Raw genomic sequence first — 72089 nt, 5'->3', positions numbered from 1 at the left:
GGGCATGGGAGAGATAGCACGAGAAATGAGAGTGGTCTAGAGAGAGAGATGAATATGACGTCACGACAAGAGATTCCATTCCCTTGAGTGTGTATATGCAAGGGGGGGAATAGAGGCACCAGGAGAAATTTTCTCTATGTGTGGTGTTTGTGTTGGTATGTGTGGGTATGAGAAGATAATGAGACGTGGGGGCAGAGGGTGTGTCACCGCGTGAGGTCCGGTGGGTCGAGGTGAGGCCCTTCGTTCTGTTCCGTCCTGCGCCACATTGGTCGGCCCGTGACGCATTTAGGAAGACCCATGGATGACTAGTCGTACAAGACAAAGATAGCAGAATTGTGAAGGACTCTGTGTCCACTGACAAAGCCGGCTAGGATTTGTAACCCTAGGTTCTCGGACTAAGGTAACCCCTTTATCTCTGATATTACTATTCATCCAACCTAACTTTAAGGGGCAGCCTACAGAATGCTCTGCTAGAATCATACTCGTCGATTAGGAAGAGAGGTGTGAGACAATGCGTGAGAGACAGGCGTAAAGATAATGTGCGTATATGAGACACGTAGGCTGTTCCATGTATATAGAAAGGGTCGATGAGGATTGTGCGTGTGTATGTTTGCGAGAGGAAGAGTGCTTGTGATAAAGGTTAGTGAAAACAGATGTAAATGGTTACGAGAGGGAGGGAGGGTTATATCTAGAGCATGTGTGCGAGAAAGACACCTCGGGAGAGAGAGTGTGAGAATGTGTGAGAGACCACCGATGGAGAGTGAAACTACACGTAAAAGACTGCTCTACACATTGATTAAAGATATAAATTGTTTCCAAATATTAGGATGGGATCATGATATTTGCAATTCGCGTAAGGAGCGGTCATTAATCCATTAGACATCTAGATTCTATCGAATTTGAGCATGTCTATGTTATTATTCGACACAATTGATCCACATAGTTAGTATTTTGAACTCCAGACAATGCATCGCTTTAGCAATCGAATATAAACGTGAGTATAGTTCATGTTGTGTGTAAAGCACATTATACATACGAAAGTTACACAATGGACATTATAAATAGCTACTACCAATGAACTAGCATACATTTGAATTCAACTTAAGGTGGTTTAAAAAAATCGAATTCAACATGAAGTCCATTCAATTATTTGAATTTGATATCATGGCATTTGTAAACCATACCTAAATTATGGGGGCACCAATCTTTTCTCTGATTTTGTACATAATAGCATATGTAGTCGTGTACAAAATAAATTCAAATTTAGCTCCTCCATTCCAAAATAATCGTAGTTATAGGATTTTCAAGTGTCAAAATCTCAAAAAGAAGCAGATAATTTAATGAGGTTTTCAAACATACAAGGTCAAATATAACGTTGTATATTTAGGTCAATCCTCATAGTTCAAGAGTACTCTAAACGTGAATGCTTGTGTTTCAAAATTTCGAACGAAGCGCCAAAAGAGCCTCTACTCGTCCGAAACCGCGTGAGACCAATCTTTGGTAGTACAATGAAATTACTTTTCTAATAACTCCGACCCGTGAAACCTACCGGCCCGACGTCCAAAGGTCTAAACCGGGGTAGGTTTGTAGCTTCATCTAGACGCCACGCAACCGCATCCAAAAAACATTCATACACAATGGCCGCCTAAGCACACATGCGCGCGGCCGAAATCGCTCCCGCCCACTATTTGGGACACCTGGGATTACCATCCTACCCCCGACCCGCAGTAGGTCCGAAATTTAAGAGGGGGGCAAAGTTTGTACTTTCCCCAAATTTGAAACAAGCGCATCCCATCTTCTGTTCAAAAAAGCCAAAACAAGCGCGTCCCAGACCGAAACATGGTTCCCCCCCACCCGTCCGATTCCCCATTCGTACTCCGTGGGCGCCAAAACTACCTCTCCACCATCCGCGAAACCCCGGCGTCCTCCGTCCGCCACCCCATCCCACCCATCAATCGCCGACCTCCTCCATCACGCCAGAGCCGATACCCCAACGTCGTCGTCCACCGCAACCTCAACCGCAACGCCCTCCACGGCTAGTAGTTGAAGCCGAGGCCGAGCCATCCGCACCCGAGCCAGTTCAACCACGCCGTCCTGCGCCTCACTGCTGCCGCTCAAACTTCGCCACCCTCCACAGCACCGGAGTTGTTCCTTCTACACCGTCCTTCGCCGCCTCGGATGTGCTTCCCCTCGCCGACATACGGCCACGGCAACACAGTCAACAATTTGTCCATGGGTTCGTCCAAGCCTGCACCCTCCAGAACATCGGTTTCCCCGGTAAAAAGAAGAAAATCGGCGCGACTAGTGGAGGTGACCACACCGGCAACCGAAAAAGGTAGCCCTCTTCCCTTATTTGTGCAAATCTTACGTCTCTGCTTGCACGGTATTCATCCCACAGAAGACACTAGTTAACCGCTTCTTCTTGATACTAGATGTTCCTAGTAACTCGCGATGCACAAGGTTTCTCCTCATATACTATTTCACCTTAGCTAGAGGTCTGTCGCCCCCCTGAATATCAATTTCTGGCCACTTGATTCCCAATTAATGGAAGCATTCCCCGGCATAACAGGCGCTAGTACGCCTATTACGCCAGGGAAGCAGCGCCTTGGTGTTTATCTTAGGGGCGTGTGCGGCCTATAGCTACTGGCGCCCGATCTGGAGGTCGGCCGGGATTAAAGGGATGGACTGGGGGCGCTGCCAAGCACGGCGGTGGTGTGAGGTCGATGGCAGGGCGGGGCAGCGGAGGCAGGGGTCTGGGCCGGTGGTCGCTGGCGGTTCGAGAAAGATCGTCAACAGTGACTGGCGGGAGGTAGACGAAGGCCATCTACCCGTTCCTTATAGATCGGACGCAAATCGACTGACCTATTTATTTTCAGTCGACCGTTATCTTAGATATGACCACATGTGGTGGTGTGCTGGAGGAGTACCTGCATTTCCTGTGCTCATATATTAAAAAATCATACAGAGTAGAATCTAATTTTGTTTGCCATGCAATGTTGTAGAGCTATCATATGTCTCCTGTCATTTATTTTTCAGCCACCTGCTATCTGCTACTTTTACAGTGCACTAGTTCTGCACACACTTCACCCTTACTCTCACTGTTGTGTTTTTATGCAAGGGTATTTCAGACTCTGCTGCCATGAGAGAAGCCAAAAAGAAAAGAGAGAAGTCGCTCCAGTTTGGTGTGCGGCTAGGCAAGACACGTTTCAACGCTTTAAAGGGTGTAGTGTCAGCAGATGGAAACGGGGAACGTAGCTCTGGAGTTGATGACCTCGCTCGCAATGAACCACCATCCCAGGTGCTTGCTTTAACTTCGCAGTGTCATATGTGTGTGCATGTTCCATATGGTGTCTAGCTTGTATTCGAAAGGCCGAAGTCGGTAAGATAAGGAAAGATATTTTTTACATGAACCACCATCCTGTGAGCACCAGAAGACAAATAGCTAGTCAGGGCACTGGCCGGGCCAGTGACAAGCCCATCAAAGATAGGCATCACCTGGAAGCCAACTAAAAAGCTGCGATGGTGGCGAAGCAGCCCGCCTCCCACTAGGCTCTCAGGTCCTAGATGATCATGCTCACCACTCCAACCGGATGTCTAGCTTGTATTGCTTCCAATTTGGTTAAATTGCATCTGCTTAGCTTACACATTATACCTTTGAATATGACATGTCTTTCTGTTTTTGGTACATACTAGTACATCTGTGTATTAACCATGTTCTTACATCAAACTAATGTTCTTGTGTATCCCTCATCAATCACTTATGATGAGGCAGGCAGGCAAGGGGACTACTCCTCATTTAAAGAATGCAGCGTCAGCCTCCCGACATGATTCTCAAGAAACAGAAATGCTAGATGAAGATAGTGAACGTAGCTCTGTAGTTGATTATAGCATTTCCCCTACACTAGCATCGCAGGTGCTTTCTCTAACTTAGCAGTGTGATATGTGGTTGCATGTTGCATATGGTGTCTAGATTGTAATTCTTCCAATCTGGTTAAACTACATGTGCTAGTCTGCTTAGCTTATACATTATACCTGTTAATGTGACATGTCTTCCTGTATTTAGTACATAGTACATCTGTCTATTAAGCATGTCCTTACATAAAACTATTGTTTTTTTGTATCCCACATCAGTCAACATGACGAGACACCTTTAGTATATGCAGTGCGATCTTAGTTGCATCTTTCATATGACTTAGAGCATGCACTGCTTCTAATTTGTTGAAATTCCATTTATGATGGGACGCTTTTAACTTGGCAGATTCATATTGGTTGCATCTTTCATGTGGTGTCTAGCTTGCATTGCTTCTTATTTGTTGGAATGGTTTCTGCTTAGTTTACACAAACAGTTGTGAACATGCCATGTCGTCCTGTTTTTCATACATATTCCATCCTGGTATCATGTGTTTGCCTTACATCAAAGTAGTGATTGTCAGTATCATGCATGAATGAGTTCTGAAGAGAGAATTTTATTGCTTTTTCTTGTTGGTTTTACTTGACAATTCAAAATCAATAAAGCGTAAGCAAGTTAGCAAGGCAGCGGATAAAGGTGCTACTTCCGAACGGAGGGCCTCTACAGTTTCTACTCCTCCACACCCCCAAGATGATTTCCAAGACAACACATGCATAGACACTCAACAAAGCTGTGTTTATGATGAGCACGTCTCCTCTAGTGCAGCATCACCGGTGCTCCCTCTAACTTGGCACTGTGATATGTGGTTGCATGTTATGTGTGATGTCTAGCTTGTATTACTTCTAATTTTGTTGAATTCCATCTGCTTAGTTTACACATTATACTTGAATAAGACACGTGTTCCTGTTTCTAGGACATACAATATCTGTCTATCACACCATGTTCTTACATCAAATTACTACTGTTGTGTAACCTGCAACAATCACTTATCATAAGACACGTTTGACTTCGGAGTGTGATATAGGTTACATCTCACATTCTTTTCTAGCGTGTATTACTAATTTGTTGAAATGGCACTTATGACGAGAGAATTTTAACTTGGTAGAGTGATATTCGTTGCATCTTTCATATGGTGTCTAGCTTTCATTGCTTCTAATTTTTTGAAATGTCTTCTCCTTAGTTTACACATCATAAGATGTGAATATGCAATGGCACTAATGACGAGAGACCTCTAACATGGTAGTGTGATGTTATTTGCATCTTGCATATTATTTATTTCTTGTACTGCTTCACATTTGTTTAAACGCCATTTATGATGAGACACTGTTAACTTGGCAGAGCGATATTTGTAGCATCTTTCATATGGTGTCTACCTTCCATTGCATTGCTTCTAATTTGGTGAAATGTCTTCTTCTTAGTTTACACATCATAGTTCGGGTTATCTCTTCCGTCCTATTTTTCATACATATTACATCCTCCTATCATGTGGTTGTCTAACATTAAAGTTCAGTTCGTCTGCATCACGCATCAATTTGTTCTGAAGAACTAAATTGTTATTCGTTTTTCTTGTCGGCTTGACTTAACATGGCATAGAGAAAGAGGAAGAAACACAGAATGGTAGGGAATGAGAAGCGGATGAATCCTGCAGATTCTGCTGGTACTAATGGTGCAATAGAAGGTCAAAGTCCAGCAGAAAATTCTACAAACACGACATCCCATGCTACACGAGTTGCAAAAAAAGACAAACAGAAACAAATAGCTGCCACCAAACAAGCAGAGACAACCCTAGTTCTTGCAACACCTACCACAGTACTACCAGCTGCACGACGTACTCGTGCGTCAACTGAGCTAGCAGCACATTCCCAAGCTCCCTTGCCACCTGACACTACTTCCCAAGAACTCTTGACACAAGACGAGTTGGCAATATCAGATGAATCTTGTGAGCTTCAACAGCAAGAAGGTAGTTGTTGGAGTCAAGTTATAGTTGCATGCTTCTTTATATGTAGTCTCACAGTTTGATGTACACTAACACTTCCTATGTTTGTTGTTGGACTAGCACCTAGGCGCAAGAGGAAACAAACATCAGGGATAATGCTCAATAGGTTAACTAAATCTAGAGGAGAAAGAATGGAGATCCATTTTGAGGCAGGTTTAAAAAGGCCATGTGATGCTACAGAGTCAGCCAAGTTAGTATCAATGGCAGCGGTTGCTGTTAGGTGTCATGTACGTATCCTCCCAACATGGATTCAGTATAGGAATGACAAAGACGAAACCCAGTTCAACATCTTCCTCGACCATTTATCTGTAAGTATGGTTATGTATGGAAACTAGTAATATCATCTTGCTTTGTCCAATACTTTCTAGGTTGCTGATAATGAGACTCCCATAATTGGGGGTGGGCCCTGTCGGGGGACTAATCCACGAACACCTATGGGACCGGCGGACGGAGTCCCTTTCGGTTCGGCGGGGGCGGAGGTCGTGCAAAGAGCGGATCGAGGCGAAGCAGACGAGCAGTTTACCCAGGTTCGAGCCGCACGGATGCATAAAACCCTACTCCTGCTTTGTGGTTTGTATTGAGTTCTTGCTCGGGAGCGCGGAGTGCTACAGTACACACCAGCTGCTAACGAGACCGAGCGTGAGTGTTCTATTTCTCCGAACCCTCCTCTACGTTGCGCATGGGCCTCCTTTTATATGCTCAAGGGGTCACCGACAGGTGTCAACGGGGACAAAGGGTAAAAAATGGAAAGGTGATGCGGTAGGTACAGCTACCTGCTACAGTGTATCATACCTAACCCTGATGGCAGGGGACAAGGGCTTTAAATGCACGTCTGCGTCGCCTAAACAGTGTAAAAGGGACCGTCAGGGACGCCACCGCTCGCCACGATGGCAATCTTGTCAGTGCCGCTTGCCACCGCTCACCGCTGGCTGCACAGCCGCCCGCCACGCACGCCTGGAAGGGTCCCAGAGCGGCACGTTGGTGGATGTGCTGGAGCGCGGGCACAGAGTGGTGGCTTGCCGCGGCAAGCGCCTTGCCGCGGTCGTTGTCTTGTCGCGTCCGGGAGCTTGTCGCTCACCGGGCCTTGTCGAGACGTGTAGCGCGCCGCGGCAAGTTCCTTGAGATGCCTTGGTTGGCCTTCCCGGCAAGCTCCTCTTGCCGGGGTCTTGAGGTGCCTTGGTTGGACTTCCCGGCAAGCTCCTCTTGCCGGGGTCTTGACTTGGATACTTTGTTCTTGAATGGCTCCAAAGGAACCACGGAGGACCTTGGCGGTCACCCGGCAAGCCTTGCCGTGGGATGCTGCGACCGCCCGTGCACAAGTTCGGGATACTAGGGTACCCCTACTCTAGTACACCGACAGGATCCCCCGGGCCTGGGCCATACATGGTGCCGAGCGCTGTTGGGCCAGGCCCAAAACAGGGCACGGGCACGCGCGGCCTAGGTTACGCCGTATCTCTCTCCGCATCCACCGCGCCCTCCCTGAATAGCACACGTTGAATGCGGCATCGTGGGAGAGATCGTGGGGGGTTTCTTTATTCGGAAATGCGGAACGTCCGCCCACTCCCTCTTTATAAGCAGAGGAAACAGGGGTAGTTCGCCCATTTGCCAGTTGCTGCTTCAATCTCGGAAATCTCCGCTGCTCCCTTGTCTTCCCAAAGTCGAAAGAGAGCAGCGCTCCGCCCCCCATCGCCACCAGCACCACCAACGCCGTCGACCTCCTCCACCACTTCCGCCATGGCTCCAAAAGACGACAAGGGGAAGGTTGTGAAGTCGACCGAGGCGCAGCGGCTTGCGGCGCTGCGGAAGGAGCGGGCAGTCTTCCCCCCCAAGCTCCCCGCGACGGAGCTGAGGGAGAACTACTACCTCTTCTGGTTGACGGAGACGCGGGCGCACCCGCGCACGAAGGTACTTCCCGCCGCCGCTTGGAAGAAGGCTCCGAACGGATACCATTTCTTTGCCTTGTTCTTCTACTGCGGGCTCTGCCCGCCCTTCTCTGAATTCTTCTGCGATATCATGAACACCTACGGGTTCCACGTCCTTGATTTCACCCCCAATGCCGTTCTGACCATGGCAGTTTTCGCGCATCTCTGCGAAAACTTTGTCGGAGTCCATCCCAATGTAGCCCTCTTTCGCCATTTCTTTATACCCCGGGTAGAGAGAGGAGAGCCTTTATCTGGCGGAATCGTCTGGATCTCAAGGGCCGGCAAGAAGGAAACTTATCTGGAGGGAGAGTTCCGCGGCAAGTGGGAGGAATGGAGGGCAGACTGGTGCTGGATTGACGAGGAGAACCCGCAGCCGTTTACCACCCGGCGTCAAACCCCAGTAGCACGCGGCAGCGACTGGAGTGACGTGGCCCCGGAAGACGATAGGCTGAAGATTGCTGTCACCCGGATCCTGCGCCTCAGTCTTGCCGGGCTCACTGTAGGCGCTGTTGGCGCAGATTTTCTTCGCCGCCGCATCGCCCCCCTGCAGGAACAGGGGAGGCCCGCCTGGGAGTTCAAGAATGCGGCAGATATCATGAGGCTGCGCCCGGGCCTCAACTTCAACTGCATTGTCCTGGAGCTCAACGCGATGCTCCAGGAGCTGTTCAAGTATGACCCTCAACATCCTGAAGTCTTCAGGTTGCCGGGGGGTGTCGTTCCGCTGTGCAACAATTCCTCGCTCGACCGCATCCGGGCAATGATGCCGCAGTGCGACTCGCACAGGATTGTCCCAACTTGGCAAGAGCCTGCGGACGACGTCGTGTAGCAATTCTTCGATGGCTTGGTAGAAGTGGCGATCCGCCCCGACGAGAAGGACAGCCTCACCCGCGACACCACCGATGAGGAGATGACACGCATCGCCACCAGGCTGGAAGAGGCGGCGGCAGCCGCAGCCGCGGGCGAATTTGGATTCACCGTGGAGGAGGCAGTTGCAGCAGAGGCGGGAAGCCGTGCCGAGCGAGAGGAGCGCATCGGCGAGAAAGAACTTGCCGGGCATGGCACCGGGTCGAGCGAGCCCGCCAAGGATACGAGTGGCTCGCTGGAGATCAACTCGTCTTCCACCTCATCTTCGGACAGCTCGCCACAAGCAGAGCCTCCATCTCCACCAAGAAGGCGCCTCCGCAAGGCCGGGGAGGTAGCGGAGCGGCAGACGAGTCAACAGCCGCCGCGCCGCGCGACACGCTCCACCGCGGCAAGCACCATTGCCGTGGGAGCATCTCACGCTGCAGCGGCAACTGGAGCGGGGTCCTCCCGGACCACCGCTTCTGCTCCTGCCGCTTCTCATCCCGCAACGACAGCTGGAGCGGGGTCGTCGCAGACCACCGCCACTGTTCCCGCCAAGCGGTCAAGGGAAGCCACTCCTCCACCTCCTCGCGCCGGACGTGAGCCGGACTTCGACTTCTCCGCGTTCAGCTCCGACGAGGAAGAAGAAGAAGAGTAAGATCCTCTTGTTGTACTCGTAGTTCTTTGATTCTTGCTGTTTTGTCTTGTATCTCACTTGCTTTACTCTGAACTTATTCCTTTTCAGGATTCTGGCCCAGAGAGCAGCGAAGAGAGCCAAGGCCCCGGTGATTATCATCAAGGATGAACCCACGGCGACAGCGGGGGGTGCACCCGAGACAACCTTGCCGGACCCGGCAACTTTTCTCCAGAGCAGCCCCCAGGGTAAGTATCTGGTTTGCTTTCTGCTGTGAGGCGCGCATGGATACTCTGTCTTTGCTGATATCTGACTGCTGGTCTGTGTAGTAGCAGAGCAGCCCCACCAGGAGCCAAGGGAGAGTCCTCCGGCAAGGGAGAGCTTTCCGGTAAGGGAGAAGTCTCCGGCAAGGGACAGCACCGGCGGCCCCCCGACGGCGGAGACCACGACTGGAGAACCCGGTACAGGTAATCCTCTTGCTTCGAAACTTCCCTTGGGTTCTTCTTCTAGTTGAATATTTGCTTGACTCTTCTCCCTTTTCCGGCCGTCAGACCCATCTGCTGCGGAGCAGATGGAGACCGAGGTTGCCGCCGACGAAGCAGCCGGTGCTGGCGATCCCGCCAGCGCAGAGGCCGCCAAGGCTGCCGCCGCAGCAACTGGCGAGGGGTCTGGCGATCACACTGACGGCCCTGAGGCCGCAGGAGCGCCGGGCGCTACGTCGACCGCCGACCCGTCCGCCGCTGCCGCAGCGCCAGGTTCCGAAGAGCCCCAGCCAGGCGTCTACTTGAAGGCTGGCGAAGGCGTCTTCATCAACCTCCCCTGGGCGTCAAGCTCCAGGGCGCCGGTTGAAGGGGAGAGCTTCGACGGAGAAGAGCTCGCCTCCGCTGGGCTGACGCTGGTTGACGCGCCAAGCAGCAGCAGGAACGAGTCTGAGGTGGAGCGGCTGCTGCGGAAGCTGGTGTCGCTCTACCGCGCGCGGCAAGCCAAGCTGGAATCCCGCGAGGCGCTCGCCGCGAAGGCGGGGGTAGACATCGAGAAGCGCGCGGAGGAGCTCCGGGGTCTCCACCAGGAAGCTCTCCGGTCCCTGGCAAAGGAGCGAGAGCAACTTGCCGAAGTGCAGAAGGTCTTCTTCCTCGGGAAGGCCAAAGTCAAAGAGCAACAGCGGCTTGCCGCTGTGAAGCTATCCGCGGAGGAGGGCGAGCTGGCGCAGCGGAAGGTCAATCTTGACGCTCACGAGGAGGAGCTTGTCATGCGCGAGGAAAAACTCGGCGGAGCCCTCAAGCAAGCAGAGGATGCTGCCGCCGCCACCGAGGCCGCCAAGAAGGAGCTGGAGACGAAGGTGGCGCAGCTAGAGGCCGATCTCGCCGAGGAGGGCAAAGAGCTTAGAGCCGCCAAGGACTCCAATGCGGATCTTGAGTTGAAGCTGTCCACTTTGACCAAGACGCTGGACGGCGCCAAGGAACAGGAGGCGGCCTTGAAAGAAGAGATCAAGGCCGACAAGGCGCTGCTGGAGAGTGTTGCCACCACCCAGAATGCTTTCAGGGAGACTGTGGAGCACTGGACGGAGAGTCTTGTGAATGCTGCCACAGACATTGACAGGGAGTTGGCGCAGCTGGGGATGGAGGATCTCGGGTATCCCTCCGACGAGAACCTCCAACCCAGCGCCAAGCTCGTCTTGTTCTTCAAAGGCGTGGCGACGGCCCTTCAGCGGCTCCGGGAGAAGATCCCAAAGCAGCTGGCCGACGAGTCGCGCAAGATCTGCGCGGGAGCTCTTCAGAAAGTGTTGGTGAAGGTGGCCTTCCGCAATCCGGGCCTCAACCTCACCAACGTCCTCAAGACCCTGCCGCCGGATGCTGATCTGGAGGCGCTCAAGACCCTTGTCGCACCCATTGTGGACAAGGTGAGCGGGATCAAGAGGATCGAAGGCGATCGCGTAGACTAGGCCACCCGTTTCTTCTTTCCTTGTCGCTGTTTATCATGTTATGAAAACAATCCGTTAGAGCCGCGACAAGCTATCTTGTAATATAGCTCTATTCTGGGTAATGATTGCAATGTTATTCCCTTTACTTGATTCCTCCCTTTGTATGTTTTTGCCCTACGCTTTTAGGGAACTTGCCGGTGCAGGCACCTTAGCCGCGAGCGCTGAGTGCGGAACGTCAGCAGCCTGCTGGCGGTGCTGTTACCGACAAGAAACCTTGTCGCAACTAGTCGCAGCTCACTAAAGTTGTTGAGCGGACTCGAAACAAAGTAAGGGCGCAACTAGCTACGAGTTGGTTCCTCCGCGCACAGGTTTTCCATACAAAGTGCGGTCGTTCAAGGGAGATAACTAAAAAATTTAAAAAAATCTGATTGCTCAAACTTTGGCAACTTAGCTTTTCTGTTGTTTGCTTCCTGGCAAGGCGAAACTTTCGTGAACGACGCCTGGTCCATACCATTATCTTCTCCTTTCCCCCCGGCAAACTTGTGGGCGAGGGAACCTTCCTTTCCTTGAGAAAAAAGAAAGAAGAGAAAATAAAGATATGGAGCCTTACGGCTCGTTATTGCTTACCGGGGAGTAGGTGCTGCACAAAGTGTCAGATAACACATGCAAAAAATAGAAAGCATGAAATTGACAAGATGTGCGGAGCACATGAGCTTTACTTATGCACGGGGTCTGCGCCCGGCTTTGTACAAAGGATTACATGCAACAGCGGCAAGACTTGTACAAAAGGTGGTTGCCGGAACAGGTTCCGGCAACCGCGCCTTACGGGTAAAACTTACGAAGATGCTCAATATTCCAGGAGTTGCTCACCGGAATGGCATCTTCGGTCTCAAGGCAGACAGCGCCAGGCCTAGTGACTTGTTTCACCCAGTAAGGGCCTTCCCACTTCGGCGTCAACTTGTTGGAATTCTTGGCAGACTGAACACGCCGAAGAACAAGGTCGCCTTCCTCGAGACTTCTGGCATTAACTTTGCGGCTGTGGTAGCGGCGCAAAGCTTGCTGGTAGCGAGCAGCTCGTACAGCAGCCTGAAGACAGTCTTCCTCAAGGAGCAGCGCGTCATCTTGTCGCAGCTGCTCTTGCTCAAGCTCATCATAAGTGAGCACTCGAGGTGACCCGTATACGAGTTCTGTGGGGAGAACTGCCTCTGCTCCATATACTAGAGCGAAAGGTGTCTGGCCAGTGGCTCGATTTGGCGTTGTTCTGATCGACCAAAGAACCACCGGCAGCTCCTCGATCCAGTTTCTTCCGCACTTGTGCAGCCTGTCGAAAGTTCTGGTCTTGAGCCCACGCAGCACTTCAGCATTTTCCCTCTCCACTTGACCGTTGCTTCTCGGGTGAGCAACAGAAGTGAAGCAGACCTTGGCGCCAAGATCTTGGACGTACTGCATGAAGGTGCGGCTCGTGAATTGCGTACCGTTGTCGGTGATTATCCTGTTAGGGATCCCGAAGTGGCAAACAATCGACCTGAAGAACTTGACTGCTGACTGTGCTGTCACCTTCCTCATTGGTTCCACTTCCGGCCACTTTGTGAACTTGTCGATTGCAACGTACAAGTACTCAAAGCCCCCGACTGCTCGGGAAAAGGGGCCGAGGATGTCGAGCCCACAGACCGAAAATGGCCAGGATAAAGGGATCGTCTGGAGAGTTTGAGCTGGTTGGTGTATCTGCTTGGAATGGAACTGGCACGCTTCACACTTGGTTACTTGTGCAGTTGCATCATGGAGGGCTGTCGGCCAAAAGAAACCTTGCCGGAACTCTTTGCCGACAAGTGCTCTTGCGCCAATGTGGTGACCACATATGCCTCCATGTATCTCTGCCAACAGCTTTTGTCCGTCTTCCCGGTGAATACACTTCAATTTCACACCGTTGAGTCTTCTTCTGTACAGTGTCTTGTCGACAAACTGGTACATACTTGACTGCCGGGCTACTCTTTCCGCTTCTTCTTGCTCTTCGGGAAGTTCTCCTGTCTGCAGGAAACGGACAATCTGCTGCGCCCATGCTGGAGCTTGTGGCTCGACAACAAGGACTAAAGGCAAATCTGCTGCTGCGGGAACATCCGCTTCTACGGCGAGAACCTGCGGCTTTGCCGGAGCTTGACGTTACCCGGCAAGCTTGCCGGAGCAAAACTTGTCGGGAGTTTGTGCTTTAACAGAACAAACCCTAGGGCTCGCCGGAGCAGACTGCTCCTCAGCACTCTTGGTGTTGATCTCAGCTGCTGCAGGAACATCTGCTTCTACGGCGAGAACCTGCGGCTCTGCCGGAGCTTGACGTTCCCCGACAAGCTTGCCGGAGCAAAACTTATCGGGAGCCTCTGCTTCAACGGAACAAACCCTAAGGCTTGCCGGAGCAGACTGCTCCTCAGCATTCTTGGTGTTGATCTTGGGGACCTTCTTGGCGGCGGCTTCGGGAAGCTCTGCCGGAAAATAGTCACCAGAAATCAACTTCCTCTTCTTGCTCTGTCCAGTTGATGGCGTTACGGACGGTTGAGTCAGCTTGAGCACAAAGATCCCTGGTTCCACAGGTAACTTAAGTGCTGCACACTTTGATAGGCCATCGGCAATGTCATTCCGAGCTCTTGGAACATGCTCCATCTGCAGGCCGTCAAAGTGCTCTTCTAGCTTTCTCACTTCGTCGACGTAGGCTTCCATCAACGGACTCTGATAGCTCTTGTTTACTTGGCGAACGACAAGCTGTGAGTCACCCCTGACAATGAGCTTCTTGATCCCAAGGTCTGCCGCGATCCTGAGACCGGCAAGCAAGCCTTCATACTCTGCAGTATTGTTTGTTGCTTGCTCCTTGGGAAAGTGCATCTGGACTACGTACTTGAGGTGCTCTCCGGTGGGTGCGACAAGCAGCACACCAGCACCGGCGCCTTGCAGCGAAAAGGCACTGTCAAAGTACATCAGCCACTCTTTGCATGCTTCCTTAACGGGGATGCTCGTTTCTGGAATTTCTTCATCTGGTGTTGGCGTCCATTCTGCTATGAATTCTGCCAATGCTCTGCTTTGGATAGTTGAAGTACTCTCAAACTTGAGGCCAAAGCTTGATAGTTCCAGTGCCCACTCAACAATCCTGCCTGTCGCTTCTGGATTCTGTAGTATCCTCTTCAGTGGAAAGCGAGTGACAACTGTGATCTCATGTGCTTGGAAGTAATGGCGCAGCTTTCTCGAGGCCATGAGAAGGCCGAAAAGCAATTTCTGCACGCCAGAGTACCTTGACCTAGCCCCCTGCAGAAGGGAACTAACAAAGTAAACTGGGCGCTGCACCATTCTCTTCTGTATCTCCTCGCGCGCCTGCGCAAACCCATCCTTGTCGGGACCAGAGCTTGTCGGGGAAGCCCCCTGCTTGTCGCTGGATGTGCCTGACGTGGTTGTTGGCTCGTCATCTGCCTCCCTCTCCGCTACTAACGCAGCACTAACCACTTGATTGGTTGCTGCTATATACAGCAGCAACTTCTCTTGTGGTTTAGGTGTGACAAGTATTGGAGGAGAGGACAGGTATCTCTTCAAGTCTTGCAGCGCAGCCTCCGCTTCCGGAGTCCATTTCACTGGACCTGCCTTTTTCAATAATTTGAAAAATGGCAGGGCGCGCTCAGCAGACCTAGAGATAAACCTGCTGAGAGCAGCCACGCAACCGGCAAGTCTTTGTACATCCTTGACGTGCTTTGGGGCTTCAATCTGCTCAATGGCCTTGATCTTGTCGGGATTGGCTTCAATTCCCCGCTGAGACACGAAGAACCCGAGAAGCTTGCCGGAGGGGACTCCAAACACACACTTCTCGGGGTTGAGCTTGAGGCTGATCTTGCGCAGATTTGCAAAGGTCTCGTCTAAATCTTGGATCAGAGTTGCCTTGTCCTTGCTCTTGACCATTATGTCATCCATATAGGCTTCTACATTTCTGTGTATTTGTGGCTCCAGAGCGACATGGACTACCCTTGCAAATGTTGAACCAGCATTCTTTAAACCGAAAGGCATCCGTATGAAACAGTACGTGCCACATGGAGTAATGAATGCGGTCTTCTCCTCATCCTCTTCTACCATGAAGATCTGATGGTATCCTGAGTATGCGTCAAGAAATGAAAGCAAGTCACATCCGGCCGTGGAGTCAACAATCTGGTCAATGCGCGGCAAAGGAAATGGGTCTTTGGGACAAGCTTTGTTAACATCGGTAAAGTCAATACAAAGTCTCCATTTCCCGTTCGCCTTGCGCACGACTACAGGATTGGCCAACCACGTAGGATGGAGCACTCCTCTGACAAGGCCTGCTGCTTCCAACTTCTTGATCTCTTCTGCAATGAATTCTTGGCGCTCCACTGCTTGCTTCATGACCTTCTGCTTGACGGGCCGCGCATGAGGACAAACGGCAAGGTGATGCTCAATTACTTTCCTGGGAACACCGGGGATGTCAGACGGTTGCCACGCAAAGACGTCGACATTCACCCGCAGGAGAGCAATGAGCGCGCTTTCCTATTTGGGGTCGAGAGTGGCACTGATGGTGAAAGTACCACCAGTGCCGTCCTCCTTGGCGGACACCTTCTTCGTCTCTGGCGGAGCCGCCATTGTCTTCTAACACTTGCCGGTGGAGCTCGATGGTGCGTCCTCGATGGCAGCGCAGCACTCCGAAGAGGTGGGCTTGCCGGAGTGGGCACTAGAGCTCTTGCCGGACTCGGTCTTCTTCTTCCCACCGGGAGCTTCAACGGCAAGTGCCTTACGGTCTGTTGCGGCTGCCGCTTCCCGGTAGATCTTGTCGGCGCAGATAAGAGCATCCTTCTTGTCGCCGGGGACAGAGATGACGCTTATCGGGCCTGGCATCTTCAGCATGTTGTATGCGTAGTGAGAGGCTGCCATGAACTTGGCGAGTGTTGGACGGCCAAGTATCCCATTGTAAGGCAATGGAATATCGGCAACGTCAAAAGTGACCCTCTCAGTCCTGAAGTTTAGCTCGCTGCCAAATGTTACTGGCAACGTGACCTTCCCCTTCGGCTTGCTCCTTCCCGGGTTAATTCCTTGGAATGTGCCGGTCTCTTCAAGCTCGCTGTCAGGGATCTGGAGTTTCTGGAGTACAGCGGAGGAGATCAGGTTCAAGCCGGCCCCGCCGTCAACTAACATCTTAGTGACCTTGAGGTTGCGGATAGTTGGCGAAACCAACATCGGCAAGCACCCGACCGCAGTTGTGCGGTGAGGGTGGTCCTCAATATCAAAGATGATAGGCGTGCTGGACCATTTCAGAAGCTTGCGTGACTCGATAGGTGGTTCTGCCGCATTGACTTCCCGCACCCACTGCTTGAGTTGGCGGTGCGAAGTATGCAGAGAAGCACCGCCGTCAACGCACAAGACCTCTGTGGCTTTCTGGAACTCCTGTTCGCTGGTCTCAACATCATCCATGTCTTCGTCGTCATCGTCGTCTTCATCCTTGTCGTGGCCGTGGGGAGGTCTATCTCCTTGCCACTGCTTGGCCTTGCCGCGGCGTCCTCCCCGGCCGGCGCGCTTCTTGCCAGATTCTCCAGTGCCTCCTTGGGCCCTCTCCTTGTCTCGTCGCTCGTACTCAGCCTTTTGTTGCTGGACAAGCTGCTCGACCTTCTTGCAGCTCTGAAGGTCATGGCCCTTGGTGCGGTGAATCTTGCAGTATTGCTTGTCGGTGCCGTCCTGCTTGTCGGCGACCGCCACAGCCTGGCACTTGGTGCATGCGGCAATCTCCTTGCCGGAGCTACCAACTTTGGCTTTCTTGGTGCCACCTTCGTTGCCGGACTGCTCAACGACTAGCACATCTTTGCCTTTCTTCTTCCTGTTCCGCCGCCGATTTTTCTTTGCCGAGGCTGCATCCTCGCTGTCAGATCCTCCTGCTCCTGTATTCTCTCCAGGGAGTTTCCTCCCTTCCTCAGCACGTGCACACTTGTCGGCCAGGGCATACAGCTCACTGACGTCTCTGATCTTGCACATCGCCATCTCCTCCCGCATCCTGCGGTTACGCACGTTCTGATGGAACGCGCTGATGACCGCGGCAGGGTGGACGTCTGGGATGTTGTGCTGCACACGGCTGAATCTCTGAATATACTTGCGCAGGGGCTCTCCTTCCTTCTGGGCGAGTAGATGAAGGTCACTCTCTTGGCCATGAGGTTTGTGGCCGCCTGTAAAGGCGCCCACAAACTGATGGCACAGGTCTGCCCAGGAGGATATGGAGTTGTCCGGCAAGTGCATGAGCCAGGACCTGACGTTGGGTTTGAGCACCAGCGGGAAGTAGTTGGCAAGGATCTTGTCGTCCCGTCCCCCGGCAGCATGCACCGCGATGGTGTAGATGCTGAGGAACTCCGACGGATGCGACTTGCCGTCGTACTTCTCTGGTACGTCTAGCTTGAAATTCTTCATGCTGGGCCACTGGACTTGCCACAGCTCACGAGTGAACGCAGGGCAACCTACCGCGTACGGCAAGTCGCCTGGTTCCCCTGGCGCATGCATGTCGATAGAGGGCCCAGCGCGCTGGTCTGATTGACGTCGTGCTTCTCTTCGGCGCTCGATGCAAGTACGAGCGTCTTCTTGTAGTCATTCGTGAAGAACTTGGCGCTGATCTCGACGAGCTCGTGGATCTGATGACGCGGTGGAGTCCCTGTCGAGGTGGATCCGGCGAGTCGGCGATCTTGGCCTTCGGGGCGGAGAGTGCACAGTAGTTGCACCCCCACCGGTCTTGTCGCCACCGGCTCGTGCCTGGCTGACTTGCCGCGGCTGCGACGTGCTCGGATGCCGTTGAGTGTCGCCGTTGGCGAAGCCGATGAGACTCTGGATGGTGGCCCTCCAATCGTCGATCTTGTCTGCTTTTGGAGGGTAGTCTAGGAGCAGTTGAGCTCGCACCAAAGCTTCTGCTGCAATGGCGGGTGGTGGTGGCGAACGGTACGAGGAGCGGGATATGCTCGGACTTCTAACTATGTTAGAAGGGGCAGTATCCCGTCCAGGCGACTGCGTCTCGCTCGCGCCAGCAGGTTGGCGTGCATGGTGGTCTTGAGCACTCCGAGATCCACCAGCTCGATCTTGGTCCAGCAAACGCATGGTACTGTGAGCACCGTGACGCTGCTGGTCCCGCGCCTCATGAGGTGGGCGCAGTGCATGTACGGACGCCGAGGTCTTGGAGTGCGCCCAGTCGTTGTGCGAGCAGGCTACGCCGCTGATGTGCAGCGCGGCCTTGTCCTTGGACCTGGCAGCACCGTGAGCTCCTTCGTCGACGCCCGTTCTTCCGCCGACGTCTGCCCCATCAGCCGTTTGCTCCGGCGGTGGTGGGTTCGGCGCGGACGGAGCAGCCGCCTCCGAAGCCTTCTTCTTCGGCGGCATGTCGATGAAGATGATGAAGATCTAGCTCGCGTGAACGCCGGATCTGGTTCACACAACCTCGACGCCCCTTACCTGGCGCGCGAAAGATGTCGGGGGACTAATCCACGAACACCTATGGGACCGGCGGACCGAGTCCCTTTCGGTTCGGCGGGGCGGAGGTCGTGCAAAGAGCGGATCGAGGCGAAGCACACGAGCAGTTTACCCAGGTTCGGGCCGCACAGATGCGTAAAACCCTACTCCTGCTTTGTGGTTTGTATTGAGTTCTTGCTCGGGAGCGCGGAGTGCTACAGTACACACCAGCAGCTAACGAGACCGAGCGTGAGTGTTCTGTTTCTCCGAACCCCCCCTCTACGTTGCGCATGGGCCTCCTTTTATATGCTCAAGGGGTCACCGACAGGTGGCAACGGGGACAAAGGGTAAAAAATGGAAAGGTGATGCGGTAGGTACAGCTACCTGCTACAGTGTATCATACCTAACCCTGACGGCAGGGGACAAGGGCTTTAAATGCCCGTCTGCGTCGCCTAAACAGTGTAAAAGGGACCGTCAGGGACGCCACCGCTCGCCACGATGGCAATCTTGTCAGCGCCTCTTGCCACCGCTCACCGCTGGCTGCACAGCCGCCCGCCACGCATGCCTGGAAGGGTCCCAGAGCGACACGTTGGTGGATGTGCTGGAGCGCGGGCACAGAGTGGTGGCTTGCCGCGGCAAGTGCCTTGCCGCGGTCGTTGTCTTGTCGCGTCCGGGAGCTTGTCGCTCACCGGGCCTTGTCGGGACGTGTAGCGCGCCGCGGCAAGTTCCTTGAGATGCCTTGGTTGGCCTTCCCAGCAAGCTCCTCTTGCCGGGGTCTTGAGGTGCCTTGGTTGGCCTTCCCAACAAGCTCCTCTTGCCGGGGTCTTGACTTGGATACTTTGTTCTTGAATGGCTCCAAAGGAACCACGGAGGACCTTGGCGGTCACGCGGCAAGCCTTGCCGCAGGATGCTGCGACTGCCCGTGCACAAGTTCGGGATACTAGGGTACCCCTACTCTAGTACACCGACAGGCCCACTACCATGAAAATCAGGGGAGGAGAGAGAGAGGCAATTTACGTTAACCCTTTCGTAGGTTCCCGTAGATGTAGGAAGATGTGTCCGATCCTGCAATATAGGCCATCCGATCTATATCTAACGGATAGGAAGGAAACTATGACAATTTACCCGCACTCCTCTCCACATTTGCAGATAAGGCTTTCCCTCGTTCATCCTTTTCTCCCACAAGATCTTGATCTTCCGTGCAACGCACAGGCATCTTTCTAGTACTCCTACAATATGTATATTATTGTGAAAGTTCATATACACCGGCCGAGATTAATGCAAACACGGCAAATTTTCATTACATTTCGAACTTTTATAGGACAAAAAAATAAAAGAAACCCGACCCTGAACCTATTCTACGGCGGCGACCGGCGTCCTCCATCTGTGATCTCCATGTACGGGGGCGGGGTTCAAGACCCGTGAAGTGAAGGTGCGGTCTCCGGCGAGGAAAAGTAGAACACGGGAGACAGACCAGCCAGTTGGCACACCATGCCCTGCCGCCTCCCATGCCCTAATCATCCTCGGAGGAGTCCCCGACCTCGGCGGTGCCGGACGTTGGACAGCGGCAAGTAGGACGCGTGGCTGACGGTGCTCCCGTCGTCGGCCGCCAGCGTGGCCATCGCTTGTGCGGCGACTTGAGCAAGGGCGGCGACCTCGAGCTCCATCCCCAAAGACAAGCTCTCCCGCAGAGCGTTCGCGCTTGCGGTCATGGCGGATGTGGTTCTAGGTAGGAGGACGGTGCGCTATGGTGTGGAGGTTAGCTGGGCGCTGCCGCTTTAAGTAGCACATTCCGGTGAGGCCAAGCATCCGGGTGCCTCATTAAGTCGTCGGAGTTGGTTCCGTGGGCACCGAGCCTCTTAATGATGACATACGAACGGACGGCATGAATGTGGGCAGATGGTGCCGGCTGTGAACGCACCGCGCGAAGGCGCGAGGGACGAGGGTTTGGGTGTGCCAGGGTAGTCAGCTGCAGTCGTGGAAACGTTGGAGATGCCCTTTGCTCACATGCGATCCCCGCATGTCATTGAAAAAGCAAAACAACCCGGCATGGTCTCAGGTCCAGAGGATGCAGTTGGCGACGCTACACCACTCCACGGACGCGTCGCGGCACCCCGTGCATCCTTGACGAGCCGGGTGTTGGGGTGTGTTTGGATTGTGGCCAAAGTGCACCTTGCCAAAGTTTTGGTCCTGACCAAAAGATTGGTCTTTGTTTGGATGGTTGCCATTTTTGGCATGCCAATGAACTCTAGCCAACTCTAGTTCATTTTTCTTGCCAATGTCGGCCAAATCATGGGCAACCAATACCTCAACCAAAATTTTGGTCATGACCCAAAGATTGGTCTTTGTTTGGATGGTTGCCATTTCTTTGGCATGCCAATGAACTCTAGCCAACTCAAGTTCATTTTTCTTGCCAATGTCGGCCAAATCATGGGCAACCAATACCTCAACCAAAATTTTGGCTACCCAATTCTTTGATGGGGCAACCTTGGGCACAAAACAAACATACCGTTGGTCGTGCCACAGCACTAACGCCACCCTCGGCAAACTAAAACCGACCGTGTCTAGCGACGATATGAGCGTGTCGCTCACCGCGGTCACCGTGTCCAGAGGCGGTGCTGGAGCTGCGCCCCATTGTATGATGTAGATTATGATGTATAAGATGCAGTACTGCACTTACTTGATATAAGGTAGTATCTCGGGACAGTTATTCAACACATACCAAACCATTTTGTCCAAATCTTTAGGTTTGTCCTCTTGTCGACTCTTCCCTGTAACTCGAACAGAATAATCGAAAACATTGAGCCCGGGATTGTCTTCACCCACCTCTTTGCTAAGCTGATCAGCTATTTTAATGTATTTTGAGCAGAATGTCAATGCTTCTGTAGCAATGTAGGCCTCTGCAATGGAACCCTCGGGTCTAGCTTTGTTCCTAACATAACCATTGAAAGTCCCTAGCCGCCTTTCAATAGGGTACATCCAGCCATACTGTACTGGACCTCTAAGTAGTGCCTCATCAGGTAGATGAACAGCCAAATGCACCATCACATCAAAGAAGGATGGAGGATATATCTTCTCAAGGTCGCATAGGATAGTTGGTATCTTGTCTCTAAGACGCTCCAAATCATCTATCCTGATATTCCTACTGCAGAGTTCCCTGAAGAATTGTCCCAACTCTGCAACTGCTCTTATAAGTCAGGGCGGCCCAATCCTCTAAGGATAACAGGTAAAACCCTTTGAAGTAGGACGTGGCAGTCATGAGTTTTCAACCCTTGTACCTTGTTTCCATCTGCACTGACTCTCCTTTCAGGGTTGGAAGCAAATCCATGTGGGAATCTCACACGTGACAGGACCTCGCAGAATTCTTTTCTTTTTACCTTGTCCAAGACGTACACACCTGCAAATCCTTTCTGATACCCAGGTGTGTCAAATCAATCCTAGATTTTAAGGTATCTTTAGTCTTGCCTTCAATATTAAAAGTGTGCCGATAATGCTGTCACATATATTTTTCTCGATGTGCATCACATCAAGATTATGCCGCAGATCCAAATCTTTCCAGTACTCCAAGTCCCACAAAGTGGACCTGCGGGTAAACAATAATCTCTCTTCTACCCTGCCACGCTTCCTTTTCCCACTACCATTACCAGGATGGTTTCCTGGTGTAATATGCCTGACCTTCTCTAATTCCACTTGCAACTCATCGGCGGTGAGCCTCTTTGGCACATCACGGTTTTCATGCTTTGCATTGAACACATGTCTTCGGTATTTTCTAGGATGCGGCTTGTCCTTGGCAAGGAAACGGCGGTGTCCAATGTAACAGATCTTGCTAAGTATTGCGTATGACAGCGGATTCCTGTCACAGCGAAACTTGCATTGTAACCATGTGTCGTTCACCCTGACATAGTGCCCAAAGCTGGATAATCATGGATGCACCAAATTATAACAGCACACAGAAAGAAATCAGCTGGTGGGCTGCTATATAGGTCTCGAGTGAGAACACCCTTACATAGCTGTTGAAGTTCCTCCACAAGAGGCTCCATGAACAAATCAAAATCCTTTCCAGGACTTTTTGGACCTGGGACGAGCAAGGCCATCATGTAGTTTTATTCTTTGGTGAAGACATTTGGAGGCATGTTGTAAGGGATAACAAGCACTAGCCACATGCTATATGTGGCGCTCTGGTGGCCAAATGGGTTAAATCCATCTGAAGCTAAGCCAAGTCTAATGTTTCTCGGGTTAGCAGCAAACTCTTTGTGTTTATCATTGAAGCTTTTCCACTCACTACCATGAGATGGATGGCTCATTACATTCTGATCTCTGTACTCATTGTTCCTAGAATGCCACAGTACATCCTCTCTTGTTTCAGCATCATGAAACAACCTCTGCAATCTTGGTGTAATTGGAAAATGTCTCAGAACATTATGAGGAATCCTCTTCACAACATCGCCATCTTTCCATCTTGATGATTTGCATTTCGGGCATTCACTTAAGTTGGCATAATCCTTCCGGAACATAACACAATTATTCTTACAAACATGGATCATATCATATCCAATTCCAACTGCACGAAGGAAATTCTTCATTTTACTGTAGGTGTTTGGCAGCTCAGACACATCTGGGAAAGATTCGCGGAAAGCAGCCAACATCGCATCGAACGATTTGTTGGTCATCCGCTCAGATGTCTTCACCTGAAGAAAGGTGACCATAGCTGAGAATACTGACAGCTTATTTCCTGGGGTGACAGCAACATTGCATTGTTCCAACATGCGGGCCCACCGTTTTTCTTCTACAGGTGAGAGTTCACGGAATGCACGAGCATTTCGTAGCATTGTTTCAATCTTGGTCAAACTCACTGGCTCCGCCACCACCACCTCCTCCTCCTCTTCCACCTGAGCATCAGGCAAATCAAGATGGTGATCAGCTGCTTCCACGTAGTCAATAACATTGACGTTCACAGCTTCACCATGATGAACCCACCTAGTATATGTGACCGACATCCCAGACAAGTGTAGATGATTTTGCACAGTTGACTGGGGTCTTGTAACTGAATTCATACAACTGCTACACGGGCAGAGCACATCTGATTTCGGACCACCGTACTCAGCTCTGATAAAGTTCATGAAGTTTTCAACCCCCTCAACATATGCAGCGGAGAATCTTGGAGCAGAAGTTATCCAAGTCCTGTCCATCTATTAGACATACAAATTAGTTCTTCTACTAGATATTACAGGAAAAACATATATGTTTTTTTATGAAGTCCAGAAAAAATACCTAGGTCGATGTCTAAAGCTATGGCAAGATATTTGGACGAGCAGATCTAAGTAACGAAATATATGTAAAGCTAATTCAGCAAACAGATTTGAGTGCCAAATTATGGCAGGTTGTTTCAGTAGTCAATGAGACCGAGCACATAGCCATCGAACTATCGAAGGCCATCGCAGCAACAAAGATTGAGTATAAAATGGTGTAGAGCTATTTCAGCTAACAGATTGGCTACTAGACCATGGCAATCTACGTCACAATAAATATATGGCAGGATATTTTAGCAACTAATCGGCCTTGGCACGCCATCTCAGCTAAGCAGATTGAGTGCAGAACAGGGCAAGGAAGCTTCTTAAGCAGAGCATATTGACAGTAAACTACTTCAGCAAACAGTGAGATTAACAGCGTCTATCAGCTAACATTCAGCGCTACACCGACATGAATGGGGCCTCAGTCTAGAATGCGTGTACCGTGGGAGAAGCTGACCGCCGTGCGTCTCCACACGAACGTCGCCAGCAGTGGCGGCGCTGATCACCGTGCGCCTCCACAAGAACGTAGCCAGAGGTAGCGGCACGGCTAGAGGACGGCAGTCTACGAGAGCGTACTGTGGGAGCGAGAGGATCACCGAACTGCGGCGCTGACGTATCGGCGCAGCGGGGAGGGCGACTTTGGCGGAGCGAATGGAGTGGAGGGGGACAGGGGGGAGGGCGGTTTGGGGAATATTATTGGCTAGTTGGCCAAAGGGCGGTTGAATCAGATTTGGGGGGAATTTTGGGTGTGGGGGGCAGGATTTTTGCGAGGTGGGCGGGGGGAGTTTGGCGCATGGTCGGTTTCTCGAAGTGAGTCCCACGTGTCACTGAAGAGGCAAGCCGAAGCGCATTCCGTTTGCATGAGCCGTGTGCAGGACCAAACGTGTGTGGGGTGCAATGCGACCGCGAGAGGAGTGTTCTGAGTGTACCGCATTTTTTCCTTTTAAACTAGGTGCTTCGCCCCCTCAAAAAAATCTGTTGCTTCGCGCAATCCATCGATACTACTACTAGTAATCCGGTAATCCCGACTAAAACGGCGCGGCCGGGACTTTTCCCGCGCGATATGCTGGGAGGCTGGCTTAGTTGGGTTTTTTAGGACGAGTAATGCTACACCTACGTAATCCCAGTTACGTAATTAACGTAATGTGAAACATGTGAGCTGTTGATTGTAGATTGGAGAGAGGGAGGGGCCCACCACCATGAAAATCAAGGGAGGAGAGAGAGAGGCAATTTACGTTAACCCTTTCGTAGGTTCCCGTAGATGTAGAAAGATGTGTCCGATCCTGCAATATAGGTCGTCCGATCTATATCTAACGGATAGGAAGGAAACTATGACAATTTACCCGCACTCCTCTCCACATTTGCAGATAAGGCTTTCCCTCGTTCATCCTTTTCTCCCACAAGATCTTGATCTTCCGTGCAACGCATAGGCATCTTTCTAGTACTCCTACAATATGTATATTATTGTGAAAGTTCATATACACCGGCCGAGATTAATGCAAACACGGCAAATTTTCATTACATTTCGAACTTCTATAGGACAAAAAAATAAAAGAAACCCGACCCTGAACCTATTCTACGGCGGCGACCGGCGTCCTCCATCTGTGATCTCCATGTACGGGGGCGGGGTTCAAGACCCGTGAAGTGAAGGTGCGGTCTCCAGCGAGGAAAAGTAGAACACGGGAGACGGACCAGCCAGTTGGCACACCATGCCCTGCCGCCTCCCATGCCCTACTCATCCTCGGAGGAGTCCCCGACCTCGGCGGTCCCGGACGTTGGACGGCGGGAAGTAGGACGCGTGGCTGACGGTGCTCCCGTCGTCGGCCGCCAGCATGGCCACCGCTTGTGCGGTGACTTGAGCGAGGGCGGCGACCTCGAGCTCCATCCCCGAAGACAAGCTCTCCCGCAGAGCATTCGCGCTTGCGGTCATGGCGAATGTGGTTCCAGGTAGGAGGATGGTGCGCTATGATCTGGAGGTTAGCTGGGCGCTGCCGCTTTAAGTAGCGCATTCCGGTGAGGCCAAGCGTCCGGGTGCCTCATTAAGTCGTCGGAGTTGGTTCTGTGGGCACCGAGCCTCTTAATGACGACATACGAACGGGCGGCATGAATGTGGGCAGCTGGCGCTGGCTGTGAACGCACCACGCGAAGGCGTGAGGGACGAGGGTTTTGGTGTGCCAGGGTAGTCAGCTGCAGTCGTGGCAACGTTGGAGATGCCCTTTGCTCACATGCGATCCCCGCATGTCATTGAAAAAGCAAAACAACCCGGCATGGTCTCAGGTCCAGAGGATGCAGTTGGCCACGCTACACCACTCCACGGACACGTCGCGGTGCCCCGTGCATCCTCGACGAGCCGGGTGTTGGGGTGTGTTTGGATTGTGGCCAAAGTGCACCTTGCAAAAATTTTGGTCATGACCAAAAGATTGGTCTTTGTTTGGATGGTTGCCATTTTTGGCATGCCAATGAACTCTAGCCAACTCTAGTTCATTTTTCTTGCCAATGTCGGCCAAATCATGGGCAACCAATACCTCAACCAAAATTTTGGTCATGACCCAAAGATTGGTCTTTGTTTGGATGGTTGCCATTTCTTTGGCATGCCAATGAACTCTAGCCAACTCAAGTTCATTTTTCTTGCCAATGTCGGCCAAATCATGGGCAACCAATACCTCAACCAAAATTTTGGCTACCCAATTCTTTGATGGGGCAACCTTGGGCACAAAACAAACATACCGTTGGTCGTGCCACAGCACTAACGCCACCCTCGGCAAACTAAAACCGACCGTGTCTAGCGACGATATGAGCGTGTCGCTCACCGCGGTCACCGTGTCCAGAGGCGGTGCTGGAGCTGCGCCCCATTGTTGGCCCCAACGACCCACATGAACGGTCGTTGGTGGAGAGGAGGTCGTGGGCCAGCTCCTCCAATGGACTAGTCTGCGCTACGTCGTCCTGACGGGTGTGCCCCACATGTCTATTTCCCTGTTTTCCCGGCCATATTCGAGTGTCAGTGCTCCGCGTTGCACATTAGGCCTTTCACTATGTAGGCCAAGCGAGACAACTTATTGTTTATTTGAGCTGTTCAAGTATAATCATGTGGCGTTTGCTTATTTCTCATTCCTCTCCAACCCTCTTCTCCATCGATCATGTCGCGCTCCAGTCGAGTCCATCCTCCCGCATGCCTCATTTGAACATTCCGCCGAGTATCATTCGCATGTACCCACCCTAGTCCTCTTTCAATAGATCTCCGGACCCCGAGATGAAATCGAGAGGGAACGAGTGGGGGCACGTGACACGTAAGGCGGATTCAAAATTTTGAACCGGTGATCATAGCATCCGCCAATCATATATAATGGGTATCCAATGTTCATTTCGTTTTTGAACGTACAATATACTCCCTCCTATCCTTTCTAGTTTACATATAAGTTTTATGTGTAGTCAAAGTATATCTACTTTGATCAAAAAGGTATCAACATTCAACAACGCCCAATCAATATTGTTAGATTCATACGTACTCCTAGATTTGTACTCGAGATGGTTTCCAATTTGACTATTGACAAGATTAATAGTACATGAGATGTATAATGTGAAAATTATATCATTGGAAACTCCTTTCACATACGAATTTGACCGTATGCTTTGTGTAAGTTGCATGTCATATATTATTACTCTAACATTTGGTCAAAGTTAGCCTCGAAAAACGCATTAGACCCCGTATGCTTTGTGTAAGTTGCATGTCATATATTATTACTCTAACATTTCTGTAAGTTACATGTCATATATTATTACTCTAACATTTGGTAAAAGTAGTATAGTGGAAGTGGATCCTCTGACGTTGGTATCCCTGCCTTACCCTCCCTTTCGGTCACTTACTGGCGGACCCCATGCTTGCTAGGCCCCGCATGTCAGTTACTCAATGGGTTCGGCCACGTCAGGGGATCCTCATCCGTAGTATACTCCCTCTGTTTTTGTTTACTCCGCATAAAACGTAGGGAGTGGTGGTATAATAAATGACGCGGGTGGGGGAGGGGGAGGGACGTCGGTTTGCTCTCAATTGCGGTCCCACAAGCGAGCGAAAACGCAAGACGAAGCGTGTTCCATTCGGTGAGAGACGTGGAGGGTCCAGCGTGCCGGGCTGCAACGCGAACGCGACAAGAGCGATGTACAGTCAAAACTGATTAACCGGTCGTCACCGAAACCACTATTCACACCAGAACCTTCGCTGCTCGGCCTACGCCAGCCACTGCCCTAAAACCACACCAAATCTCCAGCCCATTCCCCCACCTTTCGATCCCCTAGCCCGCATCAAGCGTCCCCTAGTTCGCCGGAAAGCCATGGTGCGCCGCAAGATCACTTACTACAAGATGCTAACGCTGGAGCGCCGTGCAAAAGTCGCAGCGGTGGTCGACGCCACAGACCTCCGTTCCCAAGCTCGCTTTGCGGCAGGCCAATCCCCGGGTTCTTTGGAGCCAAGCTACAAGGAGGAGGAAGCCGATCCAATGTTCATGGCGGAGGCCGCGGCGCAGAAGGCCCTCGATGGGTATGAGACGATAGACGTGAACTTCGTGCCGGCGTCCGAGTCCCCCATGATGCAAGCGGACCAGCGGTTCAACATGGCGATACTAAAGGAGGACCGGGAGGCAGAGGCTCAACTCGACGCGGAGCGCGCACATGCCGCTACCATCGAGGCTCTCCTGCAGGCGGAACTGGATGTCGTGGATGTGAACCGGGCGGCGGAGGCTCAACTTGAGGCGGAGCGCGCGGATGCCGCTGCCATCTAGGCCCTCCTGCAGGGGGAACCAGACGTCCTGGACTTGAACCGGGCGGCAGAGGCTCGACTTGACGAAGAGCGCGCGGATGCCGCTCACATCGACGCCCTCCTGCAGGCGGAACCGGACGTCCTGGACTTGAACCAGGCGGCGGAGGCTCGACTCGACGTGGAGCGTGCGGATGCCGCTGCCATCGAGGCCCTCCTGCAGGCGGAACCGGACGTCCTCGACTTGAACCGGGTTGTGCTCTCATCCGTGCAGAGCACCCGCACGCTCCGCTTGAACGAGTAGCTGGAGGCCGAGGACAACCACAGTGCGGAGACACACGTCGGCAGCGACGGCTGGTTCACGCCGGCAGCCAAAGACGACGAGGTCGTCTCTTTCCGCGAGCAGTGATAGTTTTTCTTTATGTTGTTGTTTTTATGGATCTTTTGCGGTGTAAAAACATATATTTGTTATGCAAGTCGCCTGACTTGGGTCAGTCTACCATTTCAGGTGGTTGGATGAATATCCTACATCTCCTAACCCTTCTTTCCTTCTTCCTCACCTCTTCTTCTTCCCCAACAGACCACCGCACGGGCCGTACGGATACTCCCCAACATGCGGTTGGATAAACATACTCTATCAAACGAAAATTATGTGTCAGCGATAGGATGGCTGAGTTTCATGTGTTCACATGCGACAGCACGTGTCAGTGAGGGTGCGTTCCCTTGGTTGGGTTTGCAGCATGCAGGAGCGACGGTGTGAGGGTGTGGTGCGACCGCGGCGTGCAGGAGCGACCGTGTGAGGGTGCGGTGCGACCGCGATAGCCGTGCGCAAATGGACCTCCTTCTCATTTTGAAAACTTTAGGCAAGCTTGGCAAAAATGTGTGGCGAAGTTTGGCAATGCAAGGCCTAGACCCAAACAGGATAAGTACGTACGTACTACGAGTACTAGTGTTAAAAAAGAAAGGCTGGGTTTTCCTTCACGGGATTTAATCGATACAAATCCTCGTTTCACGTGTCAATTAATGCGTATTTTTTTCTCCAAAGACCAAAGAGCTAACCATCTCACTCCTCATCGCTTGATTAATGCAGCGCCATGCAAACCAACCTTCTCACTTCCGCATGCATGCAGGGGATATTAATGTCCTTGGTTGCTAACCCCATCAATTTTTCCTCGATTAGTGTTAGTGGCCCTTTGCAAATTGTAATTTTGATGTACTGGCCTTGTGTACAAAAAAATGGAGGTAGTAACTATATTTGACTGCCTTCCCCATTGCGGTGACGTCGACGATATTTTTTTATTTTTTTTGGTGGTTTGGCGAAGTGCGTTCGACGGAGAACACCATTGAGGGAGACCACGGTAAGTCGTTCGCATGTGCCGCCTGCAAGCCGAGACAACCGCCTTATTTGCATCCAGGAAGTCATTTACTAGTACTACTAGGAGTAACTAATGCGGTGAGATGGCTTCTCGAAGAAGACGATGGAAAAGCGGAGTCGCCGAAGAGTGAAATGATGGTTGCTTCGTCCGTGCTTTTGTGATTTGACGCCTCACTGCTTTGTGATTTGTGATAGAAGGGACAGGGGAGTAGACTCTGTGCTGTATACTGTACTACATGCGTCCAAGCATGGGAGAAAGAGGAGAGACGTTGCATTTTTCTATTCCTTCAATCAATCAATCAGGGAGCTTCGGTTCCATCTTTTTGGCTTTGGTAACACCGTCCACAATGGTTCCCACGATGCCAAAAGCTATTTTCACATTTGGCTACACATTGTGGATGCCCTTAACTGTACCACTTGGTTTTGCTCCTGTGTGCTATCTATACAAATCTCAATTATATTGATCTAAAAAATTATAGAATCGAGATTAGTAGAAAGGAGGTGATTTTGCCGCGCGGATGGCGGGGGAGGTTTCTTATTTGAGCAATGCTACATCCACGTAATGGTTTACGTAAAGTTACGAACTGATGTGATGTGGGACTATTTGATTGGATTAAAGGAGAGGATTAGGCCCACCCCACCTGAAAATCAGGGGGGCATATATAGATTAGATGGAAAGTATACGTAGCAGCTACATAGCCCTTTCTAAGTCTAGGATTAGGCTTCTTATTTTCGGAGGACGTTATCCTGGCAGTTTGCTAACATGTGGTCCCACGTGTCGGTGCTTTACCAAGCCGATCTGCGTCCCACATGAGGCAGAACAACGACAGAAGCAACACGTGGTTAAGTTGAAGAAGATGAGGGAGAAGCAGATTCAGCAACGAGTGAAATGATGGTTGCTTCGTCCCTCCAACTTAACTGCAGGAAAGGTGCAGCTTTGTGATTTGACGCCTCATTGCTCATTACTATGTTGGCGCCATGATTGGGGTGCTTCACCCCGGCTGCTCTGCACTGTATTCCGGTATGGCACGTGGACCCGGTAGCTTGATGTCCCACATGTCGGCGAAAGGGACTAGAAGATTTATGAAAGCGAACGTTCCACTCTTACGACGGAGGAGTAGACGACATGACGGCCCAGTGAACTGTCACTTGTACTGTATAGTACTATAGTTTTGATGTTTCGCACGATCCATCGATACAAACCCGATTAAATAGGAAAGGGCGGGATTTTTCCCGTGCGGTAGATAATACTGGCCATACATTTCAAAGGAAATTTTAATGTATGCAAACTGAATAATTATAAGTAACAATATGATATCTAGTAAAACTAAAAACACATATGATTTATTGCGTTAGAGTGTAGTAGTAGTGCTGTATTGCATAGTTGTTAGATGTAACATGCGAGAACGTGTAGAGATGTAGTTTTGGAGGGCCTACAGAGAGAAAAGCGTAATACGGTCACCGAACTTCAGAATAAGCTGATTACGGTCACTATATACGTTTTGCGGTGATTATACGGTCACTTGCTCACAGCTCAACATCGGATTGCACTCTGTTGACCGGCCAAATAGTCTGCATGGCGCCATGTTCACTAGTTAAATTGACCACGTTCGTTGTGGGTCCCACCTGTCTGTTCGTATAGGCAAAAGGTCATATAAACACAAATTTACGTAGGCGCGACAAGGCTCCAACTCATGCGCGGGAATCACCTGGTTGTGTATGTGTCTGTCAGGGCCTGATGTGTGTGCATGCACGTGTAGGTTGAGCACTTGAGCGTGAGAGTGTGTGTTGGTCGTGTGGGTACTGGTGTGTGCATGCATGCGTGCGTGTGTGCATGTGAGTGTTGGGTGCGTGCGTGTGAGTGTTGCGTGCGTACGTGTCTGCGTGTGTACGTGTGAGTGTTGTGTGCATGCGTGGATGCATGTGTTTGTGTGAGTGTTGCGTGGATGTAGTTCGTGTGCATGCGTGCGTGTGTGTATAATCACTGTTGGGGAACGTAGCATAAATTCAAAATTTTCTACATCACCAAGATCAATCTATGGAGTAATCTAGCAACAAGGGGAAGGAAAGTGCATCTACATACCCTTGTAGATCGCTAAGCGGAAGTGTTCAAGTGAACGGGGTTGATGGAGTCGTACTCGTCGTGATCCAAATCACCGATGATCCTAGTGTCGAACGGACGGCACCTCCGTGTTCAACACACGTACAGCTCGGTGACGTCTCCTACGCCTTGATCCAGCAAGGGGAGAAGGAGAGGTTGGGGAAGACCCCATCCAGCAGCAGCACGACGGCGTGGTGGTGGTGGAGGAGCGCGGGACTCCAGCAGGGCTTCGCCAAGCACTACGAGAGACGAGGTGGGAGAGGGGTAGGGCTGCGCCAACAGGGAGATTGAATCGCGCGTTGGGCTGCCCCTTTGCTCAAGTATATATAGGGGAAGGGGAGGGGCTGCGCCCCCACCTAGGGTTCCCTCCCTAGGGGTGGCGGCAGCCCCCAGATCCCATCTGGGAGGCGGCCAAGGGGGAGAGAGAGGGGGCGCACCTAGGGTTTGCCCCCTCTCCTCTTGAGGACACCTTGGGCCTTGGTGGGAGGCACCCCAGCCCACCTAGGGGCTGGTCCCTTCCCACTATTGGGCCATGTAAGCCTCCGGGGCTGGTGGCCCCACCTGGTGGACCCCCGGACCCCTCCGGTGGTCACGGTACACTACCGGTGATGCCCGGAACACTTCCGGTGGCCAAAACCATACTTCCTATATATCAATCTTTACCTCTGGACCATTCCGGAACTCCTCGTGACTTCCGGGATCTCATCCAGGACTCCGAACAACATTCGGTAACCGCGTACATACTTTCCCTATGACCCTAGCGTCACCGAACCTTAAGTGTGTAGACCCTACGGGTTCGTGAGTCATGCAGACATGGCCGAGACAACTCTCCGGTCAATAACCAACAGCGGGATCTGGATACCCATGTTGGCTCCCACATGCTCCACGATGATCTCATCGGATGAACCACGATGTCAAGGACTTAATCAATCCCGTATACAATTCCCTTTGTCTAGCGGTACGATACTTGCCCGAGATTCGATCGTCGGTATCCCGATACCTTGTTCAATCTCGTTACCGGCAAGTCTCTTTACTCGTTCCGTAACACATCATCCCGTGATCAACTCCTTGGTCACATTGTGCACATTATGATGATGTCCTACCGAGTGGGCCCAAAGATACCTCTCCGTTTACACGGAGTGACAAATCCCAGTCTCGATTCGTGCCAACCCAACAGACACTTTCGGAGATACCTGCAGTGTACCTTTATAGCCACCCAGTTACGTTGTGATGTTTGGCACACACAAAGAACTCCTACGGTATCCGGGAGTTGCACAATCTCATGGTGTAAGGAAATGATACTTGACATTACAAAAGCTTTAGCATATGAACTACATGATCTTTGTGCTAGGCTTAGGATTGGGTCTTGTCCATCACATCATTCTCCTAATGATGTGATCCCGTTATCAACGACATCCAATGTCCATGGTCAGGAAACCGTAACCTTCTATTCATCAACGAGCTAGTCAACTAGAGGCTTACTTGGGACATGGTGTCATCTATGTATCCACACATGTATCTGAGTTTCCTATCAATACAATTCTAGCATGGATAATAAACGATTATCATGAACAAGGAAATATAATAATAACCAATTTATTATTGCCTCTAGGGCATATTTCCAACAGTCTCCCACTTGCACTAGAGTCAATAATCTAGTTCACATCGCCATGTGATCAACACTCACAGGTCACATCGCCATGTGACCAACATCCAAGAGTCTACTACACTCAATTATCTAGTTCACATCACTATGTGATAAACACTCAAAGAGTTCTGGGTTTGATCATGTTATGCTTGTGAGAGAGGTTGTAGTCAACGGGTCTCGCCATATTCAGATCCCTATGTATTTTGCAAAACTTTATGTCATATCGTAGATGCTGCTACCACGTTCCACTTGGAGCTATTCCAAATTGTTGCTCCATTATATGTATCCGGTATCTCTACTCAGAGCTATCCGGATAGGTGTTAAGCTTGCATCGACGTAACTCTTTACGTCGAACTCTTTATCACCTCCATAACCGAGAAACATTTCCTTATTCCTCTAAGGATAATTTTGACCGCTATCTGGTGATCTACTCCTAGATCACCTTTGTACCCTCTTGCCAGACATGTGGCAAGGCACACATCAGGTGCGGTACTTCAGCATGGCATACCGTATAGAGCCTATGACAAAAGCATAGGGGACGACCTTCGTCCTTCCTCTTTCTTCTGCCGTGGTCAAGCTTTGAGTCTTACTCAACTTCACACCTTACAACTCAGGTAAGAACCCCTTCTTTGACTGATCTATTTTGAACTCCTTCAAAAACATGTCAAGGTGTGCGTTCTTTGAAAGTATCATCAGGCGTCTTGATCTATCTCTATAGATCTTGATGCCCAATATGTAAGAAGCTTTATCCAGGTCTTCCTTTGAAAAACACTCTTCAAACAACCATTTATGCTTTCAGAAATTCTACATCATTTCGAATCAACAATATGTCATCCACATATACTTATCATAAATGTTGTTGTGCTCCCACTCACTTTCTTGTAAATACAAGTTTCTAGCAAACATTGTATAAACCTAAAAGCTTTGATCACTCCATCAAAGCATATATTCCAATTCCGAGATGCTTGCTCTAGTCCATAGAAGGATCGCTGGAGCCAGCATACCTTTTAGCATCCTTAGGATCGACAAAACCCTTTATTGTATCACATACAACTTTTCTTATGAAAAACTGGTAAGAAAACTTGTCTTGACATCCATCTGTAAGATTTCATAATCGAAAAATACAGCTAATGCTATCATAATTCCGACGGACTCAAGCATCGCTACGGGTGAGAAATTCTCATCGTAGTCAACTCCTTAAACTTGTGAAAAGACTCTTTCCCACAAGTCGAGCTTCATAGATGGTAACATTACCGCCCACGTCCGTCTTCTTCTTAAAGATCCATTTATCTCAATGGCTTGCCGATCATCGGGCAAGTCCACCAAAGTCCATACTTTGTTCTGATATATGAATCTTATCTCGAATTTCATGGCTTCTAACCATTTGTCGGAATACGGGCCCACCATCGCTTCTCCATAGATCGTAGGTTCATTCTTGTCTAACAACATGATGTCTAAGACAGGATTACCGTACCACTTAGGAGTAGTACATATCCTTGTCGACCTACGAGGTTCGATAGCAACTTGATCCGAAGCTTCATGATCACTATCATTAACTTCCTATTCAACAGACGTAGGTGCCACAGAAAACATCTTTCTGTGTTGCATCATTCTCTGGTTGAAATAAAGGTTTGACAACCTCATCAAGTTCTATCTTCCTCCCACTCAATTCTTTCGAGAGAAACTCCTTCTCGAGAAAGGACCCGTTCTTAGTGACAAACAATTTGCCCTCGGATCTGAGATAGAAGGTATACCCAACTGTCACCTTTGGGTATCCTATGAAGATGTGTTTGTCCGCTTTGGGTTCGAGCTTCTTCGGCTGAAGCCTTAAGCATCGCAGCACCAAACATTAAGAAACGACAACTTTGGTTTCTTGCCAAACCAATGTTCATACGACGTCGTCTCAACGGACTTAGATGGTGTCCTATCTAAAGTGAATGCAGTTGTCTCTAACGCATAACCTCAAAATGAAAACGGTAGATTGGTATGAGACATCATAGATCGCACCATATCTCATAGGGTTCGATTACGACGTCCGGACACACCATTACCTTGTGGTGTTCCAGGTGGCTTCAACTGTGAAACAATTCCACAATGTCTTAAGTGATTGCCAAACTCATAACTCAGAAAATCCCCTTTTGATCAGATCGTAGGAACATGATCCTTTTTGTTATGATGATTCTTAACTTCACTCTGAAATCGCTTGAACTTTTCAAACGTTTCAGACTTGTGCTTCATTAAGTAAATATACCTATATCTACTCAAATCGTCAGTGAAGATGAGAAAATAGCGATATCCACCGCACGCTTCAATTCTCATTGGATCACACGCATCAGCATGTATGATTTCCAACAAGTCACTTGCCCATTTCATTGTACCTGAAAACGGGGTCTTAGTCATCCTGCCCATGAGGCATGGCTCGCATGTGTCAAGCGATTCAAAATCAAGTGACTCCAAACATCCATCGACATGGAGTTTCTTCATGCTTCTTTATGCCAATATGACCTAAGTGGCAGTGCCACAAGAAAGTGGTACTATCATTATTAACTCTACATCTTTTGGCGTGAACATGTGTATTACCACGATCGAGATTCAATGAACCATTCACATAGGGTGCATGACCATGAAAGGTATTATTCATGTAAACAGAATAACCATTATTCTCTAACTTAAATGAATAACCGTATTGCAATGAACATGATCTAATCATATTCATGCTCAACGTAGACACCTAATAACATTTATCTAGGTTCAATACTAATCCCGAAGGCAGATGGAGCGTGCGATGGTGATCTCATCAACTTTGGAAACACTTCCAACACACATCGTCACCTCGCCCTCAGCTAGTCTCCGTTTAGTTCGTAGCTTTTGCTTCAAGTCACCAATAATAGTAACTGAACCGGTATCCAATACCCAAGTGCTACCAGGAGTACTAGTGAGGTACACATTAATGACACGTATAAACTTTGAAGGTGCCAGCCTTATTATCTACCATGCATTTGGGGTAATTCCGCTACCAGTGACCGTTCCCCTTACAATAGAAGCATTTAGTCTCGGGTTTGGGTTCAACCTTGGGTTCCTTCACTGGAGCGGCAACTGGTTTGCCATCCATGAAGTTTCCCTTCTAGCCCTTGCCCTTCTTGAAACCAGTGGTCTTATTAAACCATCAACACTTGATGCTCCTTCTTGATTTCTACCTTTTGCGGTCTTAAGCACCGCGAACAGCTCCGGGATCAACTCCATCCCTTGCATGTCATAGTTCATCACGAAGATCTAGTAGCTTAGTGATAGTGGCTAGAGAACTCAATCAATCACTATCTTATCTAGAAGTTTAACTCCCACTTGATTTAAGTGATTGTAGCACCCAGACATTCTGAGCACATGCTCACTAGCCGAGCTATTCTCCTCCATCTTGTTGGCAAAAGAACTTGTCAGAGGTCTCACACCTCTCAACACGGGCATGAGCCTGAAATCCCAATTTCAGCTCTTGGAACATCTCATATGTTCTATGGCGTTCAAAACGTCATTGGAATCCCGATTCTAAGCCGTAAAGTATGGTGCACTAAACTATCAGGTAGTCATCAAAATGTGTCTGTCAGGTGTTCACAACATCCACAGACGACGTTGTAGGGGTTTGCACATCGAGCGGTGCATCAAAGACGTAAGCCTTCTGTGTATCAGTGAGGACAATCCTCGGACTACGAACCTAGTCCGCATAAGTGCTTACAATATCTTTCAACTTGGTCTTTCTCTAGGAACGTATTGAAACAGGGAGCTACAACATGAGCTATTCATCTACAACATATTTGCAAAGACAATTTAGACTATGTTCATGATAATTGAGTTCATTTAATGAACTCCCACTCAGATAGACATCCCTCTAGTCATCTAAGTGAAACATGATCCGAGTCAACTAGGCCGTGTCCGATCATCACGTGAGACGGACTAGTCAACATCGGTGAACATCTTCATGTTGATCGTATCTTCTATACGACTCATGCTCGACCTTTCGGTCTTCCGTGTTCCGAGGCCATGTCTGTACATGCTAGGCTCGTCAAGTCAACCTAAGTGTTTTTGCTGTGTAAATCTGGCTTATACCCGTTGTATTCGAACGTTAGAATCTATCACACCCGATCATCACATGGTGCTTCGAAACAACGAACCTTTGCAACGGTGCACAGTTAGGGGGAACACCTTTCTTGAAATTTTAGTGAGGGATCATCTTATTTAAGCTACCGTCGTTCTAAGCAAATAAGATGTAAAACATGATAAACATCACATGCAATCAAATACTGACATGATATGGCCAATATCATTTTGCTCCTCTCGATCTCCATCTTCGGGGCTCCATGATCATCGTTGTCACCGGCATGACACCATGATCTCCATCATCGTATCTTCTTGAAGTTGTCTCGTCATCTATTACTTCTACTACTATGGCTAACGCTTTAGCAATAAAGTAAAGTAATTACATGAAGTTTATGTTGACATGCAGGTCATAAATAAATAAAGACAACTCTTATGGCTCCTGCCGGTTGTCATACTCATCGACATGCAAGTCGTGATTCCTATTACAAGAACATGATCAATCTCATACATCACATATATCATTCATCACATCCTTTTGGCCATATCACATCACAAGGCATATGCTGCAAAAACAAGTTAGACGTCCTCTAATTGTTGTTGCAAGTTTTTACGTGGCTGCTATAGGTTTCTGGCAATAACGTTTCTTACCTACGCAAAAACCACAACGTGATATGCTAATTTCTATTTACCCTTCATAAGGACCCTTTTCATCGAATCCGATCTGACTAAAGTGGGAGAGACAGACACCCGCTAGCCACCTTATGCAACTAGTGCATGTCAGTCGGTGGAACCAGTCTCACGTAAGAGTACGTGTAAGGTCGGTCCGGGCCGCTTCATCCCACAATGCCGCCGAATCAAGATAAGACTAGTAACGGCAAGCAAATTGACAAAATCGACGCCCACAACAACTTGTGTTCTACTCGTGCATAGAAACTACGCATAGACCTAGCTCATGCTGCCACTGTTGGGGAACGTAGCATAAATTCAAAATTTTCTACGCATCACCAAGATCAATCTATGGAGTAATCTAGCAACGAGGGGAAGGATGGTGCATCTACATACCCTTGTAGATCGCTAAGCGGAAGCGTTCAAGTGAACGGGGTTGATGGAGTCGTACTCGTCGTGATCCAAATCACCGATGATCCTAGTGCCGAACGGACGGCACCTCCGTGTTCAACACACGTACAGCCCGGTGATGTCTCCTACGCCTTGATCCAGCAAGGGGAGAAGGAGAGGTTGGGGAAGACTCCATCCAGAAGCAGCACGACGGCGTGGTGGTGGTGGAGGAGCGCGGGACTCCAGCAGGGCTTCGCCAAGCACTATGAGAGACGAGGAGGGAGAGGGGTAGGGCTGCGCCAACATGGAGATTGAATCGCGTGTTGGGCTGCCCCTTTGCTCAAGTATATATAGGGGAAGGGGAGGGGCTGCGCCCCCACCTAGGGTTCCCTCCCTAGGGGTGGCGGCAGCCCCCAGATCCCATCTGGGAGGCGGCCAAGGGGGAGAGAGGGGGGCGCACCTAGGGTGGGCCTTAGGGCCCATCTGCGCCTAGGGTTTGCCCCCTCTCCTCTTGAGGACGCCTTGGTCCTTGGTGGGAGGCACCCCAGCCCACCTAGGGGCTGGTTCCTTCCCACTATTGGCCCATGTAAGCCTCCGGGGCTGGTGGCCCCACCTGGTGGACCCCCGGACCCCTCCGGTGGTCCCGGTACACTACCGGTGATGCCCGGAACACTTCCAGTGGCCAAAACCATACTTCCTATATATCAATCTTTACCTCCGGACCATTCCGGAACTCCTCGTGACGTCTGGGATCTCATCCAGGACTCCGAACAACATTCGTTAACCGCGTACATACTTTCCCTATGACCCTAGCGTCACCGAACCTTAAGTGTGTAGACCCTACGGGTTCGTGAGTCATGTAGACATGGCCGAGACAACTCTCCGGTCAATAACCAACAGCGGGATCTGGATACCCATGTTGGCTCCCACATGCTCCACGATGATCTCATCGGATGAACCATGATGTCAAGGACTTAATCAATCCCGTATACAATTCCCTTCGTCTAGCGGTACGATACTTGCCCGAGATTCGATCGTCGGTATCCCGATACCTTGTTCAATCTCGTTACCGGCAAGTCTCTTTACTCGTTCCGTAACACATCATCCCGTGATCAACTCCTTGGTCACATTGTGCACATTATGATGATGTCCTACCGAGTGGGCCCAGAGATACCTCTCCATTTACACGGAGTGACAAATCCCAGTCTCGATTCGTGCCAACCCAACAGACACTTTCGGAGATACCTGTAGTGTACCTTTATAGCCACCCAGTTACGTTGTGACGTTTGGCACACCCAAAGCACTCCTACGGTATCCGGGAGTTGCACAATCTCATGGTCTAAGGAAATGATACTTGACATTAGAAAAGCTTTAGCATATGAATTACACGATCTTTGTGCTAGGCTTAGGATTGGGTCTTGTCCATCACATCATTCTCCTAACGATGTGATCCCGTTATCAACGACATCCAATGTCCATGGTCAGGAAACCGTAACCATCTATTGATCAACGAGCTAGTCAACTAGAGGCTTACTAGGGACATGGTGTTGTCTATGTATCCACACATGTATCTGAGTTTACTATCAATACAATTCTAGCATGGATAATAAACGATTATCATGAACAAGGAAATATAATAATAACCGATTTATTATTGCCTCTAGGGCATATTTCCAACAATCACCACACCAGCTCATGTGTGTTAAAACAGACGGCTCAGCATACCAATACAAGGCCACCTTGTCTGCTGTGCCCGCCGTCATGACTTCGAACCACCGTCCAAATATTTTTTTGTCGTTTGTTTTCATTCTTACTAGCAAGATGCCCGTGCATTGCATGTAACATCAAGATGCATTTGTATGACTTGTTTATCTTGTGAGAGAAAAGGATGAACGAGGGAAGGCCTTATTTGCAAATGTGTAGAGGTGTGTGGGTACCTTTTTGCAAAATTTCCATAGTTTCTTTCCTATCCGTCAGATATAAATCGGACGGCCTATATTGCAGGATGGCAGGCACACCATCATCACCAACTCTGTTTTTATGAGTGTATTTTATGTATTTTATAAGAGTGTAGATGTAGATTAGATACAAGTCGACATGTGGGCACGATGGTAGTGAGATAATGTGATGCAACACTAGAGGTGCCATGTGGAGCGTTTAACTGGTCAACTAGTCATGTCATGAGCAAATACAGAGTTGTACAGTGAGCCCGTGACTGCATAATAAACACTAAACGTAAATGGTGACCGTAATGAGTGGATTCTGAAGTCCAATGTACGTATCGTGCTTTCGCTTCAAATACAATGATCGTCATTGCATATATCGGGAGAGAAAGATGAAACATGCGTGAATTTTCTGGGGGCTTACTTTTAGAGGACTTGGAGATAGTTTTGTGTGCATACGTGAAAGGGGCGTACATGGGGGTATGCGATGGAGAGAGAGATGCTCTTCGTTTCTCTTTATTATGACTAACTTTGTATATATTATAAAAATATACAAATTCACAGTGCGGAATAAATATCATTGTGGGCACCATGCAATGCAAATTAGCGTTCGTACTCCTCCATATAACTTTGTAATGTTGTATATATGTAGAAACTCTAAAATAATTTTTTGGCCACACTTTATTCAAAAGGAATGTTGTATGCGAAATAAACTTGAAGAGAGGGCTTTTTAGATCAATGGGGTACGTGATGTAACATGTGTGAATGTGTAGTTGATGCATTTGGCGGGGCCTAGAGAGGTATGTGTGTGTATTACGTATTCGAGAGAGGCATGGATAGAGGGGCCAACGGGGGGCGTGGGAGAGATAGCACGAGAAATGAGAGTGGTCTAGAGAGAGAGATGAATATGACGTCACGACAAGAGATTCCATTCCCTTGAGTGTGTATATGCAAGGGGGGGAATATAGGCACCAGGAGAAATTTTCTCTGTGTGTGGTGTTTGTGTTGGTATGTGTGGGTGTGAGAAGATAATGAGACGTGGGGGCAGAGGGTGTGTCACCGCGTGAGGTCCGGTGGGTTGAGGTGAGGCCCTTCGTTCTGTTCCGTCCTGCGCCACATTGGTCGGCCCGTGACGCATTTAGGAAGGCCCATGGATGACTAGTCGTACAAGACAAAGATAGCAGAATTGTGAAGGACTCTGTGTCCACTGACAAAGCCGGCTAGGATTTGTAACCCTAGGTTCTCGGACTAAGGTAACCCCTTTATCTCTGATATTACTATTCATCCAACCTAACTTTAAGGGGCAGCCTACAGAATGCTCTGCTAGAATCATACTCGTCGATTAGGAAGAGAGGTGTGAGACAATGCATGAGAGACAGGCGTAAAGATAATGTGCGTACATGAGACACGTAGGCAGTTCCATGTATATAGAAAGGGTCGATGAGGATTGTGCGTGTGTATGTTTGCGAGAGGAAGAATGCTTGTGATAAAGGTTAGTGAAAACAGATGTAAATGGTTACGAGAGGGAGGGAGGGTTATATCTAGAGCATGTGTGCGAGAAAGACACCTCGGGAGAGAGAGTGTGAGCATGTGTGAGAGACCACCGATGGAGAGTGAAACTACACGTAAAAGACTGCTCTACACATTGATTAAAGATATAAATTGTATCCAAATATTAGGATGGGATCATGATATTTGCAATTCGCGTAAGGAGCGGTCATTAATCCATTAGACATCTAGATTCTATCGAATTTGAGCATGTCTATGTTATTATTCGACACAAGTGATCCACATAGTTAGTATTTTGAACTCCAGACAATGCATCGCTTTAGCAATCGAATATAAACGTGAATATAGTTCATGTTGTGTGTGTAAAGCACATTATACATACGAAAGTTACACAATGGACATTATAAATAGCTACTACCAATGAACTAGCATACATTTGAATTCAACTTAAGGTGGTTTAAAAAATTCGAATTCAACATGAAGTCCATTCAATTATTTGAATTTGATATCATGGCATTTGTAAACCATACCTAAATTATGGGGGCACCAATCTTTGCTCTGATTTTGTACATAATAGCATATGTAGTCGTGTACAAAATAGATTCAAATTTAGCTCCTCCATTCCAAAATAATCGTAGTTATAGGATTTTCAAGTGTCAAAATCTCAAAAAGAAGCAGATAATTTAATGAGGTTTTCAAACATACAAGGTCAAATATAACGTTGTATATTTAGGTCAATCCTCATAGTTCAAGAGTACTCTAAACGTGAATGCTTGTGTTTCAAAATTTCGAACGAAGCGCCAAAAGAGCCTCTACTCGTCCAAAACCACGTGAGACCAATGTTTGGTAGTACAAGGAAATTACTTTTCTAATAACTCCGACCCGTGAAACCTACCGGCCCGACGTCCAAAGGTCTAAACCGGGGTAGGTTTGTAGCTTCATCTAGACGCCACGCAACCGCATCCAAAAAACATTCATACACAATGGCCGCCTAAGCACACATGTGTGCGGACGAAATCGCTCCCGCCCACTATTTGGGACACCTGGGATTACCATCCTACCCCCGACCCGTAGTAGGTCCGAAATTTAAGAGGGGGTAAAGTTTGTACTTTCCCCAAATTTCAAACAAGCGCGTCCCATCTTCTGTTCAAAAAAGCCAAAAAAAGCGCGTCCCAGACCAAAACATGGTTCCCCCCCACCCATCCGATTCCCCATTCGTACTCCGTGGGCGCCAAAACTACCTCTCCACCAGCCGCGAAACCCCGGCGTCCTCCGTCCTCCACCCCATCCCACCCATCAATCGCCGCCCTCCTCCATCACGCCCGAGTCGATACCCCAATGTCATCGTCCACCGGAACCTCAACCGCAACGCCCTCCACGGCTAGTAGTTGAAGCCGAGGCCGAGCCATCCGTACCCGAGCCAGTTCAACCACGCCGTCCGGCGCCTCACTGCTGCCGCTCAAACTTTGCCACCCTTCACCGCACCGGAGTTGTTCCTTCTACGCCCTCCTTCGCCGCCTCGGATGTGCTTCCCCTCCGCCGACATACGGCCACGGCAACACAGTCAACAATTTGGCCATGGGTTCGTCCAAGCCTGCACCCTCCAGAACATCGGTTTCCTCGGTAAAAAGAAGAAAATCGGCGCGACTTGTGGAGGTGACCACACCGGCAACCGAAAAAGGTACCCCTCTTCCCTTATTCGTGCAAATCTTACGTCTCTGCTTGCACAGTATTCATCCCACAGAAGACACTAGTTAACCGCTTCTTCTTGATACTAGATGTTCCTAGTAACTCGCGATCCACAAGGTTTCTCCTCATATACTATTTCACCTTAGCTAGAGGTCCGTCGCCCCCTGAATTTCAATTTCTGGCCACTTGATTCCCAATTAACGGAAGCATTCCCCAGCGTAACAGGCGCTAGTACGCCTATTACACCAGGGAAGCAGCGCCTTGGTGTTTATCTTAGGGGCGTGTGCGGCCTATAGCTACTGGCGCCCGATCTGGAGGTCGGCCGGGATTAAAGGGATGGCCTGGGGGCGCTGCCAAGCACGGCGGTGGTGTGAGGTCGATGGGAGGGCGGGGCAGCGGAGGCAGGGGTCTGGGCCGGTGGTCACTGGCGGTTCGAGAAAGATCATCAACAATGACTGGCGGGAGGTAGACGAAGGCCATCTACCCGTTCCTTATAGATCGGACAGAAATCGACTGACCTATTTATTTTCAGTCGACCGTTATCTTAGATATGACCACATGTGGTGGTGTGCTGGAGGAGTACCTGCATTTCCTGTGCTCATATATTACAAAATCATACAGAGTAGAATCTAATTGTGTTTGCCATGCAATGTTGTAGAGCTATCTCTCCTGTCATTTATTTTTCAGCCACCTGCTATCTGCTACTTTTACAGTGCACTAGTTCTGCACACACTTCACCCTTACTCTCACTGTTGTGTTTTTATGCAAGGGTATTTCAGACTCTGCTGCCATGAGAGAAGCCAAAAAGAAAAGAGAGAAGTCGCTCCAGTTTGGTGTGCAGCTAGGCAAGACACGTTTCAACGCTTTAAAGGGTGTAGTGTCAGCAGATGGAAATGGGGAACGTAGCTCTGGAGTTGATGACCTCGCTCGCAATGAACCACCATCCCAGGTGCTTGCTTTAAATTCGCGGTGTCATATGTGGTTGCATGTTCCATATGGTGTCTAGCTTGTATTCGAAAGGCCGAAGTCGGTAAGATAAGGAAAGATATTTTTTACATGAACCACCATCCCGTGAGCACCAGAAGACAAATAGCTAGTCAGGGCACTGACCGAGCCAGTGACAAGCCCATCAAAGATAGGCATCACCTGGAAGCCAACTAAAAAGCTGAGATGGTGGCGAAGCAGCCCGCCTCCCACCAGGCTCTCAGGTCCTAGATGATCATGCTCACCACTCCAACCGGATGTCTAGCTTGTATTGCTTCCAATTTGGTCAAATTGCATCTGCTTAGCTTACACATTATACCTTTCAATATGACATGTCTTTCTGTTTTTGGTACATACTAGTACATCTGTGTATTAACCATGTTCTTACATCAAACTAATGTTCTTGTGTATCCCTCATCAATCACTTATGACGAGGCGGGCAGGCAAGGGGACTACTCCTCATTTAAAGAATGCAGCATCAGCCTCCCGACATGATTCTCAAGAAACAGAAATGCTAGATGAAGATAGTGAACGTAGCTCTGTAGTTGATTATAGCATTTCCCCTACACTAGCATCGCAGGTGCTTGCTCTAACTTGGCAGCGTGATATGTGGTTGCATGTTGCATATGGTGTCTAGATTGTAATTCTTCCAATCTGGTTAAACTACATGTGCTAGTCTGCTTAGCTTATACATTATACCTGTTAATGTGACATGCCTTCCAGTATTTAGTACATAGTACATCTGTCTATTAAGCATGTCCTTACATAAAACTATTGTTTTTTTGTATCCCGCATCAGTCAACATGACGAGACACCTTTAGTATATGCAGTGCGATATTAGTTGCATCTTTCATATGATTTAGAGCATGCACTGCTTCTAATTTGTTGAAATTCCAATTATGATGGGACGCTTTTAACTTGGCAGATTCATATTGGTTGCATCTTTCATGTGGTGTCTATCTTGCATTGCTTCTTATTTGCTGGAATGGTTTCTGCTTAGTTTACACAAACAGTTGTGAACATGCCATGTCGTCCTGTTTTTCGTACATATTCCATCCTGGTATCATGTGTTTGCCTTACATCAAAGTAGTGATTGCCAGTATCATGCATGAATGAGTTCTGAAGAGAGAATTTTATTGCTTTTTCTTGTCGGTTTTACTTGACAATTCAAAATCAATAAAGCGTAAGGAAGTTAGCAAGGCAGCGGATAAAGGTGCTCCTTCCGAACGGAGGGCCTCTACAGTTTCTACTCCTCCCCACCCCCAAGATGATTTCCAAGACAACACATGCATAGACACTCAACAAAGATGTGTTTATGATGAGCATGTCTCCCCTAGTGCAGCATCACCGGTGCTCCCTCTAACTTGGCACTGTTATATGTGGTTGCATGTTATGTGTGATGTCTAGCTTGTATTGCTTCTAATTTTGTTGAATTCCATCTGCTTAGTTTACACATTATACTTGAATAAGACACGTGTTCCTGTTTCTAGAACATACAATATCTGTCTATCACACCATGTTCTTACATCAAATTACTACTGTTGTGTAACCTGCAACAATCACTTATCATAAGACACGTTTGACTTCGGAGTGTGATATAGGTTACATCTCACATTCTTTTCTAGCGTGTATTACTAATTTGTTGAAATGGCACTTATGACGAGACAATTTTAACTTGGTAGAGTGATATTCGTTGCATCTTTCATATGGTGTCTACCTTTCATTGCTTCTAATTTTTTGAAATGTCTTCTCCTTAGTTTACACATCATAAGCTGTGAATATGCAATGGCACTAATGACGAGAGACCTCTAACATGGTAGTGTGATGTTGTTTGCATCTTGCATATTATTTATTTCTTGTACTGCTTCACATTTGTTTAAACGCCATTTATGATGAGACACTGTTAACTTGGCAGAGCGATATTTGTAGCATCTTTCATATGGTGTCTACCTTCCATTGCATTGCTTCTAATTTGGTGAAATGTCTTCTTCTTAGTTTACACATCATAGTTCGGGTTATCTCTTCCGTCCTGTTTTTCATACATATTACATCCTCCTATCATGTGGTTGTCTAACGTCAAAGTTCAGTTCGTCTGCATCACGCATCAATTTGTTCTGAAGAACTAAATTGTTATTCATTTTTCTTGTCGACTTGACTTAACATGGCATAGAGAAAGAGGAAGAAACACAGAATGGCAGGGAATGAGAAGCGGATGAATCCTGCAGATTCTGCCGGTACTGATGGTGCAATAGAAGGTCAAAGTCCAGCAGAAAATTCTACAAACACGGCATCCCATGCTACATGTGTTGCAAAAAAGACAAACAGAAACAAATAGCTGCCACCAAACAAGCAAAGATAGCCCTAGTTCTTGCAACACCTACCACAGTACTACCAGCTGCACGACGTACTCGTGTGTCAACTGAGCTAGCAGCACATTCCCAAGCTCCCTTGCCACCTGACACTACTTCCCAAGAACTCTTGACACAAGACGAGTTGGCAATATCAGATGAATCTTGTGAGCTTCAACAGCAAGAAGGTAGTTGCTGGATTCAAGTAACAGTTGCATGCTTTTTTATATGTAGTCTCACAGTTTGATGTACACTAACACTTCCTATGTTTGTTGTTGGACTAGCAGCTAGGCGCAAGAGGAAACAAACATCAGGGATAATGCTCAATAGGTTAACTAAATCTAGAGGAGAAAGAATGGAGATCCGTTTTGAGGCAGGTTTAAAAAGGCCATGTGATGCTACAGAGTCAGCCAAGTTAGTATCAGAGGCAGCGGTTGCTGTTAGGTGTCATGTACGTATCCTCCCAACATGGATTCAGTACAGGAATGACAAAGATGAAACCCAGTTCAACATCTTCCTCGACCATTTATCTGTAAGTATGGTTATGTATGGAAACTAGTAATATCGTCTTGCTCTGTCCAATACTTTCTAGGTTGCTGATAATGAGACTCCCATAATTTTCAACAGATGAGGTTCAAGTAGGATAGCCAAGATGATGCAACTAGACAAGCTTGCACCCATGTTTTCAAGTCTGCTCTATGACAGTATCGGTATAACTTGAGGAAAACTCACTTTGAAGGCAAGGCTAACAGTGAACTTGCCCAAACATCTCCAGTGGAAAATATATCTGATGAAGACTGGAGAGGCCTCGTTAAACACTTGTCTGATCCGAAGTATCAGGTACATTATATATATGTCATCAGATCACATGTTGAAGTCCTATTTACGCATGTGCCACACAAATCTATCTTCTTGTAGGTGAACTGTTCAAAGAACAAGGCCAACCGTACGAAAGTGAAATTCCAATAGACGACATGATCTCGTAGCTATATTGCACACTGCGAGGCTCTTGTAATTAGCTGCTGTTTCACTCTTTTTGCTGTACCATATTATCAGATCTATATTGACTTGTTCCAAATGCAGAGGAAAGCCCGCAAGGACCAAAAAGTACCTAAACCAAATGTTGTGGAAATCTTCAAGGACTGTCACACCAGCAAGAAGAAGGGCATGACTACAACAGTCAAAGCCGCTATTGTAAGTCCTTAATCCTCATGCCTTTTAACTACTACTTACTCTGACTTGTGCCTTGAACTGCATGGTTTGCAGACAATGTCTATTACTCTTTTCAATTTTATACACAATTGTCTTAGCGTATCATTGCACCTTACAAGGTTTAAAAGAGAGGAGTGATGTTCCTTTGATCTTGACCCGTAATCTAGTTCCGTACTGGACTTGCCCACACAATGTTACAATTTCCTGTTTGTCTCTTCTCAGTTGTTTTGTGATATGAATGACGTCATACTATGCTTACCGTATTATAAGCTTCGTCTCTTTATCCTTAGCCCTCAATACAATGTGAAGAAATAGACAATACATTAGCGATGGTACATTGTCATATGTTTGGAACCTGGTTTTATTATGCACTTTGCAATAAAATACAACTAATATTTTACATGGGTTCACCAAAATAAGTTCTGTATATAGACCAAAGCTATTTTGTTTGGTTTTGCTGCCTCCTTAATATCTTCTGTTCTGGTACTACTAATGTAAAACCTCAACTTTTCAGCGAGCTATGGAAAAAATGGTGGAACCGCCACCTTCTGAAGGTGGCGAGGCAACTATAACCGCAATGTCAGCTCTTGCTGCAGTGGGTCAGTACCTGTCCACTAACAGTGCCAAAAGCACGTTCCTACGTAATACTGGGTTGGTTGTTAAGGAAATATCGTCCAAACTGCCTCATGATCAAGATATGCAAGCTCAAAGCAATGTTGTATCTGTGCTCCAGACACAAGTCCATTCCCTAACAGAGACCCTTTGTGAAACAAGGAGAAACATTGCTCAATGTCGTCAAGATATGCATGGTTTTGAAACCAGACTATCAGACATTTGCTATGTTGTTCAGGAGCCTAGGGGAAATGAAGGCGAGGGTTATGGTGCTCCATCGGACAATACAGCATGAAAACGTAACAGTCAGGTCAAATGAACTGAGCTTCTGAACTTCTGGTAGTGCATTTATCTGCTAGACTGTTAAGTTTTATGCCAACCTTCCTTTTGTTATATAGTTGTAATTTGTTTTGGTGCGATACAAAATTTATTCTTAACGTGCAGCCACCGCCTGAAGAAAACAGCAAGCCATTTTTGTATAGTGTAGGGTGTTCCCTATATTTGCACTGGTGGCGATCTTTGATGCCGAGTGAATGTAATCTGTCAATCGCCTTAATAGCCTAGCGTTAGTTTCGGCCTTATTTATTTCCTAGTCTTCTTTTTCCCTGGTTTGCTAGTGGCTGCAACCACCATGGGCCATATACGGGCCGTAGGATCCATGGGTCTCCTACGGGTCATCGATAAATGGGCCTGTAATCGGTGGGTCTCGGGCCGTCGGATAAATGGGTCTACATGGGCCATAATCAGGCGTAATTGGTATCGACCCAGCGCAGTAACATGCCGTTAACAGGCCGTAGGACAGCAAAGGCTTAATTCTGTCACAGGCATAATGGGTCATTAATGGGCCAGAATATAGGACGGGCCAGAAACGGTGCAACGGGTTAACATGCCAAAAACGGGCCGACTCTTGCGATGGGCCGAATTTGGCCCATTAGGGTAACAGGCCAGTAACGGGCCGACTCTTGCCATGGGCCGAATTTGGCCCATTAGTGGAACAGGCCAGTAACGGGCCGACTCTTGCCATGGGCCGAATTTGGCTCATTAGGGGAACAGGCCAGTAACGGGCCAGAAGTAATCGAGGGCCGAAAAGGAGCCCAAGAACGTATGGGCCGTCAATCGGTCGAAAGCTAACACGGGCTGGAAACGACCCATGTAAATCACGGGCCGTTAACGGGTATAAAGAAAATTACTGTTCATTATGGGTTAGAGTCACCGTGGTCCTGTAATGGGCCGAAAGATACGAAGGCCTCATATGGGCCGAAAGACGTCGTGGGCCATACATGGGCCGAAAGTGAAATGGGCTGGTATTATATTCGACAGCCCACATGACGTTGTTGCGCCGATTTCCTTTAGGGCCTAACGGGTCATGAGTTAACGGGCCGTAAAATGGGCTATTTGCGAAGAGACCGTTAACAGGCTTTTCATGGGCCAGCCCGTTAACTTTTGACCAAGTCAAACGGGCCGGCTTTGTAAGCTAAATGGGCCACTATTGGCCGTGCCATGTGTCGACATATCATAGGCGCCTATCTGACCCACTGACGAGCTGACACGTGTTTCCTCTAGCCAATGATGATTTTACACGTGGAAAATCCCCATTGGTCGGGGCTGTTAACGGGTTATCGGATCCAAAACCCGACCCGATAGCTTAACGCATTCCGTTACGGTGGATGCCACGTGTCGGTCATCCTTGACGAAAGCACTTCTGTGACGCGCGATTTATCGTCATGGAAGTGGACACTTCCGTGATAATAATTCTGGTAATGTCATGGAACACTTCTACGACAGCACAGGTATGACTATCTTGATTCTATCATAAATTTGTCATGGATGTACATGCATGACAAAAAAAGCGACCTACTGTGACAAACACATATCATCATGGAAGTGTATTTTTTTGTAGTGCCTCTTGCGACATGCCTACCATGCGGTTATGCCTCTAAGTCGTGCCCTGACACGTGAGAGATATAGCCGCATCGTGGATGTTACAAACACATTCTTAACGTCTAACGGATGAATATGCCAGGAGTGAGAAGTAGCGAGAGAGAGAACGACCCTGATGTTACTCGGCTTAACTACCGGAGAGAAGGTCTCGTCATAATCGATGCTTTCGGTTTGAGAGAAATCGCAAACTACCCACCGGGCCATATAGCGAGCGAGTGAGTCGTCAAAGTTGTACTTGTGCCGAAAAACTCACTTCCTACTAATGATGGGAGACGCGGGGGGGGGGGGGCAAGGAACGAGTGACCAAGTCTCGTTTTGAAGGATAGTTTGGTACTCATCACTCATGGCACTGGCCCAGCGTGGATCAGCAAGGGCGGCACGATAGACGCTGGGAAGTGGCGAGGCACCGTGGAGGTCAACGAGGAAGTTATGTCGCCGGGACTTGGCACGGGTGCGCATGGTATGAGGGGTAGCGGGACAAGTAGAATCCCGACTTGGCACGGGTGCGCATGGTATGAGGCTTAACGGGAAGTGTAACGACGACATCATGGGTGGTGAGAACGGGGCGGGGGGGGGGGGATAGAGGCCGCGGTGTAGTAGGAATACCAGAAGAGGTGGAGGTGGGGCTCATAGATGCTAGGTCAGCGGACGAAACAGAGGATGTAGCAGAGGACATACGCCAGGACATGGGTAGTGGTGTGGTGCGTGAGCTGGGCATAATCGGAGGAGAAATAGCTGCCATGGTAGCTTGTTCACCATGCGAAATAGTTGTCGTGCCAGCGTTCTGCATGCCCAAAAGAGGTGCCATGGTAGCATGGACGGTGAGCGAGGTAGCCAAGATCGCAGGCTCTGTAGGTGGATGGGCAAAGTTGATTTATGTGGTCGATTTGTTGGGGAACGCAGTAATTTTAAAAAAAATTCTACACACACGAAAGATCTATCATGGTGATGCATAGCAACAAGAGGAGAGAGTGTGTCTACGTACCCTCGTAGACCGAAAGCGGAAGCGTTTTATCAACGCGGTTGATGTAGTCGTACACCTTCATGATCCGTCCCGATCAAGTAGCGAACGTACAGCGCCTCCGCGTTCAGCACACGTTCAGCTCGATGACGTCCTCGCCTTCTTGATCCAGCAAGAGGGGCGAAGTAGTAGATGAGTTCTGACAGCATGACGGCGTGATGATGGTGTTGGTGAAGAGCAATCTCTGCAGGGCTTCACCTAAGCACTACAAAAACTATGACGGAGGATAAACTATAGGGGACGGGGTTGCCGACACACGGCTTGGTGTTTTTTGATGTGTCTTGGGTGCTAACCCTACCCCTCTATTTATATGTTGAGTCTTGAGGCTGAAACTTGGAGTAAAAGCCTACACAAAGTCGGTTTTGCCCAAAAGGCAAGAGTCTTACTCGGACTCCAGGACCAGACGCCAGGGATCCCGGCGTCTGGACCCAGACGCTCTGCAAAACTTCCTTTTGCTCTTTCCAAAAACCTGGTGGGCTTTCCCCTTTGGCCCAAATAAAGTGTTTTCGTACCCAAACATTTCGGAAAACGTCCGGAACCCCTTCCGGTGAATTCCGGAACCCTTCCGGAGACCAAACACTATTATCCCACATATCAATCTTTATCTCCGGACCATTCCGGAGTTCCTCGTCATGTTCATGATCTCATCCGGGACTCCGAACAACATTTGGTCACCAACATACATAACTCATATAGTACTACATCATCAACGAACGTTAAACGTGCGGACCCTACGGGTTCGAGAACTATGTAGACATGACCGAGACACGTCTCTGGTCAATAACCAATAGCGGAACCTGGATGCCCATATTGGCTCGTACATATTCTACGAAGATCTTTATCGGTCGAACCGCATAACAATATACGTTGTTCCCTTTGTCATCGGTATGTTACTTGTCCGAGATTCGATTGTCGGTATCTCAATACCTAGTTCAATCTCGTTATCGGCAAGTCTCTTTACTCATTCCGTAATGCAACATCCCGTAACTAACCCATTAGTCACATTGCTTGCAAGCACTAATAGGGAAAAGCTTATAGACAGACGCTTACTAGTAGCGCGGGTTTACACCCCTCGCTACTGCTACTTATTAGTAGCGCGGATTTTTACCCCTCGCTATACTAAGTTGATACTAGTAGCGCGGGTTTTTACTCCTCACTACTACTAAGCGGTCTCTAACGTGCCCTCCCGGGACATGCCATAGTAGTAGCAAGGGGTACAAACCCGCACTACTATTAAACTGATAGTAGTAGCATGGTTTTATACCCCTCGCTGCTACTAAATATAAGGTAGGTGAAATACCCATGTCCCCCGATCGCTCCCACGTCCCACCCCACCAAACTCTCTCTCTGTCTCGTGAACCTGCAAAAAAAACTCTCTGGTGCGAATCCCTAAAAAAAAAACTCTCTCTTGCGAACCCCCACCCCTCCCGGTCGAGCTCCTCACCGCCGCCACGATCTCCTCACCGCCGCCACCACCCACGTCGTCCGGTTCTGGCGAGCTCCGGCCGCGCACAACACTCCCCCAGGCTCCCCAAGCCCCGCCCGTCCCTCCCCTCCGTCCAGATCCGTGCCTCAAGGCCTGCACCCTTGCCCACGGTTAGGGTTTCGGGCGCCTCCCGTGTTCTTGCCGGAATCCACCACAATCGGCGATGGCGAGGCCGGAGCTTGCGGGATCCGTCATCGGTGTTGCCCAGGTAAGCCCTTCCCCTCCTTCCTTGCTGAGGGCCACCCTCTTCTCTCTTCTCCTCACCTCACCTTCTCCTCCTATCCCCTTTGCTGCAGGTCACCATGGCGCGGAGGCGGTCCCCCAGCCAGGTACGTGCGAGGCTGAGAGCAACCACCCGATCTGCCCTGAGGCGCACCAGCTGTTCTGTACTTCTGTCTACACGAAGAAGTTATCTCCTTTAGCAAATTGGGCCTTGGGCTCCTTCTTCATCTAGAACAACACTTAGGCTCTCAGTACGATAATCACTACGTTAATTCGCTTGGCACACCAATTTTGGTGCAGAACAGCCGGCGTGCTTGCTCTGCATCGGAATTCAGAAAGAAGCACTAATGCAACAGTAGGGCCAGTTTGCAACTTGTGCAGCACAGAATTGCAAAGCAGTCAGCCGTTCACCTAGGCTGCATTGCTGTCTCCACGGAATTGGTCCTTTCTCATATTTCCTTTTGCAGATTTGCTTCGGAAAAACAACACTTGTGTATTATTTCATGTCGACCTCTTACAATCATGTGAGCTCAATCCCTGACCATGAGATGAGAAAACACGGCGTGTAGTTGCTTTAGTGCTTTACTGAACCTTCTGAATATCACATGTTGTGATTTGTTTGTTTCTGAAGCACTCTGCCATTATATTCAGCATATGCTAATAGTCCCTGTTGCTTTCGGCATATACAGTTTGTCTTATACTTTATAGCAACCCGAATTAAGGATTTTGTGTTCACCTCTGCGGTTCTTAATAATGGTCGGTATTTAGTTTCTCTAGCGGAAGTCCGCCATGCTGTAGTACTAGGAATGATTATCCTGATGTGAGAGTGTCTTTCTTGATGGAAGCAACATGTGATACTTTAATTAGTATTTAATTCAGAGAAGATATGTATAGAATTAAGCACCCTGCAATTAAGGTATATAACTTCATACTTACCGTGCTTGGAGATTAAGGTTCCACAAGACTAATTGATCTGTTAAATTGTTTTCAGTTTCGGTGTTCAAGGTGGAAACTTGATGAAAACAATAATGTCTATTTCAGTTTTTGGTGTGAATAAGAAAGAAAAACCGCAGTTTGACCCTCATTCAAAATGTGAAATTGGAGCAACAGCTATCAGGAAGTTTGAACTGAAACCAAAAGGAAGGTAACCATATATGTAGACTATGCTACTTCGATCTAAGTTTTGCTAAGTCCACCATGTTTTAGTTTATTCTTAGAAATATCGGGATCACCCTCTGTTTCTATTATTTATTAAAATGAAATTGTAAACATTGTTCATAGCGTCATGACTCGGACAAACTAGAGTCCGTATTGGATATTTTGTTTTTCCAATAGCACAAGTCAAACATGAAGTAGAAAATTGGTCCACAAAAAAAAGTCAAACCTGCAGTAGCATAAGTACTTTTGATTACTAATGGGTCAACGTAGAAAATTGGTTTGATAATTCAGTTTTAGTACAAGTTCAAATCCGCATTCCATAATATATGTACTAAGATACTTAGAGAAATCAATCTGTCATGCAGAACTGCTCTATTATCCCTCCCGTGCTCTTCACCTCCGCCATCCATGTTCCAAGCAGGCCACACATACCCCAAACCAAAATCAAGGCATGCTAGGATGCTGCATTGCTTAATACTTAATCGCCTAACTATTATTCATGTGCTCAGTTATGTTAGTATACTTATACAGCAGTTAACAAACAAAAGTAGTCTAGGAATGTATCTATGTTTAGTTTTGACTCTAGGCATCTCAATTTGAGGTGTTGTTACCCAAAAAAAGAAGACTGATATTGGTTCACTGCCATGGACGTAGTTTTTCCTTGAGTGTTTTCATTTGTTGCTTCTCAGCATCCATTCTACTTTATAGCTGAACTCTCTATGATTAAAATCTTGGAGATACATTATAGGCATACTAATTAGGTTCTTAATAATCAACTTAGGCTCCTGCGCTGAAATAGGCCGATTGGCTTGGGTCAATGGATTGCACCATAGGGAAACACAGTATAGCAATGGCTCGGCTTTGCAGAATACATTGTGGAGCAAATAAAATTTGTACTCACTCTGTACTGGTGCATAGGGCATGCCGCAAGCTTTTAGGTTGGCAATTTATATATATCATGTGTGTCGAAAGTATATGTTAAGAAATTCTTTATAGTAAAGATATCACTGTGTGTAAATTTTGAACTATATTATAGTAACTGTTTGTGAAATAAACACAAGGAACATCTTTTGAGTACCGTCTTAGAATAAACCATGTTACCTACAAAATAAGCACACCGAATTGTTGGTGCAAAATATTAGACAATATCAAGCAGCTCTCTCTGATAAATGATACTAAATATATCAGATTAAAACTTGGAAAATAAAACAAAACATGCCTCTACATTCTAATATTTGTTCATCAAAGAGAAAAATGGAGTAATACACATGCTGTTTATTCCAATCCAGCCAATATATATTACATATTAATTAGTCTATAAACCAAGGGTATGCTTTTTAAAATGTGTAGTCCAATGGTATTTAGCAAACACTAGCCCGTGCAGGAGCACGGGTTGATGACTAGTGTAGCATAATTAATATGCAGCCAGAGTCTAGTATGATATCACAACCTTGAGTAAAGCATTTGAATTTACGCTAGTAGATATTGATCTGTGATCGAAGTGTGTGTGTTTAATACCTCTAAAATCAACAATTGATACTTCTTAGTGCAGCATTGTAGCTTTATTTTTACACGATCAGATTACCTTTGGTACAGTGGTAAATGTATCATCTTAAGAGTGTACTGAAGCTATATTACTTCGTAGCTTGAATTTTAGGCTTTCTCCATGGTTAATATAAGTTATGTAAAGCAATGTTTACCTAGAAGTGCAACTGTAGTGCCATTCTTATCTTTTAATGTACGACGACGGTGCCGCTGCACTTGTGCTAGTCAGTGGGGAGAAAGCTAAGAACCTTGGTCTTCAAGTTCTTGCAAGTACCAGAGGGTGTGGTGATGCTACTCAGGTAAATCTTACATTCCTTGTCATTAATCAGTGTTGGTGAGACAAATGTCACTTGAGAAATCTCAGCCCATTGTTCTTATTAATGAATATTGTTACCAACATTATCCTTTTCCCATGTCGCAAAACTGTCAACCTGACTCATATAATGATCTTTTTCTTTAGGATTCATGGTTTTTTTCCTTTTTCTTGTTATTATGCATCACTATGAGTTCATTGTATTAAGATTCCTTACAACTTCAGGCACCTGGTCTATTTACAGAAGGGGGGGACCCAGCCTTCTTCACATCTCGCGGCAGTGTCTTCCTTTGATTTGTTCATGTAACAAGGAGGGGACCCGGCCTTCTTCACGTCTCGTGCAACATGTAAGGACCAGCCTCCGGCTGTTACTATTGATTCATGTGCATGTGCTAAAAAGAAAGAAAATACCCTACTGGATTTGAATGCTGATGCGTACTAACTAGTTTTCACTTTCCCAACGTGGCCGCAGGGGTGATCAACGCTGACTACTGCAGCCTGGTGGGCGTTGTGCTCCTAAACCACTCGGAGGTGGATTTCGCCGTGAAGCCCTGCGACCACGTCACACGGATGATTGTCCATGTGATCGCGACGCCGGAGGTCGCCGAGGTGGAGGATCTCGATGCCATCATTCGGGGTGAGGGAGGATTCGGGTCCTCGAGCGTTTGAACTCCGAGCCTTGGTAGATACATGTAGAGAAGTCATCTATTTAGGCTGGTGGTGGAACACTAGGGAAGATACCCACCTTTGGTTGTGTGCGTTTAATTTATTTTGCACTGGACGTGTCTCTGATTTCTATCTATAAATTATGCATCTAATTTTTACCTTTTTAGTTTAAAATTTGTTAGTAGTAGCGTGGGGCAAAACTACACGCTACTAGTACTTAGCATAGTAGTAGCGCCTGGTATTCTAGACGCGCTACTACTATTTTGTTAGTAGTAGCGCGGTTTTAAATAGTAGTAGCGCGGATGAAACACGCGCTACTACAGTAGTAGCGCTGGTGTCACCCGTGCTACTACTAACTTTTTGTTGTAGCGCGATATTAGTAGCGCGGTGACCCGTGCTACTACTAATAAAAAACTCAGGCTACTAGTAGCCTTTTTCCTAGTAGTGAAGGCTTATAGTGATGTGCATTACCGAGAGGGCCCAGAGATACCTCTACGATATACGGAGTAACAAATCCTAATCTCGATCTATGCCAACTCAACAAACACCATCGGAGACACATGTAGAGCATCTTTATAATAACTCAGTTACGTTGTGACGTTTGGGAGCACACAAAGTGTTCCTCCGGTATGGTATTCAGAAGTTGCATGATCTCATAGTTATAGGAACATGTATTAAGTTATGGAGAAAGCAATAGCAACAAACTAAATGATCATCGTGCTAAGCTAACGGATGGGTGTCAATCACATCATTCTCTAATGATGTGATCCCGTTTATCAAATGACAACTCTTTGTCCATGGCTAAGAAACTTAACCATCTTTGATTAACGAGCTAGTCAAGTAGAGGCATACTAGTGACACTCTGTTTGTCCATATATTCACACATGTACTAATTTTCCAGTTAGTACAATTCTAGCATGAATAATAAACATTCATCATGATATAAGGAAATATAAATAACAACTTTATTATTGCCTCTAGGGCATATTTCCTTCACGATCGTGTCAAGAGAATGGGAGAAGGGAAAACGAACTAGTCGAAAGTGACATGGCTCGAGATGTAGACGTGGTTCGTAGAGCGGTCTAGGCATCGGCACCCCTTATGATCAAGGGGATAGCCGATGAAAATGCACGCAACGGCGGGCAGCGAGCTTGTGTGGTGGAGTGGCTTCCGTGTTGGGGTAGCATAGGCACCCGAAGACACATAGGTGAGTGTAGATAGGTGGCGTTTTGTGAAGTTGGTGCGGCGTGTTGAGGGAGAGGTTTTTAGTGGGATGAAGGTTGAGAAGTAGGATGGTAGTGACAAGGGCATTGACCCAATAGCGCAGTGGCATGGAAGCCTGGAGCACAAGCGTGGGCACTACATCGTTAGTCGAACGAATAGCATGTTCGGCCTTAGTGTCGGTGTCAAAACTGGCGGATCTCGGGTAGGGGGTCCCGAACTGTGCATCTAAGGTCGATGGTAACAGGAGACAGGGGACACAATGTTTTACCCAGGTTCGGTCCCTCTCTATGGAGGTAATACCCTACGTCCTGCTTGATTGATCTTGATGAATATGAGTATTACAAGAGTTGATCTACCACAAGATCGTTATGGCTAAACCCTAGAGGCCTAGCTTGTATGGTTATGATAATGTCTCTCCTCCGGACTAAGTCCTGCGGTTTATATAGACACCGGGAGGATCTAGGGTTACACAAGGTCGGTTACAAAGAAAGGAATCTACATATTTGGTCGCCAAGCTTGCCTTCCACGCCAAGGAGAGTCCCATCCGGACACGGGTGCAGTCTTCGGTCCTCGTATATTCACAGCTCATCAGTCCGGCCCATGGCTAACAGGTCGGACGCCCGAGGACCCCTTAGTCCAGGACTCCCTCACTAGCCCCTGAACCTGGCTTCAATGACAACGTATCCGGTGTGTAGATCTGTCTTCGGCATTGCAAGGCGGGTTCCTCCCTCCGAACTCCACGATAGTCTTCGGACGTATTTGAACGTGTCCGGACCTATAACACCACACCACACACAACCATAGAGAGAATATAATATTCCATGAGTCCAATCCACTCACAACTTTTTACAACATGACATCACGTCTGCCCGGTCACTATATCGAACCGTTTTGTCAGCCATCCCGTGTTTCGAGATGCGATTTCCATTGGCACGTCTTGTCAAAGCAGAGATCGTGTCCCCTTATTGCAGGATCCTCATCAATACGGGCGTGGGTAACCCAACCGTGCCGTTTATACAGCCCTTGGGAGTAGGCGAGTTTTAAGGAGAGTAGGAAGGCGTTTGACATTCACGGCCTTTATAAGGGGCTAAGGATTTGTCCTCATTCACCCACGCCTTCTCCTTCCTCTGCCCATCCATTCTTGAGCTCCAGCGCCCAAGCTCTAGCTTCCCCGCCGGAGAAAGCACTCCAACCATGTCTGGATCCGGAGCTGGAGGCAAGTGGATGGCCTTCTCTGTTAAGAAGAAAGACATCAAGGACCTCCGAGAGGCCGGATATCTGGCCAAGGAGATCGTTCACCGTCTCCCGGCCAAGGCACATATCGTCCCTACCCTAGAGCCCCATGAGAGGGTTGTGTTTCTCACACATTTCGTCCGCGGGCTGGGATTCCCTCTCCACCCATTTGTCCATGGACTGATGTTTTACTACGGGCTGGACTTCCATGATCTAGCCCCCAACTTTATCCTCAACATCTCGGCATTTATAGTCATTTGCAAGGCCTTTCTTCGTATCCCACCTCACTTCGGCCTATGGCTGAAGACCTTTAATGTAAAGCCGAAGGTGGTGAGAGGCCAACAAGCAGAGTGCGGAGGCGCCATGGTGGGCAAGATGCCCAATGTCACATGGCCTGAAGGCTCCTTTGTGGAGACAGTGAAGGGGTGGCGGTCGGGGTGGTTCTACATCATCGAGCCACGTGACACCAACTGGGCGGTGGCCCTCGAATTCTGATCCGGAGTTCCGATGCGACTCACCTCCTGGCAAGAGAAGGGTCTAACCTGGGGTTCTTCGAACGAGCTAACTGGGCTCCAGACGTGCGTCCATAACATGATAACCAAGAGAATCAAACTTGTCAACGTGATCCAGGTTATGCTCATTCGCCGGATCCTTCCGTGCCAACGCCGGACTTGCTATTTGTGGGAGTTCGATCCGGCCAAGCACCAAACGCTGCTAGAGCTCTTCGACATGACGCACGAAGACATCTGGAAAGTGCTCTTCAAGGCCAGCGAGACACCACCGCCTACGACCGAGGATCGCGGGCTTAGCTTAAAATGCCAGGCTAATTCGGTAAGTTCTTTCATGTTTTCAAGGTATAGCCTTTACTGCCATATTTTGAGAAGGAGCCTAAGCCTTCCTATCAATTTTTTAGGCCTGGATCGACATAGCAGGGCGGATTACCTGTCCGGCTCCGCTGCCCGAAGACCAAGAAACCCCACTTCTGACGAAGATGCTGTTTCCGGCGCCTTATGATGTGCCGGAGAAGAAGGCCAAGAAAACGGCCAAGAGGGCCTTGAGTGGCCTTTGCCAAAAAGGCGCTTCGGACGTGACGTCCGAAGACGAGACTCACTCTTAGGCCGCTGAAGACGATGACAAGGAGGAGGTAGATAGCGACTCCCCCTTGGGGGGAAGGAAGTAAAGGGGGACCTCCCCAAATTTGGAGGCGAAGGCGCCCAAGAGGGGGAAGGGCTCCCTTGCGGATAATTCCACATGGGATGTTGATAGCAGTCCGGAGCAAAAGCCCCGGGCCAAGCCTCGGGCCGCCTCGTAAGTACCAAAAACCTTATGCATGTGCAAATGCCTGGCCTTTCCATTTTGTAATATTAATATGTTTAAATTATGCCATCGCAGTCCGGCCCGTGACAGCTCCTCGCGATCCTCGACAGAGGGTTCGCTAGATTCAAAGGAGATGGCTAGCATGTCACCGCCGCCTGCTCACTCTGTCTCGGCCAAGGGTGATGACGAGGTGGTGTCCCAAAGGACCTTCCCAGACCGGGGGGAGGTTCCGGAGATCGTCGGGGTGGCGCCCAAGGATGACTCCTCGTCCGCCGGACACATGGGGGAAAAAGCCCCTGTGGGGACTGGTGATGGGGGCCAAATTCCATTCGGCCCCCAGCCGGACACCATTCCGGAGACCTACACGGCTTCGGAGTCGAGCGAACGGCCTTCCCCAAAAGGAGGAGGTGTTCCTGTTCCGCTGGTGACCTCTGTGCAACCAGAGGCACCAGCTAATCTACTGGAAGCGCTGCGAGGCGCTTCCATTGTGGATGAACACCGTGTCCTTATGGGTACGGTGATCGAGATGGTTCAGTCCGCCAAAAGCGGACTGACCGAAGCCTGCGCTAGCCTTTTAATAGGCTTTGAGGTAAGTAATGTAATTGTAGAAAGGATATCACAGTATAGACAGCGCCCTTGATGCTCTGTTCGGTGTTCGAAAAAAAGCCGAACAGAGGATCAAAATAATTTTCATAGGAGTCTAACATAAGATGTCTATGTGAATAAGTAGGTGTCGCTGCTAGATGCTGCCGCTCATACTGCGGAGGTCTCTGGCCTGAAGACTTGCCTGGAGCGGGCCGAAGAAGAGCTCGGCCTCATGAAGAAGCAGCTGGAGGATAGCCAAGGTATGAAGTGACCTGCGCGTATATTTAGGAAGGATGAATGTTTCATGCTGACTAAAGTGTCATGAATTTTATTAGGGGCCACAACCGAGGTGGCAGCCCTCAACAAGGCGTTAGCCAAGGCCGAGGACAAAGCGGCCAAGGAGCACGCCGCGCGTGAGAAGCACGAGGCCCGGGTCAGCGAGGTCCAGCAAGACCTCCGGGACGCCATCAAGAAGTATGAGTCCTTGGAGCGTGATTCTAAGACGCAAGCGTCCGAACTTGCGAAGGCCGCCAGAGCGCACAAGAGGCTCGAGCCGAGGCCCAGAGTGCCCTTCAGGAAATCCCGGCGGCCAAGAAGATCGCGGCCGGTAAGGCTTTCATTATGCAAAGCAATTCCGTGAAGGAAACGTTCCTTTTACTTACCTGAATTTGGAGCTCTCTAGGGGCGTTTACAGATTTGCCGCGCAGCGTATCAGATGCTGCTGAGTTCTATCGAGCCGAAGAAGGGAGTTCTACGGAGAAGCTGTTCTGGTCTCAACATCTTGGACCAGAACATCAGGTGCCCTTCAGCGACCAGCTGAAACAACTGGTCGAGCTGTACAAGGCGGATAGTCCAACTATGGCCTGCCGCACTCATACCCCACAGCTACTTCGGACTTGTGAAGCGGCTTGTTAGTGCCTGCCTGTTGGAGAACGTTGCAGAAAACAAAAATTTTCCTACGGTTTCACCAAGATCCATCTATGGGTTCATCTAGCAACGAGTGATCGGATGCATCTACATACCTTTGTAGATCGCGTGCGGAAGCGTTCAAAGAACGGGGATGAGGAAGGCGTACTCGACGTGATCCAAATCACCGGAGATCCTAGCGCCGAACGGACGGCACCTCCGTGTTCAACACACGTACGGTCAGCGTAACGTCTCCTTCTTCTTGATCCAGCAAGAGGGAAGGAGAGGTTGAGGAAGATGGCTCCAGCAGCAGCACGACGGCGTGGTGGTGATGGAGCTGCAGTACTCCGTCAGGGCTTCGCCAAGCGCTATGGAGGAGGAGGAGGTGTTGGAGAGGGAGAGGGAGGCAACCAAAGGCGTGGACGAAAAGCCCTCCTTCCCCCACTATATATAGGAGGGCCAAGGGGGGGCGCCGGCCCTAGGAGATCCAATCTCCTAGGGGGGCGGCGGCCAAGGGAGGTTTCCCTCCCCCCCAAGGCACCTAGGAGGTGCCTTCCCCTCCTAGGACTCTTTCCCCTTGAAACCCTAGGCGCATGGGCCTCTTGGGGCTGGTGCCCTTGGCCCATGTAGGCCAAGGCGCACCCCCTACAGCCCATGTGGCCCCCCGGGACAGGTGGCCCCACCCGGTGGACCCCCGGGACCCTTCCTGTGGTCCCGGCACAATACCGATGACCCCGAAACTTGTCCCGATGGCCGAAACAGGACTTCCCATATATAAATCTTTACCTCCGTACCATTCCGGAACTCCTCGTGACGTCCGGGATCTAATCCGGGACTCCGAACAACATTCGGGTTACTGCATATACATATCCCTCCAACCCTAGCGTCACCGAACCTTAAGTGTGTAGACCCTACGGGTTCGGGAGACATGCAGACATGACTGAGATGCTCTCCGGTCAATAACCAACAGCGGGATCTGGATACCCATGTTGGCTCCCACATGCTCCTCGATGATCTCATCGGATGAACCACGATGTCGAGGATTCAAGCAACCCCGTATACAATTCCCTTTGTCAAGCGGTATGTTACTTGCCCGAGATTCGATCGTCGGTATCCCAATACCTCGTTCAATCTCGTTACCGGCAAGTCACTTTACTCGTACCGTAATGCATGATCCCGTGACCAGACACTTGGTCACTTTGAGCTCATTATGATGATGCATTACCGAGTGGGCCCAGTGATACCTCTCCGTCATACGGAGTGACAAATCCCAGTCTTGATCCGTGTCAACCCAACAGACACTTTCGGAGATACCCGTAGTATACCTTTATAGTCATCCAGTTACGTTGTGACATTTGGTACACCCAAAGCACTCCTACGTTATCCGGGAGTTACACGATCTCATGGTCTAAGGAAAGGATACTTGACATTGGAAAAACTCTAGCAAACGAACTACACGATCTTTATGCTATGTTTAGGATTGGGTCTTGTCCATCACATCATTCTCCTAATGATGTGATCCCGTTATCAATGACATCCAATGTCCATAGTCAGGAAACCATGACTATCTGTTGATCAACGAGCTAGTCAACTAGAGGCTTACTAGGGACATGTTGGTGTCTGTTATTCACACATGTATTATGATTTCCGGATAATACAATTATAGCATGAATAAAGACAATTATCATGAACAAAGAAATATAATAATAATGCTTTTATTATTGCCTCTAGGGCATATTTCCAACAGTCTCCCACTTGCACTAGAGTCAATAATCTAGTTACATTGTGATGAATCGAACACCCATGGAATTCTGGTGTTAATCATGTTTTGCCCTAGGGAGAGGTTTAGTCAACGGATCTGCTACATTCAGGTCCGTATGCACTTTACAAATCTCTATGTCTCCATCTTGAACATTTTCACGAATGGAGTTGAAGCGACGCTTGATGTGCCTTGTCTTCTTGTGAAACCTGGGCTCCTTGGCAAGTGCAATAGCTCCAGTGTTGTCACAGAAGAGTTTGATTGGCCCCGACGCATTGGGTATGACTCCTAGGTCGGTGATGAACTCCTTCACCCAAATTGCTTCATGCGCTACCTCCGAGGCTGCCATGTACTCCGCTTCACATGTAGATCCCGCCACGACGCTCTGCTTGCAACTGCACCAGCTTACTGCCCCACCATTCAAAATATACACGTATCCGGTTTGTGACTTTGAGTCATCCAGATCTGTGTCGAAGCTAGCGTCGACGTAACCCTTTACGACGAGCTCTTCGTCACCTCCATAAACGAGAAACATTTCCTTAGTCCTTTTCAGGTACTTTAGGATATTCTTGATTGCTGTCCAGTGTTCCTTGCCGGGATTACTTTGGTACCTTCCTACCAAACTTACGGCAAGGTTTACATCAGGTCTGGTACACAACATGGCATACATAATAGAACCTATGGCTGAGGCATAGGGGATGACACTCATCTCTTCTATATTTTCTGCCGTGGTCGGACATTGAGCTGAGCTCAATTTCTTACCTTGTAACACATGCAAGAACCCCTTCTTAGATTGATCCATATTGAACTTCTTCAATATCTTATCAAGGTATGTGCTTTGTGAAAGACCTATGAGGCGTCTTGATCTATCTCTATAGATCTTGATGCCTAATATATAAGCAGCTTCACCAAGGTCCTTCATTGAAAAACTCTTATTCAAGTAGGCCTTGATGCTGTCCAAGAGTTCTATATCATTTCCCATCAAAAGTATGTCATCTACATATAATATGAGAAATGCTAGAGAGCTCCCACTCACTTTCTTGTAAACGCAGGCTTCTCCATAAGTCTGCGTAAACCCAAACGCTTTGATCATCTCATCAAAGTGAATGTTCCAACTCCGAGATGCTTGCACCAGCCCATAAATCGAGCGTTGGAGCTTGCACACCTTGTCAGCATTCTTAGGATCGACAAAACCTTCCGGCTGCATCATATACAATTCTTCCTTAAGGAAACCATTAAGGAATGCCGTTTTGACGTCCATTTGCCATATCTCATAATCGTAGAATGCGGCAATTGCTAACATGATTCGGACGGACTTTAGCTTCGCTACCGGTGAGAAAGTCTCATCGTAGTCAACCCCTTGAACTTGTCGATAACCCTTAGCGACAAGACAAGCTTTATAGATGGTCACATTACCATCCGCGTCTGTCTTCTTCTTAAAGATCCATTTATTTTCTATGGCTCGCCGTTCAACAGGCAAGTCAGTCAAAGTCCATACTTCGTTTTCATACATGGATCCTATCTCGGATTTCATGGCTTCTAGCCATTTGTCGGAATCCGGGCCCGCCATCGCTTCTTCATAGTTCGAAGGTTCACCGTTGTCTAACAACATGATTTCCAGGACAGGGTTGCCGTACCACTCTGGTGCGGAACGTGTCCTTGTGGACCTACGAAGTTCAGTAGTAACTTGATCTGAAGTTTCATGATCATCATCGTTAACCTCCTCTCTAACCGGTGGAGGCACCACAGAAACATTTTCTTGAGCTACGCTACTCTCCGGTTCAAGAGGTAATACTTCATCAAGTTCCACTTTCCTCCCACTTACTTCTTTCGAGAGAAACTCTTTCTCCAGAAAGAGTCCGTTCTTGGCAACAAAGATCTTGCCTTCGGATCTTAGGTAGAAGGTATACCCAATGGTTTCCTTAGGGTATCCTATGAAGACGCATTTTTCCGACTTGGGTTCGAGCTTCTCAGGTTGAAGTTTCTTGACATAAGCATCGCATCCCCAAACTTTTAGAAACGACATCTTAGGTTTCTTGCCAAACCATAATTCATACGATGTCGTCTCAACGGATTTAGACGGAGCCCTATTTAAAGTGAATGTAGCTGTCTCTAGAGCGTATCCCCAAAATGATAGCGGTAAATCAGTAAGAGACATCATAGACCGCACCATATCCAATAGAGTGCGATTACGATGTTCGGACACACCGTTACGCTGAGGTGTTCCAGGCGGCGTGAGTTGTGAAACGATTCCACATTTTCTTAAGTGTGTGCCAAATTCATGACTCAAGTATTCTCCTCCATGATCTGATCGTAGAAACTTGATTTTCCTGTCACGTTGATTCTCAACCTCACTCTGAAATTCCTTGAACTTTTCAAAGGTTTCAGACTTGTGTTTCATTAAGTAGATATACCCATATCTACTCAAGTCATCAGTGAGGGTGAGAACATAACGATAGCCACCGCGAGCCTCAACACTCATTGGACCGCACACATCAGTATGTATGGTTTCCAATAAGTTGGTTGCTCGCTCCATTGTTCCTGAGAACGGAGTCTTGGTTATTTTTACACATGAGGCATGGTTTGCACGTGTCAAATGATTCATAATCAAGAGACTCTAAAAGTCCATCAGCATGGAGCTTCTTCATGCGTTTGATACCTATGTGACCAAGGCGGCAGTGCCACAAGTATGTGGGACTATCATTATCAACCTTACATCTTTTGGTATTCACACTATGAATATGTGTAATATTACGTTCGAGATTCATTAAGAATAAACCATTAACCATCGGAGCATGACCATAAAACATATCTCTCATATAAATAGAACAACCATTATTCTCGGATTTAAATGAGTAGCCATCTCGTATTAAACGAGATCCTGATACAATGTTCATGCTCAAACTTGGCACTAAATAACAATTATTGAGGTTTATAACTAATCCCGTAGGTAAATGTAGAGGTAGCGTGCCGACGGCGATCACATCGACCTTGTAACCATTCCCGACGCGCATCGCCACCTCGTCCTTCGCCAGTCTCCGTTTATTCCGCAGCTCCTGCTGTGAGTTACAAATATGAGCAACGACACCAGTATCAAATACCCAGGAGTTACTACGAGTACTGGTAAGGTACACATCAATTACATGTATATCAAATATACCTTTGGTGTTGCCGGCCTTCTTGTCCGCTAAGTATTTGGGGCAGTTCCGCTTCCAGTGACCCTTCCCTTTGCAATAAAAGCACTCAGTCTCGGGCTTGGGTCCATTCTTTGGCTTCTTCCCAACAGCTTGCTTGCCGGGCGCGGCAACTCCTTTGCCGTCCTTCTTGAAGTTCTTTTTACCCTTGCCCTTCTTGAACTTAGTGGTTTTATTCACCATCAACACTTGATGTTCCTTCTTGACTTCTACCTCTGCTGATTTCAGCATAGCAAATACTTCAGGAATGGTCTTTTCCATCCCCTGCATATTAAAGTTCATCACAAAGCTCTTGTAGCTCGGTGGAAGCGACTGAAGGATTCTGTCAATGACCGCGTCATCCGGGAGATTAACTCCCAGCTGAGTCAAGCGGTTATGCAACCCAGACATTTTGAGTATGTGCTCACTGACAGAACTATTTTCCTCCATCTTACAGCTGAAGAATTTGTCGGAGACTTCATATCTCTCGATCCGGGCATGAGCTTGAAAAACCATTTTCAGCTCTTCGAACATCTCATATGCTCCATGTCTCTCAAAACGCTTTTGGAGCCCCGGCTCTAAGCTGTAAAGCATGCCGCACTGAACGAGGGAGTAGTCATCAGCACGTGTCTGCCAAGCATTCATAACGTCTTGGTTCTGTGAGACGGGTGGATCACCTAGCGGTGCTTGCAGGACATATTCTTTCTTGGCAGCTATGAGGATGATCCTCAGGTTCCGGACCCAGTCCGTATAGTTGCTGCCATCGTCTTTCAGCTTGGTTTTCTCTAGGAACGCATTGAAGTTGAGGACTACGTTGGCCATTTGATCTACAAGACATATTTGCAAAGGATTTAGACTAAGTTCATGATAATTAAGTTCATCTAATCAAATTATTAATGAACTCCCACTCAGATTAGACATCCCTCTAGTCATCTAAGTGTTACACGATCCGAGTCGACTAGGCCGTATCCGATCATCACGTGAGACGGACTAGTCATCGTCGGTGAACATCTTCATGTTGATCGTATCTTCCATACGACTCGTGTTCGACCTTTCGGTCTCTGTGTTCCGAGGCCATGTCTGTACATGCTAGGCTCGTCAAGTTAACCCTAAGTGTTTTGCATGTGTAAAACTGTCTTACACCCGTTGTATGTGAACGTAAGGATCTATCACACCCGATCATCACGTGGTGCTTCGAAACGACGAACTTTAGCAACGGTGCACAGTTAGGGGAGAACACTTCTTGAAATTGTTGTAAGGGATCATCTTATTTACTACCGTCATTCTAAGCAAACAAGATGGAAAACATGATAAACATCACATGCAATCAAATAATAATAGTGACATGGTATGGCCAATATCACATAGCTCCTTTGATCTCCATCTTGGGGCTCCATGATCATTTCGTCACCGGCATGACACCATGATCTCCATCATCATGATCTCCATCATTGTGTCTCCATGAAGTTGCTCGCCAACTATTACTTCTACTACTATGGCTAACGCGTTTAGCAATAAAGTAAAGTAATTTACATGGCGTTTCTGAATGACACGCAGGTCATACAAAAATAAAGACAACTCCTATGGCTCCTGCCGGTTGTCATACTCATCGACATGCAAGTCGTGATTCCTATTACAATAGCATGAACAACTCATACATCACATATATATCATTCATCATTCATCACAACTTTGGCCATATCATATCACAAAGCACTTGCTGCAAAAACAAGTTAGACGTCCTCTAATTGTTGTTGCAAGTTTTACGTGGCTGAAGTAGGGTTCTAGCAAGAACGTTTTCTTACCTACGTGAAAGCCACAACGTGATTTGTCAACTTCTATTTACCCTTCATAAGGACCCTTTTCATCGAATCCGTTCCAACTAAAGTAGGAGAGACAGACACCCGCCAGCCACCTTATGCAACTAGTGCATGTTAGTCGGTGGAACCGGTCTCACGTAAGTGTACGTGTAAGGTTGGTCCGGGCCGCTTCATCCCACAATACCGTTGAAGCAAGATAAGACTAGTAACGGCAAGAAAGTTGACAACATCTACGCCCACAACAAATTGTGTTCTACTCGCGCAAGAAGAACTACGCATAGACCTAGCTCTGATACCACTGTTGGAGAACGTTGCAGAAAACAAAAATTTTCATACGGTTTCACCAAGATCCATCTATGGGTTCATCTAGCAACGAGTGATCGGATGCATCTACATACCTTTGTAGATCGCATGCGGAAGCGTTCAAAGAACGGGGATGAGGAAGGCGTACTCGACGTGATCCAAATCACCGGAGATCCTAGCGCCGAACGGACGGCACCTCCGTGTTCAACACACGTACGGTCAGCGTAACGTCTCCTTCTTCTTGATCCAGCAAGAGGGAAGGAGAGGTTGAGGAAGATGGCTCCAGCAGCAGCACGACGGCGTGGTGGTGATGGAGCTGCAGTACTCCGTCAGGGCTTCGCCAAGCGCTATGGAGGAGGAGGAGGTGTTGGAGAGGGAGAGGGAGGCAACCAAAGGCGTGGACGAAAAGCCCTCCTTCCCCCACTATATATAGGAGGGCCAAGGGGGGCGCCGGCCCTAGGAGATCCAATCTCCTAGGGGGGCGGCGGCCAAGGGAGGTTTCCCTCCCCCCCAAGGCACCTAGGAGGTGCCTTCCCCTCCTAGGACTCTTTCCCCTTGAAACCCTAGGCGCATGGGCCTCTTGGGGCTGGTGACCTTGGCCCATGTAGGCCAAGGTGCACCCCCTACAGCCCATGTGGCCCCCCGGGACAGGTGGCCCCACCCGGTGGACCCCCGGGACCCTTCCGGTGGTCCCGGCACAATACCGATGACCCCAAAACTTGTCCCGATGGCCGAAACAGGACTTCCCATATATAAATCTTTACCTCCAGACCATTCCGGAACTCCTCGTGACGTCCGGGATCTAATCCGGGACTCCGAACAACATTCGGGTTACTGCATATACATATCCCTACAACCCTAGCGTCACCGAACCTTAAGTGTGTAGACCCTACGGGTTCGGGAGACATGCAGACATGACTGAGATGCTCTCCGGTCAATAACCAACAGCGGGATCTGGATACCCATGTTGGCTCCCACATGCTCCTCGATGATCTCATCGGATGAACCACGATGTCGAGGATTCAAGCAACCCCGTATACAATTCCCTTTGTCAAGCGGTATGTTACTTGCCCGAGATTCGATCGTAGGCATCCCAATACCTCGTTCAATCTCGTTACCGGCAAGTCACTTTACTCGTACCGTAATGCATGATCCCGTGACCAGACACTTGGTCACTTTGAGCTCATTATGATGATGCATTACCGAGTGGGCCCAGTGATACCTCTCCGTCATACGGAGTGACAAATCCCAGTCTTGATCCGTGTCAACCCAACAGACACTTTCGGAGATACCCGTAGTATACCTTTATAGTCACCCAGTTACGTTGTGACGTTTGGTACACCCAAAGCACTCCTACGTTATCCGGGAGTTACACAATCTCATGGTCTAAGGAAAGGATACTTGACATTGGAAAAACTCTAGCAAACGAACTACACGATCTTTATGCTATGTTTAGGATTGGGTCTTGTCCATCACATCATTCTCCTAATGATGTGATCCCGTTATCAATGACAACCAATGTCCATAGTCAGGAAACCATGACTATCTGTTGATCAACGAGCTAGTCAACTAGAGGCTTACTAGGGACATGTTGGTGTCTGTTATTCACAAATGTATTATGATTTCCGGATAATACAATTATAGCATGAATAAAGACAATTATCATGAACAAAGAAATATAATAATAATGCTTTTATTATTGCCTCTAGGGCATATTTCCAACACTGCCCACGGCTTGAGGTCATAAAGCGGTCGGTCTGTATTGAAGGTGCCCGGATGGCCTTTGCCCGTGTCAAGATGCATTGGGCGAAGATGGATGCCAAGAAGCTGATGACCGAGGGGCCGCCTGAGGGCATGGAGCACCGCCGACCCGAGTTATATTTTGATGGTGTCCTGGAGGGATCCCGCCATGTGGCGGAGCAATGTGTGAAGGATGTTATATTCCCATGAAAATATTCGTATTATCCTGTCCTGTAACATGAAACAATGATGTTATGTAATATAATGCTTGTTATGTTTTAATTTTTTCCCTTGTGCGGCCATGTTGTATGAAATCTGAGGGTTGGCCAGTCGTCGGCTTCTGCCCCCACATAGGTAGTACGGGGGTGTTCGGGATGGAATCTAACAATCTTGATCCA

The 72089-nt window shown here is 48.5% G+C and overlaps 1 long non-coding RNA gene across 4 annotated transcripts; it reads left to right on the top strand.

Annotated features, from left to right (window-relative positions):
• The first annotated feature begins 53574 nt into the window (after window positions 1–53574).
• Window positions 53575–57761, top strand: LOC125553081 (uncharacterized). Of its 4 annotated transcripts, none has more exons than XR_015601749.1 (5): window positions 53575–53935; window positions 54024–54056; window positions 54941–56951; window positions 57191–57312; window positions 57438–57761. It is a non-coding gene; the product is annotated as an uncharacterized LOC125553081 (long non-coding RNA). The 4 variants fall into 4 exon arrangements; XR_015601750.1 differs by having other exon boundaries at window positions 54024–55093; window positions 55473–56951; XR_007303907.2 differs by having other exon boundaries at window positions 54024–56951; window positions 57210–57312.
• The last annotated feature ends 14328 nt before the right edge of the window (window positions 57762–72089 follow it).

The sequence above is a fragment of the Triticum urartu genome, chromosome 4A (assembly GCF_056163025.1).
Source record: "Triticum urartu cultivar PI428250 chromosome 4A, HENAU_Tu73, whole genome shotgun sequence".
Classification (NCBI taxonomy): domain Eukaryota; kingdom Viridiplantae; phylum Streptophyta; class Magnoliopsida; order Poales; family Poaceae; genus Triticum; species Triticum urartu.
The sequence above is the reverse complement of the archived record's forward strand: the minus strand, read 5'-3'. Positions and strand labels throughout refer to the sequence as shown.